The sequence below is a fragment of the Heterocephalus glaber genome, unplaced genomic scaffold, assembly GCF_053883595.1.
Source record: "Heterocephalus glaber isolate CG9 unplaced genomic scaffold, H.glaber_assembly_v1.0 deba00001504, whole genome shotgun sequence".
NCBI classification, from domain to species: domain Eukaryota; kingdom Metazoa; phylum Chordata; class Mammalia; order Rodentia; family Bathyergidae; genus Heterocephalus; species Heterocephalus glaber.
Window position 1 is genome coordinate 30,267,130 of NW_028258324.1, and position 72,089 is coordinate 30,339,218.

A 72,089-nucleotide genomic window follows, 5' to 3' on the forward strand; every position below is an offset into this window, starting at 1 on the left:
GGCATTTGGGCAGAACTAATAAATAGATGCTACTTTAAAGCAGACACACCCATTGCCAAAGCCAAGCAGCTTTGTCATCTGTCCATTACCAAGACACTGGTTGTAGAAGTCTAGTTTCACATTAGTATAAATATTTCCATCAAGTTTCCATATTATCCCACCACATCCTTCCTCAAAGGTCCCGTGTTTCATGGGTCTTGTTTCTTTCCGGACTCTCAGACTCACTGTCATATACAGGTTCCCAGGGGCATCAGGGGCAAGACTTCAGGCCCCAGGAGGGAAATAGGGACGAAAACAACATCCAGTCAATCTATGAGTAACTCATACGAAAGCTGAAAGTGGGTGACTGAGATGCAGTCCCTCATCTGCCACATCTGGGTAGCAGAAAAGTATTCATACAAGAGTGACATATCTGAAATGTATCACATAGAATGAAATAATTTATTAAATGAAGGAGTTAGAAAGACAAATAGCTTTTATTCTGAAATAAATATGAGTGATTCAATCAAGATAAGGTCAGGAAGGTAAGACTTTGAAAGTCCTCTGAGGGCTAGAGATGTAGCTCAGTGGTAGAATACTTAGCTAGTATGCACAAGTCCCGGGTTCAAGCCCCGCCACTGCATTAGTTCAATAATTAAAATGAAAAAAATGTTCTCTGTTTTCTTTTTGGAAAACTTTCAACTCATTAGATCCACTCAAACTGATTTTCAAGCAAAAAATAAAATAATAAAGAGAAGAGAATCTTCACTGATATTTCAAATTGGTTTACTCACTTGTAAATAATTCTAATTCATAAAATCGTATTTTTCTGGTTAGCAAATAGTTTCACTTTCACTTTTGAAAAAACTCTTAAAATTCAGAATTAGGAATCTGATTATATGTGAATTACAGCAACCTTCTAAACCTGGTTTAATTTTAGTTTACTAAACAGAATATTATGGACTTATTTTATCTTCCCACTGCCAGAATTACAAATTTTAAAATGACTCTATGACAGGTATTCATAACCTGAATAATGTGGCACCCTTAGAAACCAAGAGGAAAACCAGATGTGGTGCTTGCCTTCACAGAACATTCCCACTTACTCTCTTGTATTATTTATACTCTGGGCTATTTGTACATTACTTCTATATATAGCACAACACTTTGCATTATGCTTTCTTTTCAACAAATATTAACTAAATATTAATAGAGGAAGGGTACCAAGAGTTTTAAAATGCTGGCAAAAAATACTAAATATTGGTGGTCACTAGTTAACAAAAGATGAATGACTCATTGACTGTTATTACTGGGAAATGCATCTTTGAAGAAATAGGTAAAATCAATAGCACGGAGTATCAAGTTTAGAAAGAATTTGAATTTGTGTTTCTCAGGGCTTCTTCGGATATCAGCATGGATTCTCTTATAGGTCGGTTAGTGTGTTGTCTTGAGCCAACGGAGATTACATGTGGGGGATGGCAATGGGGAAGCGGAGCATGGCAGTTGCCTAAGGAGATAAATAGCAGGAAAGAGCAAAATTTGAAGAAAATTACTGGAAATAATTCCTTTCTCGGTAAGGTTGCCTAACTAAGAATAAAATACTCTGAAGTCTGGGACTTTGGGACACAGAAATGAAAAATTTCTTAAGTGCTTTTAGCTATTAAGCTAATAATTTTTGGGAAAACTATTCATGCGATATGAGGTGCATTTTAAGAACTTGTGGGTTTTTGGTTAAATTAAGAATGTTGGTTTAGCTTTGTATTCAGCTTTAGGTCTCCTTTGAATTCATATCGCAAAAGCAAAATCAGCTTTGTGCATGTTGGTGTAGAAACTGTACGAACGCCTACCATTTGAAAGGAACATGGTATCTGAGTGAAACTAGAACTGTAGGGTTCTAAAGCATGTGCTGGAACATTTGAACAGCTTTTTCTCAGCGGATCTGCCATGGAGTTTAAACAGAAGAGATGTAAATTCAGTTGAAAATTCTGTACTAATACTAAATAAATAAATAAATAAATAGCAGGAAGGCCAGATTCTAGCAGTGGCTGTCATGGCCCACTTCTTGAATTCCTGGCAAATAAAGATTGTGTGATAATTATCTTCTGCCCACGTTAAAATTCAAAGGTGTTCTTCAGTGAAGATGGAAAACAGGCAGGCAGGTTTATCTTCTATCAGAGGGCACAGCCGCGATCTATCTTCCGGGCTTGTATAATCACTGATGATTAGAAGATAAGAAGGTATTTAGATAAAGAAGAGTTCATCAGAATAAGAGTCTTGGGCCGGGTATTTAGCTCAGTGGTTCCAGCATCTGCCTTGCAAGCTCAAGGACCCAAGTTTGATCCCGGTACCAAAAAAAAAAAGAATAAGAGTCTTGCCTCTGGACATTCAATCTAGCATCTTAAAATCCAATAATGACAAGGCAAATCAGTCTTTTCCAGTGCTGCCGTGTACTCTATTTAGAGCACTGCAAAAGGTAACTATAGATTACACTGCTCCAAAGGTCAAGGAAGACTTTGAAATTAATTCTTTAAGACAATAAAATTTAGGGCTGGGGATTTAGCTCAGTGGTTTCGCCCCCTGCTGCGCAAGCGCAAGGACCTGCGTTCGATTCCCGGTACCAAAAAAAAAAAAAGGATGATAAAATTTATTTTTTTTTTTTCTTAATGTGGGAAATGTGACTACATGTAGTTTGGGATGGTGACAAACTCATTTTTTAATATATTAAGAGTATTATAAAAAAAAATAAACCTCTAGATTCCCTGTCTCTAAAAATAAAGATGGATTAATTTGTTTTCTGGCTCTTTCTTTATCAATGCCCCTATGCCATATTTTCATGATAATATAACTGTTAGTCATATCTTTATTTACATATTACTATTTTATATATTAAGTCTTCATATTTTGAGTTTTCTTAGTTACACTGTGGTTCAGACATATAATATAATTAGAATGTTTCTGATTCAGGGTCTACTTTTATAAAAATCAGTTAAGTGGGTAGAAGTAAAAATAAGGGTAATTTTTTATATGTTACATTATTAGAAAGTCTGTAAAACCTGGCATTATCATAGAAAATACTTTGTCTTTGTAAAAACAACTCAGGTTGGCATGGTGATGCACACCTATAATCCCAGTATTTGTGAGGCAGAAGTAGAAGAATCCCAAATTTAAGTCCCACCCAAACAAATTGGTGAGACCTTGTGTCAAAAATAAAAAAGTTCTGGGGATGTATCTCAGTGCAAAGGCTTTGAATTCAATCCCCAGTTCTACAAAAAGAAAAAAAAATGTGTGTATGTATATTGGAAAGAAAAAATAACTCAGAAAGAAAAGATAGTGGAATTTTGTTATTATGGTTTTTGATTAATTATCTTGACTTCTATACTAATTAACCCATATTATAAGTTTGAAGATTGTATAATGAAAATACAGGAAGGTATAACTCATCACTGATCTTTAAAGCTTGAACATAGGTTACTAGAGACAAACTGTGATAGGTCTTGCTTCATCTTTTACAAGAAATTCTGTTTGGCGGGCTGCTCTGACCCTGTATTTATTGCTAACATTTTTTGCCCCTTAATGATCAACTACTTACTTTGCAGCAGTACTTTTGCTTGCTTTGCTCCGTATCTCAGTCAGTGGCTGATATCTCTGATGAACACTATGAGTGTCATATATATTTATTAGATTGAAAAGACTGTATCATATGAAATCTATTATTTATATTCAATGTATGGGAGAAAGAGGCATAAAGACATTCCATGACAACTAATAGAGTGAGGTTTCTGGAGCCTTCCTTTTCAAATGTCTGCTGACTATCAGGGAGTAATGATTCCTCCAGGGATTTGGTGTGTTACATCCTCATCCCTGTACTCATATAACAGCACATATTTAAACAGCAAGTTACACAGGAAAGTGCTAGTTTAGATGCTGTACTTATGTTAATTATTTAATCCTTCCAACAACTCTTGAGACAAATCTATTATTAGTAGCGCCATTTTATTTTTTTTATTTATTTATTTATTTTGGTACTGGGGATCAAACTTGGGACCTTGTCCTTGCAAGGCAGGAGGTGGCGGAACCATTGAGCTAAATCCCCAGCACTAGTAGCACCATTTTAGAGTGAGGAAAATAACTCATATAGAAGTAACTCATTTGAGGTCACAGCTAATAACAGTGAGACCAGGATTCCCACTGGGAGAGGCTTGCTCTAGAGCCCATGTTTGCACCACTGAGCCTTTCCCTCAACTGTCCAGCATCTTTACAACCCACAGCAGGAAATGGGAATATACAAAACAGCCATGCTGTTTTCTATTATAGATAAGAAAGAGGTTAACAAAAGATTAACATTCACCTTATTGAAACAGAAAAGTAAACAAAATATTGGGTGAAGAAATTAATCCTAGGTGGTCATTTATTCAAAAGAGTCAACACCTGTGGCCTCTTTTTCTCTCTCAATTACAGCTTATATTGGGACTGCATGAAATATTGTTATCATGTATTTAAAAATTTCTCTGAAGATATATCTTTCTTCATCATAGAAATATCATGTTTACCATGTACTCAGAAACTTGCATACTTCTTTATGGAACTATGTTTGTTGTTCTACAATTTCTTAAGCCATTTTTAGCCTTCTAAAAAGGGAGATCATAGCCTAGTGTGGCACATGCTTATAATGTCAGACCTCAGAGAAGCTGAGGCAAAAGAATTCCAAGTTTGAACCTCGTTTGGGTAACTTAACAACTTAGTAAACCTGTCTCCAAAAAGGGAAAGAAAAGGAGGATCATTAGTCTTAGAGTTACTTGAAAAAGCAGCCATCTGTCAAATCTTTCGATATAAAGGAATATGGGTCAGTTATCTAAGCAGGGCAGAGCAAATGAAGAGACATAGGGACCTGGATGTAGAGGCTCCCCTGGGGACTGATACAGGCTGGAAGAAAGTTCTATCTGACCAATAGATTCTAGAATTGTAGGAATATGCAATGTCATAAAGTGAAGCAAGCATTGAATTCAGGGCCAGGAGGTCTGTATCTAAGTTTTGGTGCTATCAATGCTAAGTGTATAATCTTGTGCTACTTAACCTGTTGGGTTTCTGCCTTCTTTAAAACAATTAAAATTAAATAAGAAAGTGAATGTAAATATGCCCTGTGAACTTTATTAGGTTAAATATATTTGAGTAAATTTAAAAGAAAATAGGCAGTGGGATCCAAATTAGATCAGAAAATTGATCTGAGTTTCTAGGCTAGTGGCATTTTATTGTCCCAGGAGTGGTCAAGTGCCATGCTGTGCAATCAGATCAGAACAAAGTGTTGGAACTTTAGACCTCAAAGACACCTGTAAGCAATTTCAGAACTCTAACCACTGGGCTGGAGTTCAGGTGGAAATCTCTAGTTTTACTAGTTTTGTTTGTTTGTTTTAGAGGTGCTGGGGATCAAACCTAGGACCTTGTGCACAGTAGGCAAGTATTCTACCACTGAGTTACCACAGGTCAAAAACTCCAGTTTTAAATGTATTAAGATGCTAGGCAAAACTTTGGACAGTCAAAAAGGAGAGGAAAGGCCAGTGCCCAGATACTGAGTCATAAAATTGACTGGAGGAATAGGAAGTGTTTCATATTCTGTGTAACTTGGGCTAAAGTGCCTTCAACATTTTTAGCTAATAGGTAGTGTTGAGTGTCTGCAGGGTCTCTGGCCTTATGATAAAAGGGACTCTGCCAAGCCTGGGAACCTGAAGTTAATCTTCTAAGCTAATGGATCTTTTAAGCACATGGTTCTTGGATTACAGAAATGAAGACAGCTGCAAGTGGGTGGAAAATGAGAACTCAAAAGTGATTTTGTGGTTTTTTCCAGACTGGATGAGACCACAGACATGTCATTTACATAGGTTGCACCATGGGAGTTAAAGGTGAGAAGGAAGGGAGATAGGTAAAGAGTAATGTTATGGAAAGGCAGGATGATGATTGGGTTATACTGGGTTGCTATTGAAATTGTAGGTCTAGAAGTAAAAAGGAAAACTAGAACTAGAGGTGTGAGTTTTAGAAATTGTCCATGAAATAATTGCCTACAGGGCCTTAAAAGTATATTCATCTGTGCTGGGGATTTATCTCAGTGGTTCCAGTGTCTGCTTTGCAAGCACAAGGTCCTGAGTTAGATCACCAGTACCAAAAAAAAAAAAAGTATATTCATCTTCTGGAGATATTGTGATAAAGTACCACCAAGTAATGCATAAAAAAGAGAAATTTACCCTCTCACAATTCTGGACATTCCAAATCCAAAATTAAGATTGTGGTAGTATTAGTTCTTTGTGAGAGCTTTGAAAGAAAATCTTTCCTAAGCTTCAGGTAGCCTCAGGCTGCCCTGGCTTGAAGACGGGATTCTCCTGTGTCTTAATTTCACCTTCCCTATAAGCATGCCTGTCTTTGTGTCCAAATTTCCCCCTTTTATAAGAATACAGTCATATCAGCAGAGTAGGTTTTTTTCCACCCCCCCAGTGCTGGGAATAGAACCCAAGGCCCCAGGAATGCTCAGACAAGCACTCTACCACTGTGTTTCATCCCAGACTCTAATTGGATTTTGACCTAAATAAATATACCCTAATGAACTTTCCTTAATTTTACATAGGCAACGATCCTATTTCCAAATAATATAATATTCACAGGCACTGTGAATTAAGACTTTCAACATTTTTCTGTTGGAAACCTTTTGACCCATGATGGAGAGAATGGAGAGTTTGAAATAAGCAAGGTCAAAGCAAGACTTTTGAAACTGTAAGAATGAAAAGGAGTTCAAAAGAATGAGAGGTAATACTTTCATGGAATTAGGAGGAGAACTCTGAAAAGTAGTTGCCAAAGGAAGGGGAACTCCACAAAGAAAGGGGATATAATTTGAAATGATAGAGAAAAAGGCAGGCAGGAGGATGAAAACTGAGAAAAGACAATAGGATTTAGTTATCAGGAGGCTACTGATGTTGACTCTAAGAGGTGTCTATGACATAGTGTTTCTGGAGGTAAACTCCATGGGCTCAGCCCTAAGCACTGCCATTTCCATGAGCTGTTGATACATTATTCAACCTCTCTATATCTCAGTTTCCTCATATGTAAAATGAGAATGATAATAATAGTATATACTTCATGGACTTGCTATGAGGCTTAAATAAGTGGTGCTTAAAATAGTGTCATTTAACTTTAGTGTGTCAAAGGATAAAATCAACAGAGGGAAAAGGCAACCTATAATATGAGAAAATAATTGCTAATCATATATCTGAGAAAAGATTAATATCCATAATACCTAAAGAATTTCTACAGCTAGACAACAAAAATGATTTAAAAATGGGCAAAAGATATGAATACTATTACAAAGAAGGTATACAATTGGACAATAAGCACATGAGAAGATGTTCAACTTCACTAAATCAAAACCACCATGAGATACACTTTGCACTCATTAGAATGACTATGACCAGGAACCAGAAAAGAACAAGTAGAGGTGAGGATACAGAGAGATTAGAGCCCTGAACATATCCAATGAGAACGTCAAATGGTAAAGCTACTATGGAAAGTTATATGGAAATGCCATAATAAGTAAAAATCTGTTAAAAAAACTAATTTCTAAATTAGTTAAAATATTGTGTGCAATGCAATAGAATTTTATTTAGTATTAAAAAGGAAAAATTAAGGCACATTTGAAAACATGAATAATTATGCTAAGTAAAAAAAGTCATACACAAAAACACAAATATTGCACAATTTCACTTAAATACAGTACCCAGACTTGTCAAATTCCTAAAGTCAGAAAATAGAATAGTGGCAGCTATGGGCTAGGGATAAGGAAGAATGGGAATTGTTATTTAATGGGGATAGGGTTTCAGTTGGGTAAGATAGAAATGTGTTGATGATGGATGGTGATAATGATGCTTGTATAGCAATGTGAATGTGATTAATCTCACAAAACTAGCATTTACAAATGGTTAAAATGATAAATTTTGTGTATTTTATCATAATACTCTGGACTAAAAAGACACATAGTGATATGTAAGGTAGACCAGAGCGGGTTTCAAGAGTAAATGAGACCACAGGACCCCCGACCCTAAGCAGCTCAGACACACAGTCCCAGCCCAAGGCTCACCTGGAAAAAAGCAGCACAGGTGCACAAGCAACAGCCAGACTCCTGCTCATATTCTACCTCTAAGTGTGTGGAGAACGCAGTGAGAAGCCCTCATGGGCCAGACCAGCAGGGTTGCAGGCAGATCCTAGCCAGGCCCCAGCCCTGACCTCAGCAGGTTGGACCCACAGTCCCAGCAAAAGGGCTGCCTGGAAAAGAGCTGTGCAGGTGCACAAGCAACAGCCAGAGGCCCACCCAGATACCATTGGTAACTGTGTGAAGACCCCAGCCGGAGGCCCACTCTGACACCAAGGATTGGGGTGCACAGCTCTGAGCCTAAGGCCCTCCCAGACAACAGCTACATAAGAAAGCAGGCCTCTTTGTAAATAGGGAAGGGTGGAGGGCGTGAAGGGGGGGCTAGGAATGGGGAAAAAATAAGAACCAAGATGCATCATGTAAAGGTACAATTCCCAATGAGAAATGTAATTGTGTTGTATACCTACAATGTACCAATAAAAAAATTTAATACCAAAAAAAAAAGAAAAAAAAGAAAGCAGGCCTAAGCTAGAGGCATGCCAAGATACTATCACACACAGGGCAGTTCAGGATCCAGAAGGCCACCATTCTGAACCCAGGAAGTGGCACAGGGGTAAACAGCAGAGAAAAGGGTTCTCAGTGGCTTGCTGAGAATTGAAGACCACTGGGTGAGCAAAAAGTCACCTAAACAAAGACTCAGCAGGCTGCATTTGTAGAAATGAGAAAACATGTAAACAAGTCTCAAAACCAGACTTCCAGATCACCTAAGGCAACCCCAAAGGGAAACGAGATGGAGCAAGGTGATACTCAAACACCCGGACTCCCTGCACTGGCAACAAAAGAGGATCTGGAAAAAATGAAATCAGAAATAATTTCTCAGATAACAACAGAGATTGTGTCCATAATGCAAGATGTGATTAATAAATCTAGAGCAGACACAGATAAAAAAATAGAGGAGCTCAGGAACATGATGGAATCTCAACATAGGAAACAAATGGAATCCACAAAACAGATGCAAACAGAATTCCAGGAGATTAAAAACTCCATTGAAGGTTTAGGTAGCAGAACAAGCCAATGTGAGGACAGAATTTCACATATAGAAGACAAGATTGCAATTAGTGACCAGGAAAATAAAAATTTCTTAAAAATAGTAAGGTAAAATGAGAAATCAATCCAGGAGCTGCTGCATGATGCAAAGAAGAATAAGATAAGACTGACTGGAGTCAATCAAGAAACAGGAGAGAGTGCAAATGACATAAAAAAGCTGTTCACAGAAGTGATGGCAGAGAACTTCCCAAGCAGGGGGAAAGAACTTGACATACAGATAAGTAAGGCATATAGGACTCCAATTAGCCACTATCAAAAAAAAACTACACCTAGACATAAAATAGTTAAGATTCCAAAAACCCAAAAGAAGGACAAAATTCTAAAAGGAGTTAGAGAAAAGAAACAAATCACATACAAAGGAAACCCCATGAGAATCACAGCAGACTTCTTCACACAAACCCTCAAGGTAAGAAGAGCCTGGAGTGAAATATTTCAAGTCCTAAAAAAACAACCACTAACCCAGATTGATGTACCCTGCAAAACTATCTTTCAAAATTGATGGAGAAATAAGATGCTTCCATGACAAAGAGCACTAGAGGAAATTCATGAATAACAAACCAGCACTCCAAAAAATTTTAAACAATATCCTAGGAAAAGGATATTGAGGATCACAACCCCAGGAAGCCCAGCAGAATGAATCCATCAGGCACAACAAGAAATTAAATGCAAAGGGAGAGAATCCAACAAAAAGAAAAAGTCACAACAAGAATAAGTCAATACATATCAGTTATAACCATCAATGTTAATGGTATCAATTCACCAATCAAAAGACTGGCAGAATGGGTCAAGAAGCAAGATCCAACAATATGCTGCATATAAGAACCACACTTTATTCAAAAAGAAACTTGTAAACTGAAAGTTAAAGGGTGGAAAACAATACTCCATGCAACAGAAACACACAAAAAAGGAAAGACTAGCTATCCTTTTTGCAGATCAAATGGATTTCAACCCAACACCGATTAAGAGAGACAAAGAAGGACACTTCATCCTTGTAAAAAGAAAAATCCAAGAGGAAGAGATGACAATCATAAATCTATATGCACCAAATAGTGCACCCAGCTATATAAAATACTAACAGACATGAAAAATCAAATAAGCACTAAACAATAGTAGTGGAGGACCTCAATACCCCACTCTCACAAATACATAGACCCAATAAACAGAAAATAAATGAAATAATAGAACTCAAACTCCTGAACAAATGAATTTAACAGATGTTTATAGTGTTTCACACCACAAAATCAAAATACACATTCTTTTCAGGTGCACATGGGTCATTCTCCAAAATAGACCATTTACTTGCTGATAGAACATGTGTAAGTAGTGCAAAGAAATTGAAGTCATCCCCTATATATTATCAGATCATAATGTGATGAAATTAGAGATCAATAGCAAAAGAAATCACAAGAATTTCATAAACACATGCAAATTGAATAACACACTTCTGAATAACCAATGGGCCACAGAGCAAATTAAAGTAAAAATCAGACAGTTTCTACAATTAAATGACAATGTCAATACAACATATCAGAATCTATATGACACAATGAAAGCAGTCCAAAGGAAATTCGTAGCAGTGAATATTCATATTAGGAAGACAGAGCGAGCTCAAATAAACAACCTAATGTTGAACCTCAAGCTTCTAGAAAAAGAAGAGCAGGAAGAACCAAAAGCTCATACAAGGGAGGAAATTATAAAGGTCAGAGCAGAAATCAATGCAGTGGAGACTAAGTGAATGATACAAAAAAATCAATAAACCAAAGAGTTGGTTCTCCGAAAGAATAGACAAAATTGACAAACCCTTAGTCAACCTTACCAAAAAAAAGGAAAGAAAAGACCCAAATCCATGCAATTAGGAATGAAAAGGGTGAAATTACAATGGACCTAGCTGAAATCCAGAGGATGATCAATACCTACTTTGAGAACTCATATGCCAAGAAGATGGAAAACTCTGAAGAAAGGGACAGATTCCTAGATATGTATGAATTAGCAAAGTTGAATGAAGAAGACCTATAAATTCTAAACAACCCAATATCAATCAAGGAAATTGAAAACATAATTAAAAACTTACCAACTAAGAAAAGCCCAGGTCCTGATGGCTTCACTGCTGGATTCTATAAGTCATTTAGAGAGGAACTACTGCCACTACTGTTTAAACTCTTCAATAAAACTGAAAGGGAAGCAATACTCCCAAATTCATTCCTGGAAGCAAGCATCACCTCAATTCCAAAAGCAGAAAAAGACCTAACTGAAAAAGAGAACTATAGACCAATCTCACTAATGAACATAGATTCAAAATTTTTTGATAAGATAGAGGCAAATCGAGTGCAGAAGATCATCCAGAAGATTACACACCTTGACCAAGTGGGATTCATCCCAGGGATCCAGGGATGGTTCAACATATACAAATCAATAAATGTAATACACTATATTAATATAGCCAAGGACAAAAACCATGTGATCATCTCAATAAATGCAGTAAAAGCATTCGATAAAATCCAACATGCATTCATGATTTAAAAAAATACAAAAAAAATGGAATAGATGGTTTTTTCCTCAACCTGATAAAAGCCATCTATGAAAAACCAACAGCCAATATCATACTAAATAGTCAAAAACCGAAATCTTTCACACTAAAATCAGGAACAAGACAAGGACATCTGCTGTCACTACTCCTGTTCAATATAGTTTTGGAAACATTAGCCACAGCAATTAGACAAGAGAAAAAAAATTAAAGGTATAAAGATAGGAAATGATTTGCAGACGACATGATACTCAATACAGAAGACCCCAAGAACTCTACCAAAAGCCTTCTAGACTTAATAACCAAATTCAGTAGAGTAGGTGTTTACAAGGTCAACACATAAAAGTCAATGGCTTTCCTCTACATGAACAACAGACTCACTGAAAAAGGAACTGAAGAAATAATTCCCTTCACAATAGCATCCAAAAAAAGGAAATACTTAGGAATCAGCTTAACAAAAGAAATCAAAGACCTCTACTCTGAAAACTACAGCACTTTGAAAAAAGAGATTGAAGAAGATATCAGAAAATGGAAAGACATCTCTTGCTCCTGGATAGGAAGAACCAATATAGTGAAAATGGCCATACTTCCAAAACTGCTGTATAGATTCAATGCAATCCCAATTGGAATTCCATCAGCATACTTCATAGACCTTGAGAACATAATCCAAAAATTTATTTGGAACCAGAATGGATCTAGACTAGCAAAGCAATTCTGGACAACAAAGACAAGGTAGGGGGTATCACAATCCCTAACTTGGAACTATACTACAAAGCTACTGTGATAAAAACAGCATGGTACTGGCAATGAAACAGACCTGAGGACCAGTGGAACAGATTAGAAGATGTAGAAACAACTCCAGACACACTCAGCTTCCTCATCTTTGACAAAGGAGCCAAACACCCTCACTGGAGGAAAGATAGCCTCTTTAATACCTGGTGCTGGAAAAACTGGGTTTCAACTTGCCAAAGATTAAAACTAGACCTATAGCTCTCACCATGCACTAAACTAAAATCAAAATGGACTTAAGATCTAAATATTAAAACAGAAACACTAAACCAGATAGAAGAGAGGTTAGGTAGAACTCTTGGAAACATTTGTGTAGGAAAAGATTTCATGAACAAAGCTTCAGTTTCCCATGAACTACCACAAAAAATCAACAAGTGAAATCTCTTCTTATTAGAAACCTTCTGCACAGCAAGAGAAACCACCAACAGCATGAAGAGACAACTCACAGTGTGGAAAAAATTTTTTACCATCTGTTCCTCAGACAAAGGTCTACTATCTAGAATATATAAAGAACTTTTAAAAATCAGACCTTCCAAATTTAAAGATCCAATCCAAAAATGAGCATCTAAAATGAACAGACATTTCTCTGACAAAGAAGTAGAAACAGCAAATAAACATATGAAAAAAATGTTCAACATCACTGGTCATCCGAGAGATGCTAATGAAATCAACACTGAGATTCCACCTCACCCCAGAATGAAAGGCTGCTCTCGTGAAATCAACCAACAAGAAATGCTGTGGTCTGTGGTGGAAAAGGAACCCTTCTCCACTGTTGGTGGGAGTGCAGACTGGTGCATCCACTGTGGAAATCAGTATGGAGATACCTGAAAGAACTAGGACTAGAGGTCCCTCCCAAAACAATTAAAAGAATTATATCACAGTGATATATGTGGACCATGTTCATAGCAGCACAGTTTGTAATAGCTAAAATATGCAAACACCCCAATTGCCCATCAATTGGAGACTGGATAAAGAAATTTTTTTTTTATAAAATGGACTACTACTTAGCCATAAAGAATGAGAAATTAGAGGCATTTATAGCTAATGGATGCACATTGAGGCAATACTCTTAATTGTAATAAATAGGACACACATGTAAATACTGAATAGTTTTTCTGGTGTGAGAAACTGAAAGGGTAAATAAGGATCAAAATGTATAATAGATCATGTGAAGTAGGAAGAAAAGGGGCAAAGGGCAAGTGGGAGGCATAGCAGAAAGGAAAGAGGGGAATGGAATTAATATGAAAAAACGGAAAAATGGAAACCAAGTCTTTATGAATAGGGAAGGGTGGAGGTGTTGAAGGGAGGGCAGGGGAATGGGGAAAAATATGAATCAAGATATATTATGTAAAGGTACAAATCTCCATTGATGAATGTCATTATATTGTATACCTAAAATGTACCAATAATTTTAATTTTAAAAAAAGAGTAAATGAGAGACACAGGCATAGAAATGGTGAGCAAAATTAATCAGTATAATGGGAAAGAATATAGAAATGTAGCACGAAAAAGCAGGGAAAGATGAGGGACTCCTTCAGAGATGGCCAGGGCTGTTTGTAGATGCATGAGCTGCGTCATTAGAGGAGGAGAAATTAAGGCTATGAAAGACAAGGATGGACAGGTGGAATTAGATTTTAGAGACTGGAATGTGAGAGAAACGTAGAGAGGAGAGACACTTAAAGAGAGGGAGAAGAAATCATTTGGATATAGAGACATAGGTTTTTACAGTATATTACTACTTAACAGATCTACAAGATTCTCTTTGAAACTTCTAGTTTTTATTCCTTTATTTCATGGAGAGCAAATATTACATATACATACTTAAATGTACATCATTTAACTCATTTGTCTTTTCCTGAAAAAGAAAAAACAAAAGTTTCACAGTAAGGTTATCTTATGCTAAGAGTATGGTTGATAGAAGACATTCATAATCTTGAACATAAAAAATTTAGGTCATGACTTATCTGAGTTAGGAGATAATCCTATTGATTTGTTTAAAGTTCAGTGGGTAGCTTCCTTGATAGTGGCTTTGGAAATAATTGGAATAGGTTTTACTGATTAGTTGCATCTAAATTACTAGCATTAAAGGCTCTTAAACTCCAAGGTCGAATATATTACAAGTAACACAGAAATCAATGTTTAAACTTAGAAATATTCCTGGATAGGAATACAGAAATATGAAAATAGTTATTATATGTAGCTATTCCCAAATCTAAGCCTTTGACAGGGTTATTCTGAATTTAAATTTGAAGAATTAAACTACCCAAATATGAAAAAGAAATGAAAGCTCTAGAGTTTTAATTATTTAATTACTCGCATAATTTTGCTAAATGTCTTTTAATTGGTGAGCTAGGATATTTTCCTTCTTACTCAACTAAAGTAAAATAAGTACAATTCTGGCTTTTTAGTAATTTCACAGGCTTATGTTTACTGAACTGTGCTGTCAAGGTTAAATCCTCAAATTAGTTTCCAGAACACTTCATAGTTGTTGAAATATGGTAAAAACAATGCTAAGTTGTCTATACTTAAATATAAGAGGGCACTATGAATTCATTATTTACATTGATGTGGGGGTTTTTTTGGTTTTTTTGTTGGTACCGGAGATCGAACTCGGGTCCTTGAGACTGCGCAAGTTATTTTCCCTTTTATCATTTTGTGCTTCTTTTATTTAGAAGGAATATTAAAAATTTCTTTATTCTACTTTCCTAGAATTAAGATCTTAGATGATTCTGCCATATTTTAACTCTTCTCTAGATATGAATGGAAATTAATATTTTCAAATGAGTATAGTAATTAATTTACATTTTCTTTATACAATATTGTAATAAACCCTCAAAGGGAACAGATCTGAGTTTTGATGATCTTCCCTTTACTGTATTTGCAAAAAGGGTCTTTGCACATGTAACTGAAATCCAAGAATCTTGAAATGGGGTTGTTTTTATTCAGAGTTCCCCAGAGAGACAGAGTTTATAGGATATACATGTTGTATATATAGGGAGAGCTATAATAAGAATGGGAATTGGCTGCTGGGGTATGGAGGCCTAGAAGTCCTGATAGGCTGGCTGCAAGCTGGAGAACTGGTGCAGCCAGTGTTGTTCTGTTCAAGTTCAAAGTCCTCAGAATTAGAAAAGTAACAAGGTATCTCTTAGTCGGCGACCCAAGATGCCAGGAAGCTGCTGGTGTTAAGTCCCAGAATTCATAGGCCTAACTGTTTGGAATTCTGATGCCCAAGCCTGGAAGAGAAGGTCATTCTGGTTTCAAAAGAGAGAGGGAGGGAAGGAGAGGGTTGTGAGAATTCTCCCTTCTTTCTTTTTGTTCCATCTGGGTCCCTAGCCAATTAAATGGTGCCCACCTACGTTCCACGCTGAGGACAAATCATCCTCACTTATTCCACTGATCACTTGCCAGTGGGCCCTGGAGAAACCCTCAGGGCACACATGGGTCAGCACAATCATTCTAATCAAAAGCTAAACAACCTGTGTTTCAACAAAAGAGGGAGGGGCTCAATGCCTACTGAAGCACACTGAGCACAATTAGTGCAATGACTAAGAATAAATAATGCTTTACCAGTGTCATCAGGTGACACTGCAAATCAACCAGCTCAGGGAGGTTATCATTGACTTGTATGGATGCTAAACACTTTCACATGTATCTTATAAGAGGGAGGCTACCAAGATACATCATGTAAAGGTACAAGATCCCAATGATGAATGTAACTGTATTGTAAACCTAAAATGTACCAATAAACTTAATGGGAAATAAACCCTCAAACTGAAAAAAAAAAAAAAAGTGGGCGGCCGAAGGAGCTTAACAAACAGAAAAGTCCATGTGATGAAAGTGAGGGAGAGATTGGAAAAACAGGGCCACAAACCAAAGAATGCCCACAGCCATTAGAAGCCAAAAGTGTCAAGGAAGAGATTTTCCCTAGAGCCTCTGCAGGGAGTTCAGCCTGCTAAGCCCTTGAATTCGGGCCAGTGATACAGGCTTTGGATTTCTGGCCTCCAGAGCAGTCAGAGAATAAATATATGTTGTTTTAAACTACCCAATTTGATGAATTAGCCATAGGAATACAAAACAAATTTTAATCTTTTCAGTGAAAACATTTTACATAATCATTTAAATGGTGCAGGTAATTCTTTGATCCTTTCACAATAAACCCTGGAGAGAAATTATCCTTTGCACTGAGCTCCAAGAACACTAGAAAAAGAGTGTTTCTGACATAGCAAATCAAAATAAATGATATTCAATTGCACCAAATATTTCACTATTATTGCTTATATAGCGGTTTTTTAAGATTTGGAAAAAAGTCTTGACTATCAGAGAAAGAGTATGATTGTGCCAGTTAATAGTCAACTTGACTGGATTAAGAGATTCCTGGGGAGCTGATTGGATTACAGCGTTGCTTATTCATCAGTAGGTTAATCCACTGATGTTATTAGCTGAAGGTGCCCTTAGAATGTGGGGCCCGTGGAGCATATTTCTTGCTGGGTCTCTTTCCCTGTGCTCCACTTCCCAGAATCCATGAAGTGAGCAGCTGTGCTCCACCACACCCTTGTGGCTGCAAAGTTTCTGCATTGGAGCCTGCCAACCATGGACTGGAACCTCTGACACTATTAATCAAACAAACCATTTCCTCCTTTCAGTTGTGTATGTCAGGCATGCTGTCTTAATAAGAGGAAAGTTGGCCAAGACATTGAATATTTTAATCTTTCTTCCCATTTGTTACTTTTAAAAATTATTTTCCAAATTATAAAAATAGTATCATCACATTGAATAACCTTTGCAACATAGAGAAGAACAAACTCGCATGAGGTCCACAGTACAATTACTATCATCACTTAAAAATACTTATATATACTCTCGAATGACAACAATCATTCAATCTCTGCACTTTTGTAAATGGACTGTTTTCTTATAACAGATATGAAACTTTTGCTATTGTTAATCTTTATAACTATCATTTTGGAAGACATTTAAATTGGTATCAAGTAGATAGACTGTTGCTCAAATATTCCCTTGTCAGAAATATTCAGACTCTTTTCTGTTTTTGTAAGGAATCATAAATGGCATCTCTTAAAAACCCCATATTTAACGTTACAGAAATTGAGAAACATGGAAATCACTGACACATGGGGCTGAATAATTCTTTGCTGTGGGGAGTTATCTCATGTGCTCTAGGATGTTTTGCAGTCTCCCAGGACTCTACTCACTAGATGTCAGTCTTTCTTCTCCCACATCATTGTGATAACAACAGATGTCTCCAGATACTATCAAATGTCACAGAGTAGGCAAACCTGATCTTGTTGATAATCATTGTCATAAAAGACAAACTTCAGTCCATTTATTGGAAGACCCAATGTTAAATATTAGTTTCTGGAATTTAAGACTAGTGTTTTTCAGGGCACCATTAGTGATCTCTCTGCCTCATGCTCCTAGAAGCTTTTCTGATAGTAAGATGAGTTTCCTGGTGATAAGATAAGACACCATGTGTACATTCCTGGAAGGAAGGTGAGAGATTAGCAAATTATAAGAGACTAGAACACTCTTCTCAAAGAGCCTCTTTTTCTGAAAAAGGATAATCTCTGAAGTCTTTCTGCCTGCATATTACTGGTCAGAATTGTGTCACATGACTCTCCATTTCTTCTAGCATCACAAAAAAAGGCTGGGAATTCACAATTTTAACTTTTACAGCCTCTATAATGGATTAGGGAGAGGGTGGATGTGTATGGCTTTTGAATAACTCATCAGCTTAGTATTTGCTACCTTTCCCATCCCTCATCAGTCACTTCCCTGTGGCAGATGGAAGGCACAGAAATTGGAAGCTGCTAAAAGTGTTTAGTCATACATACATGAAGTTTTAATGTGCCATGATTTATTATTTCAAAAATGCTTCATGAAATGCTTTTCAGCTGATTGATGTGGTGTTTTCTTCATTCTGTTTTCTCTGGATCCACAGAGTATATTCATATATGAGTAATGTCAATGAATAGACCCAATTAATTTCAGTTAGAAAGGTCACAACTTCATAGCAAAAATCTTTCTGCCAATTATAACATGCCTATCAATTCATGTTATCCAATTTTAGTATATGTGCTGCCGAAGCAAGCACAATTCATATTATCCATAAGCCGACATTTATAAGACTTAAATTGGTTTCATGTCATTTTCATTCAGCAGGAACACAAAGTGCTAAATGCTGGCTACATGGAGATGTAAAAAAGGTGGACATTTCAGACATAAAATATAGGCCCAATATAAGCACCGAACAGCTCACTGGCTAAAAGTAGGACTGTTTGTTTTCTTATCTCCTGAGTCACTGGGGAATTTTGTTTAGTTATTCAGTTTTCCAATTTCTATTTTTTAATAAATGGCTCTACCTAAGTATTGTAGGTTGAATTATGTTTCAGAAAAAAGATTAGTACCTGTGCATGTGATTGTATGTGGAAAAAGGATCTTTGCAGATGTAATTACATTAACATGATGTCATGAAGGTAAACACTAATCCATTATGATGAGTTCTTATAAGAAGAGAGAGAGGCTTAAAGAGAATACAATGTGACCACAGAGTCAGGCAGTGAATTAACGCATCCATGAGCCAAGACACACCAAGGATTGCTAGTCATACCAGAGGCTAAGAAAAGGTAATGGGACAGATTGTCCTCTAGAGCCTTTAGGGAGAGCACAGCTAGACTGACAACTTGATTTTAAGCTTTTAGTATTGAGAACTGTGGTGAGAATAAGTTTCTGATGTTTAAAGCTGTCCAGTTTGGGGAACTTTGTTATGTACCTCTAGGAATATAGTACACCAAGTATGGAAACATAGTAATTACTTGCTGGTTGTAAGATCAGTAGTATCACTGTGAGGCTCTTCAAAATGTAATTTTATTTAACCCTGTCCTATTCTGATTTGAAATCCCCAATCTTTTCATTTACCTGGCCAGTTTCCCAGTGTTACTTTATTTTCTTTTAATTTATTAAATGACGGTCCTTTCCAAATTAAACTTCATTTAGAAAGAAGGGCAGCTTTGAGCCTGGCATTCAAGAACAAGAGAATAGTTGTAGAAGACCAGATGGGAAGAATGAGATCTAGTTGGCCTCCTGGATGAGCACTGAGAAGAGGGCATACAAGCTGCTAACACGCTGCAGGTAAAGTAAAAACACCTGAGGTTATGTTGTTTACTCAGAGAAGTACCACGAGGGTAGGAGACATGAATCCTGTGGACCTCTAATTGCCTGTGGCTGTGTCTGAGTGAATAATGCCAAGGTGCACCAGTCACTTGGGGCTCTATGTCAAAGGGAGACATGAGCTCCCTGGTCCTCCAGATTTTAACCTGTTTCTATGTCTGTTCATTTTTCATTCTCATCACCCCTTAGTCAGGCTCAAGCTTGTAGCCTGGTTCCTACAAATGGCAGCAGTGGGAGATACAAAAGCCCTGTTTACATCATCGCTAAGGTCCAAGATGCTTCAAAGACATAGACTTCAACTAAGAGTGTAACGGAATGGAACCTCAGAATGGACTGTTTTAATTGGCTGTTCATAGAAGCTGGGTTTCCCTGAGAAACAAGTGTTATACTAGAATGAAGTGTATAGGAAATATGCCAAGGAAAAATATCTGAAAAAGATAAAGGGGAAGGAGCTGGAGAAGGTGTAGGGAGCCTTCAGACTATACCACTGATCTGACACCTGTGAAGAAGATTTAGAAATAGAAGAAAATTTGGATAGGAAGACTCTGGCTGTACCACAGTTTCAGGAAATGTTTTGTCAGGCCAGTGGGAAGTCTTACACCAAAGTTACCCATCAGAAGAGTCCCATGTCCCAGAAATGCATTAATACCCTTACCAGGGAGCACACACAAGAAGCATAGCTTCAGCTGGATTTGGTGTCCAGTGGGACAGTATCTGGGCCATCCAGTCAATTGTGCTATAGGCAGCAGGACATCTGACCAGCCTAATTTTATAGCTGAAACCAGAACAAATTTTGGATATATCCTAGAGACTACTGGGGCTAGAATCTTGAGTAATGAGGCATCTTCATTTAAATTCTATTACTGATCATTGCAATGATGGTAATTTTGGCAACAGCTGGTCAAAAGGAGTTTTCTTAACAGCGTGCTTGGGGGCACCAAGTTCCTGTCAGTGGCTCCCAACTGTGCTACCAACCAAGAGCCTTTGTCCCAGGCACTCCAATTGAGAAAGGATCTATGGGATCAGGTCTTTGGTGAAATCCATGCTGTCTTTCAGAGTACTTCACTGTGGCAGTCCCTGACTGCAGTAGCTTCAGCTGTTTCTCTCAGCAGCTGGAGTGGTTTGCTCCAGCAGCTGTTCCTAGTGCCCACCACCCCTTCTTTGCTCTCATTGTGTTCTTGCCCATGATACTCTTGCTCAATCAAATGCTGCCTGGATTTTAAAGTGCAGCTCAATTCCAGTGGCCCCTTGTTTCTAGAAGTCAAAGACACAGCATTGATATAGCCTGTTACTCATTTAATCAAGTGCTTCCTGGGTTATTAACTTTTCCTGTGTACCTAATCTTATTTCTCAAATACTGAATATGATACATTTTGAAATGTATGTGCCAAGATATATACTTTTCTACCTAAAAAATTAGTAAAACATCGACACTGTTGATATTATTCAATAGTTATTAGTCCAATGAATACCTACAGTGACTGTGGCACCAGTCACCCAGTAACTAACTATTCCTGGCTCTGTAGGTGCTGATCACATTGTTCATGTTTCCAGACACAGATGACTCATTGTGAGATGACATTGCAGAATTCTGGATGCTGAAAAGTATTCCAACTTATTTTCTAGTCAAAACAACTTTGCAAATGTTGAATTAAATGATTATAAATTATAAATTTTTTCTACATTTCAGAGCCTTTAATATATTCATTGAATATATTAAATGAATATTAAATGAGAAATAAAGTATTCAACCAAAATCTTCTTTTATTCTCCTTTTCCTCCTGCTTCTTTTGCATCCATGAGGGACTAAAAGTGTTTTTTGTTTTTTGGGTTTTTTCTTCAGAAAAACTACATTAAATGTCTGACTTTCTCAGGGGTGATTTTATTTTTATGAGAAATTCTAGAAGACTAAAATGACTTTATGATCTAAAAGAGTGATGCTGATTCTGTGATGCTGGAACTTGGGGGATTGCGAAAGTCAAGGAGGTTGGAAGAGGAGGAGAAACTGGTTTGTAAGGGTCTGATGCTGGCTGGTGTTGATCCTTCTAGTGACCTTGTGGAAGCTCATATTAAGCAGTTCAATTATGTAGCATGCTGTTCTGATTATATTATTCACTACATGTTATCCCTTGTCCCTTCTCTCCCCCGCTTCATAGCTGAGGTCTTTCCCAGTGAAACACCCTGCAAGCCTAGACAAACAGAGGAACTGCACAACTGCTCCATTCTCAAGAATGATATCCTCAGTTTTAGCCTAAAGCCAGGACCCTATCTGAAGAGCTGTGGCATTTCCTGTCTGGGTGGGAACACTTCAAGGTTATCAAATCCAACAAATAGCTATTGAGCAACCAAAGTGTGCAAAGTCCTCTGTTTTATGTTTGCCTAAGGTCATAGTTTTCTCTGTTCCTCCAGGCAATCTAGATTAATGGAACAAACCTAAAGTTGGCAGATTATTGAATGTGTTTAACTAAATATCTTGTTCTCATTTTGAGTGTTAATTGATAGTAGAGATTCGTTATTCTTGGGACTAAAACTATTTTCTTTTTAACTTGGGCATATGCCATGATTTTTCTCTAAAGCTTAATGTTTCAGATGTTTGTTGTTAGTCCGTTATTTAAAAGTTATTCAAAGTTATGGGGTTCTCTAAACTGTGATCCTTAGTCCTCTATGAATTCTTCATAGCTGGTAAATGCCAGCTATGAAATATGAAATGCCAGTTATGAATAAATGTATCTGATATATTTATTTTAAATAATCAAATTAATTTCATGAGTACTTTTCTGCTAGAAATGTTATTTTCCATTTAAACTTATTGTTTAAAGATAGCTTTATTATTATTATTATTTATTTATTTATTTATTTATTTATTTATTTTTTGGTACGGGGATAGAACTCGGGTCCTTGCGCTTGCGCAGCAGGCGGCAAAACTGCTGAGCTAAATCCCTGGCCCTCATTATTATTATTATTATTAATGTAATTTCTTTTGCCAAGGAATCAATAATGCTTCATAAGTTCAATATTATTGCTTTGTTGCACATATTTCCGACATAGGGCAGATGCAATTATCAATACTCAATATCAAAGAGATGGCAAAATTCAAGCTTTATTTATATATATATTTATATAAGTAAACTTATTAAATTACCCTGGCCAAGAAAAGTTATCCTCTCTATTCCCCACCCTCCACCTCCATTTGGAATAGTATGCTAATTTCAAGTTGAGACTGGGTTGCTACTCTGTGATGTCTCGTTTTGGGACTTATTTTGGATATCTTGGCCTTGGTGAATCTTGGGGAGAGGGAGGGCTGGTAATGTGGAGGCTGATGAATCTGGCAGACAGGGGAGAGGACAACATGTGCCTGCTCCTTACCCCATCCCTGTGGGGAAGAGGAAGCACTGTGAGGATGAGGAAGAAGCTCTTTCACCCAGAGGACTAAGAAGGAAGCAAGGCAGATTTAGTGCTGGAGGGATGTGGATGAATAAAGACACCATGTATAGATGAACTTATATATCTCAGTTTTCCCATGACAGTCCCATTACCCTCCTGACTTGAAGTAACAATTAGTTGAAGTCTCTCTTTCATTCTCAGAACTGCTGGAGTAAAAATATATATTATATTATAATATTATATATAATAATAATAATAATTATATTATTATAACATAATAATATAATTATAATTATTATATTATAATAATATACATATTATATTATTATATACTATATAACATATTATATATTATAATTATGTAATATTATATTATAATATATAAATATAATATTATAATATTATATAGGGTTAGGGTTATATATTATATTTATAATATATATTATATATTCACTCTCAACACAGAGGAAAAGGAGATTCAATCCATCCTTTGCGCTCAGCTCAAGGAAAACAGTGTGCATCTGAAGCCCAGAAGGGTGGAGAGAAGACAGAAACATTGTGGCCACTCCTGGATCTGTGGCTTTAGGAATGCTGAGGGGATCACCTCCATGACCACTGTCCCTATGTTCCTGGCTGATGGTAATTAGTTTCCCCTGAAGGTCTTCAGAGGTGGTTTGCATCACAAGGAGGTGGCTGCAGGAGAACCTGTGATTTGTTTGGGAACAGGTAGTGAAGCCCTTTGAAGAATGCCCCAAATCCTGGAAAGAATCTTTCATTGGGAGGAAAACTTGTTACATGACCTCACTTTGGCCTCTCCAGCTGGTGAGGGCCAGAGAAATTCACATATGCGCTCCAGTAGTAACTGTATGTGGAAAATGAGGAACATTTTGAGTCTAAAAATTTATTCATTTAATGCATTCAGCAACCTTGGAATGAATGAGATTCAATAAGAGTGTATCATATAAAGTTTCCCTAAGTTAAGTGAGTCTAAATAATGCAGAAACCTTTATCAAATAGTAGAAATTGTAAGTCTGAATCTTTATCAAATAGTAGAAGTTATAAGTCTGAATCTTGGTCTTTTTTAAAATCTTGTGATTCCTCTGTCTTAAGGAGTCACTCAGAAATTCTCATAGTGATGACAAGATGAGGATGATGACTAAGTTTGCTTCCAGGTATGGAACTAGCTTGAAAAGAACTACAGGGCATTTTTGACTGATTATCTCATACGCTTACTTTAATATAGTTAAGTCTGTCTGACTTATTTTTATTGTGTTATATAACCAAAATCTTTTTTCAACACAGAAAAAATGAAAGAGCTGCTAAGCAGGTATGCATTAAGTCTTCTAGAGATGGTTTTATATTTTATTGGTTCTTAGAATGCTACTGTAAGTTTACTTGTGCTTCATTGTAATGAGGACTAAAGGTAAATTACCATCCTTTTGTTTTTGATCATTTAATATCTGCATTGAAAAGGGTCTTTGAACTAGTACCCTAAATTAAGTTAATTTGAGGAAAGAATCAACTGACCTCAATGAAATGATATAACATCCCAGGGTAAATAATCATTCTTTTCTTTCTCCCTCTACATTTTTTATTGGTATATAGAGATGTTGTAATATATATTAATGTTAATAAAAAGCCAGCCTTCCTTCCTTCCTTCCTTCCTGATGCATAGGATATAGTACTTTTCAAGCATTTTTTTTTTATTCCTTGTAGTGCAAGTACCAAATGTGAGTGTCTATAGATGTCATTTCTATTGATGTACTTTAATTTTGTACTGTATTTTTATTCTCAGAGCATTGACTAAACATTTTGAATTATTTTATTTTTAAGTAAGTGCTTTATTTTCCTAATAGTACATTTAATTTTTCCAAATTTATGTATTTTATATTTGCATTACCCTTTCCATTGTATGATATTCCAAATAGAAGTAATAGTTTTTATTGTTGAATTTTTTAACTATAATCTGAAACTTTTAATAATTAGAAAATCAAATCAGTGAAACAGAGTTGTTTAGTGTTATCTGCAATAAGGTTAGAGATCACTTAAAAATAACCTTATGTGATTATAAAAGAACGCTTACCTTAGGCTTTTGTCTTTTCCTACTTGAAGTAATCTGCTTAGCTATACTCTTTAACACAACTCTTTCATCTTCTCAGAATCTTCCTTTATTAAAGAGCTTTTTCCTGAAATAGTCAACTTTCTATCGATTGGCTTTTCCTCTTCCTATAATCAACCACAACAACCTTTCCTTGTTAATAAAAACAAATGAAGAAACAAAACATCACTACTCTTCCACAGTCCTGTGACTTCCTTTACTTTCCTGTTGGTGCTGAATGTCTGGGAAAAACTACTTCTGCCAACTGTGCCTGTCCAGCCTCCATCTTACCAAATGACTTTGTCTCATGCTATATAAAAATACCACAGATTGGGTAATTTACTAACAATATAAGTTTATATCTTACAGCTCTGGAACTGGGATCAAATACCATGGTGCCAACACTGGTGCCTTGTAGAATCTGCTCTCTGCTTCCCATGTCCTCACATGACAGAAGGCAGAAGGGCAAGTGGGTGCTTCCTTCCACTTGAAGGCCTTTTGTGAAGGTGCTAATCCCACTCGTGAGCATGACTCACGACTTACTCTCCTACCAATGGCTATATCTCTTAATATCACTTCAAGGGCTTATTCTGCAACATGGATTTTGGAGAGGACTCACATTGAAACCCTAGCAAATTTGCTCAGGTCTTAATAGCCAGTTCGTTGAGCATGTGGTGATATTAACCACACCCTCCCTTCCTTGAAACCTTGTTTTCTCTTGACACGACATGATCTTGTTTATAATTGTTGAACTATTTTGGTTCATTGCTATTTCCCTCAACTTAATTTCATGTACATAGCTTACCACATAGGAAAAAATAATAGTTTAGTTATATAAATACTTAAAACTAATGTATAATTAAAAATGGCATAGGATTTAGAACACTTTCATCATCCAATTTCTTGAAAGTTAAGTTGAAGTTGGTAAGGCTTCAGATTTTGAGAAGAGATACATATGGGCTTCAGGTTCCTAGTATATTACAGAACTTTCAGTAATAGAGATAGCATAAAACTGTGAAATGTAACAGAATTTTAATAATCTTCTGAGCATCCTTAATTTTTATTTATTTATTTTATTTATTTATTTATTTTTGGTACTGGGGATCAAAATCAGGTCCTTGAGCTTGCTAGGCAGGCGGGGAAACCACTGAACTAAATCCCTGGCCTTAATTTTTATTAAAAGAGAGAACGTAAGATTTACATACAGTCTTGGTGTGACTAATGTCAGCTGAGTGGGCAGTCACTGTCTTAGAAACCTCTTCAAAGTGATTGTAATGTTAAAAGCTGCTTGGTTTTAATATTTCTGATCCCTCTGCATTGCCCAGTACTGTCAGCCTCTGCACATACACTCTGATGTGTTTCAGAGTTTCTGCCAGAACCATCTTTCCTCTCTCTCTCTCTCTCTCTCTCCCTCTCTCTCTCTCTCCCCCTCCCTCCACTCCCTAGATAGTTACTTATATCCCTTTGCCTAATATTTATTCAATCAACACTTATTGAATCCTGCTATAGGTGAAGTTCTGTATTTGTCACTGAGTATATAGAGATTAATAAGATGTAAGTCTATTCTACTTTGTAGTACATCAGGGGAAAATAGATATGTAACAGAATATTCATAAAATACTTAAAATGGAACTTTGGTCTAAATGGTAAGTGTGGCTTTGAGAAACAACTCCTTCACCACTCCATATTTATTTCATGGAACTCAGATTCATCTAAAGATAAGAATGTGACCCAAACAATTCCAATCAAATTTTCATAACATTTAATATATGAATAACAGGAGAATAAAGTCTATTTTAAAAAAAATTTGGAACAACTAAAATCTTCCATATGGAGGGAACTAGTCTGAGGATAAGGATATGAAACAGAGAGAACTGTTGAGTAGTGGATGGAATGAAACCAGGTCATCATGACATCATTTAATCATTATGTCCCTTGTTCCTGTCTGGCTTCCTTGAACCTTTAAAAGTTGAGACTAATACATACCTATTAGTATAAGGTGAGCAGCACATAGTCACTGGCTTCCTTTATGGAATAACTACTTTTTCTTAAATAGTCAACACCTTCTTAACTGGGATCCTCCTCTTCTACCTATGAACACCATCAACCTGATAGTAAAGGTGCTAAGCAATCATATATGGCTATCGCAGGAATCATAGCTTCAGAGGCCCTAACCAGACAAATAAGGCCAGGCTGGATGAAGTCCGTAACATTTTCCAGAAAGGGATAACCAGCATTCTCTGAATAGAGTCTGAGGCTCCTAGAATGTTATGTATAAAAGTATGAGCATCCTCCAAATATTAGGTTGTACTGTTACAATTCAAATGTTGCATTATTTTAATTTAATCATCAACTGAAATGAATAACTTGATCAGTGAATTATTTAAAAATTTTATCAGATATAGCATAAATGGAAGTTTGACGTATTACAGATAGAATAATTTTTTAAGTATATAAAACTGGGGAGGTTTGGCATGAGATTCATTGGGCTGAAAACGCCTCTTCAATCCAACTCATGACATTAAATTTTGTTATCAGCTGCCGTATCTCTTGTACTTCATCTTCTTAAAACTCAGCACACTCAAAATGACTTTCCCTAGACAGAATGAACTTTCTGAGAGTAGAGTTGGAGTCCCTCCTGTGTTTATTGGGTCTCCCATGTCTGGCCTAGCATCTGACACACTGAGAGGCATTCAGCACATCTGCTGTACAGAAAACTCTGCAAGTGGGAACACTGCACGCTGTGTCAGGTAAGGAATCTTCCGTTATCCAAGGTAGATGTCAGGATAGAGGATAACAACACAGAAAGAAAGAAGAAATGTCTGTGACGGCGTAGAGGGCAGGTGGTAGTTTGGCTGGAGTGAAGTGGAAACACCTTCTTACTCTTGCCCCCACATGCAGCACATGCTCTGAGGAAGGCCAGCTCAGAGGGATGCACTAGTTGCCCTGGAGGAGCTATAACTAGCAAGACTTTCTAGGGGCCAGAGAACATGTGTTCCATAGAGTTACAAAATGTCGGGGAACCTAAGGCTCATCCTAGTGAAAGGCTATGGTCAAAGAAAAGAAAGATACAGGTGATGTCTCCACATAATATGTAGTGTCATGAAGGCTACCAGTTTAATAATTTCTTTTCCTCCTCTTTGTTTTTTTCTCTCTTTCTTTTTTTAAGTTATTATAATACAATTGTGATATTATTGACAGATATGTTAGCCTTTGTAAAATTATCAATGATATAAGTGACCTAGGAAAGTACATATTAAATTTTACTTAGAGCAATCACATATAAAAGTAATATAAACATGCATATTTACTATCCCAAATTTGAGAAGCCCTAAGTAGTCCATAGGTATTTATTAATTTTTGAATACAAAAATTTGAAAAATAAATGTACAGAATGAACATCCATGATTCTTCAACAATTATCAATTTATGACCAATCTTGTTTATACTCTCACCCATTCCCTACATACCCTCATATATAATTTATCAAAATATTTTATGCATTTTGAATGATAAAAGCTTTAAAAAAATATGACCACAGTGATTGTATCACTGTTTTTAAATTTTTACTTGTATAGTTTACAGTTAACTAGAATTAACTAGCAAAGTTAATTTTTCACTTATAATGGTGGGTACTGATTTCACCTGTTTTCATAAAAAGGATGCCATTTGAAATTAGTAATATGTTTTATATTTAAATTTTTTTCCTTTAAATAGATTAAATATGACTTTCTATGGTCTCATTAATAATGTTAATTTGCACATGACACATTTACTTATTCATGAGAAAAATGTGTTCCTTAATTCTGATTGCAAACTCATATTAGCACTGTCAGCTGATAATATTCACTCATTCCATGACTTTTTCAGTATTTCATGCTTTGCAAGCTAAGATGTGCTTAAAATAGTTCTTCATTTTTCACAAGAATTCTGTAAGCTGCTCAATACTATATTTATCTTATTTTTAAAGAGGAGGAACTAAAGCTCAGAGAGGTGAAATGAGGCCCTCAGTCAATTTTCAAAATAGAAATTCTGTCTCTAACCCTGAGTCCTTTTCACCGTATCATACTGCTTTGCTATGAAACCTTCTACACTTGCTTTCATTCAGAGATCCACATTTTACACAATCAAATTTTCAGACTTTTAGGAAAAGGAAGAAGGTAAACATGAGACTGTGTGCCACCTTTTTACCCTGAGCAGGCTGCAGTTGCTCAACACAACCTTTTTCTTCATCACACACATGCCTGTGACGCGGCTTGCTGTGCTAAGCTAGCAGTCTCATTGGAATCAGAAACACTTCTGCGAAGAAAAATGATCTCTTATCTGAGAGAGATTTTTCTTCCAATAAAAGTATCTTCCTTTAGCTTTGCCAAAATCATGTATTTAATGATTTTAGTACTGTATATAGAATTTACTAAAATAAAATATGCTTTAACAAATTTATAATTTGTCCTACTACTCCTTTTTCTGGTTTTGTTTTGTTTTTCTTGCTACCATACTGATAAGTCTCATTCTTTTTTTTTTTTTTTTTTCATATGAGGAGTCGAACTTCGAGACCTTGAGCTTGCAAGGCAGGCGGTGGAACTACTGAGCCACTGAGCTAAATCCCTGGTCCCTCATTCTCGACAATTTATTTTCCTCATTTCTGTTTTCAATGACTATTTTGTTTTATTGTTATGGATAGATAAAAGATTTGATTTACATTATACATACAGAATTGATTAATAGAACACTCACAAACAAGACAAGTTGAAATTATGACAGTTCTTAGAGACATTATTGCTTTTAATCAAATAAACATTTGGAAAAATGTTTTTATATAAAGGAAAAAAAGGATTTTTGAACATCGGAGAAGGAACAATTATACTGAACACTTGAAAGGATTTTGAAATTAATATACTAAACAATTATTGTATTTTAGCAATCATGATGAATTGTTTTGTCTGTCCTTTCTTTTTGGAACAGCATTACTGCCCCTTCTCTCTTGTGATGTAATTGTAGTGAGAGTCTGATCATAATCCATGGTCCTGGTTCCTGGGCAACAGTGATGGTCTAACTATAGTACCCCACACTGCCGGACACAGTGATTGGTCGAGGGGTGATCTTAGACCCCATCCAGCCACAAAGAGATTCTTCCACAAAGGTTTTGTGGTTGAGACTGGGTGCTTGTTGTGAATCATAGGTAAACAAGATGGGAATAGGAGTTTTTGAAACCAGATTGCTTACTTTCGTCTGAGAGAATGCAGCCACCTACGAAGAGAAGTGGAGAACTCACCTGGAGGAGGGGAGCTGGAGAGGGTGGGGGTGCCTGCAGCTGCTGGCCCGCCTGTCATCCCTTCCCTTTTTCTGCCCACACTTTGAAATGTAGCCCAAATCACTTCCCTCTCTGCTATTTATTTTTTTGGTGAGCGGTTTAAATTTTTATCATTTGCAAATTTTAAAAAATTTCTAGTACTAGTCACAGTATTTTGTTTCTAACACAGAAGTATATATAGATCAGAATTTCTTTTTGATCACTGGATGGCTATGTATTATTGGGCAAGTCATTCACACTCTCTAAACTGCAGTCTGCCATCATAAGAATAATATTTATTGGGCCAGGGATTTAACTCAGTGGTTCTGCCGCTTGCCTCGGAAGCTCAAGGTCCCGAGTTCGATCTCTGGTAGAAAAAAAAAAAAGAATAATGTTTATTTGTCATGATTTTCTTACAGAGTGGCTGTATGGTTTTAATGAAATGTTATTTTATATATATCTAGATATATATATATATATTTCATAACTCAGTTTTGTTTACTCGTAGAGTTAGAAAATGCTGTAGGTTGGATTCCTCATCTCTTTTGACTGTTGTTGGAGGATTTAATAGTGCTTGCATAATGCAGTCTGTTCTCTCAATTGCCCTCTGAGATTGCCCCCAGCACATCCCAGCTTCTCCTCTAGGATGTGAGGTTTGAGGAGCAGAGTTGCTTCAAGAGACCCAGAGTCTCTCGAGTAAAATAAATGATTTCTGTTCTATGCTTTTGTGGTTATGTAGTTATGATACAGCAACAACTGGGGTGATCTAGGAGTTAATAGGCAGTTCCAGTAGATAGATTTTTATTTTTTTCGTACCTGGCATCAAACTAGGGTCCTTGCGATTGCTAGGCAGGCGGCAGAACCACTGAGCTAAATCCCTGGACCCTCCAGTAGATAGATTTTAATTCATACTAATCCTTATAATAGGAAAACATTCAATACAAGTGTATGTTTTTTCCCAATAAAATCTATTCATTAAAAATCTAGTACAGAAGGGTTTCACATCCATGGATATCATTGTGAAAATTACCAAGGATACAGATTCCTCATGAGAATATAATCAGAACCCTGAACCCCATGAAAAATATTATAAACATGGCATCTTGTAAAATTATGTGAACTAATGGGTGCTTTAATGCCCACTATTAGTCTGTAATACTCAGATTCAGAATCCTCTGTCTAGTGAGTCATAGCATAGAAACACTGAGAGAACTATGTAGCACAGAAAATCTAGTTTGAAAAAAACCTTCTGCTTCTGACAAATGATATAGAAATAAAAGCTGTTACTGATATATGTGTTTTGGCCTGTTCTTGTGTGATGCCCTACATATTGTTCAATCTGAAGAATATGCATACAGCAATTATTTGATTTATTCTGTATATTCAGTTGGTATTTAGCACCTGCTTTTGTATATGGTGTGTTTCCTTTTCTCATATAACTGTACTGTATGTGTCTACACATCAATTTCACAACAGAGTTCAACAGGAAAAAAAATGAATAGGGTTGAATGATTGAGATGGTGCTCATGAAAAAGTGGGAAACAGGTTGTCCTGTGGAATGTAGGTGGGCTTTATTCAATGAGTGGATAGACTAAATAGAGCATAAAAGCTAAATAAGGGAGTATTTGCTCTTTCTGCCTATCTTTGAGATGAAACACTGCTTGTCTGCCTGCAAATGTTATTCAGATTTGAACTGGCTTTCTGGTTCTCAGAACTTATGAAATTGCAGCAGAACTATACTGTTTGCTCTCCTGGGTGTTTCTTTCTCTCCTCCCCCCTCCTCCTCTTCCTCCTCTTCCTCCTTCTCCTTCCTCCCTCTTATATGCATTATATAATCTCTGAAGAACCTAGACTAATATATGTACTGAGTGGGACATTGTTATCAGAATGTGAATCTGGTGAGGTGAATTCATTTCTAGCAGAAATAAAGAGGAGTTGAACAAAACAACAAACTGGAGGTCAGTCAGACTTTGTAGGAACAGAGAAACAAAACAAAAGCATAAATCTGCAGAACTATGGTCTGGTTTGCTTACTGGTGCTGATTAGAGTGAGGGTAGCTTAGAGATAGTGGGATTTTGACTAGGACTAGTAAAGTCTGCCAAAACTGCTTTTCACATTCACCTCTTTACTGGTCAAAGGGACGTCTGCCTAATGGCAGCTGTACTAAGCGTAGGTGAAGTAAACAAGACTTCAGTGTAGTTCTGTAGTAATATAAAGTTTCTATTGGAGATGCTTTGTGTTAAAGGCTGAGAAGAAAGAATTTCTAGGCACAGTGAATTTTGTTTCTTTTGTTTTTCTGCTGTTGCCACTTTTGAATGAAGAACTTTTGAGTATTTTATCTACATTGTCTTGTGTAGTGTCCTCTGGGTTTACTATTTACAAAGAAATGCTAAAAGTTGGAAACTTGGCATTTGGGAAAGGTGAAAAATCATTCTTCTGTGCCTGCTGTTGCAGTTGCTGGTTCACGTAGAGACGTAGAGAGAGAGGAAGTCAGTTGCATCAACAAGGAACCAACTCTGCAGGGCCTTGAATATAAGGTAAAAATAATTTTAAAAACTGTGTGTCCCTGTTCCTTTTAATTAGAGGAATGGTGTAAAAATCATGACAACGATAATCACATGAGAACATAGATTGATGGATTGGACATTTAAAACACCATGTGAGTTAGTAGGAGCACCCCACACCACCATCTAGGCTGTTTATAACATTCAAAACCATACCAAGGACTTCAAAGATAAAAAGTCAACAATAGTTTGCTTCTCCCATGGAAATGACACACTGGACAGTACCTATATTAGAACAGCAAGTGTACATTTAATGCAATATTAAAATGCCTGTAATATACTCAGAAAAAAATGACTAAGATAAAGAGAAAATGAGTAAGCACATTCTTTCTCAATACTTTATCTCCCAAAAAATAAGTGATAAGAAGTAGTTTGAAATTTAATGAAACGATGCAAGAAGCAAGACTGTGTGGGTCAAGACTTATAAATTAGGGGACCCATACACAATAGAATGCAAGATGAGGGAGTAGTAAATATGTTGCTAAAATAGAAGAGAGGCAGCAGTAATAAGGTTATTGGAAAATGAAACTGTAGTTATAGCCACCACTCAGAACTTGCATCTTGCAAAGCTGAGTCACTTTAGGGACTAAAAAAGCAAGTCATGTGATGATGACTACACATAGGATGGATGACCAGCAGCCAGTGTCACCAGAAGACAGTGAACTTACTTTCTTTGAGTATAGTTGGTGTGGGAGAAAGGGGAGCAATTTGCTATGATGTGCTAACAAACCAGAGGTCAGCAACAAGGAGAGGGTGTGCGAAGTGTGGGGAAATAAGGTGTGAGTTGTAGATATAAAAAGAATTACTTCTTTTGCAGTTGAGTGACATAAAAGAATTACTTTTAAAAGATTTAATTAGATATAAACATATCTGGCATATTTCCTATCTGAATGGGAAACGTAATTAATAGAAAAAAGTTAACAAAATTATTTCTCTCTGTTTAGTTTTTTGAGAAAGGGTCTCACTATGTAGCTGAGGCTGGCCTCGAACTTATGTCACTCCTTCTGCCTCAGTCTCCTAAGTGCTTCAATTATAAGCACACACCAACACATCCTGCTTCTTTTTTTCCCCATTATTGAAAAATTCTAAAGAAAAGCTTAATTTTGGCATATATATAACATGGTAAATAAGTTTTTCAATAACAGTTTAAAAATACACATTATTTCTATAACATTTTAAAGATTTATTGACAATATTGACTGTTGTCAATATTGAAAATATTGTGTTTAAGGGATGTAATATTTTATTGCTTTAGGCTGCAACCCCCAGCACTGAAGAGCAGAGCCGCCCCCAGCTTCTAGGAGGTGACCCATGTGGGTGCCAGCAGCACACACCCAGCCCCACCCCCCTTGAAATGAGAAGACACATAAATAAATCTCAAAACCAGACTCCCAGATCACCTAAAGCAACCCAAAAGGGAAATGAGATGGAATAATCTGATACTCAACCACCTGGACTCCCTGAACTGGCAACAAAAGAGGATCTGGAAAAAATAAAATCAGAATTAATTTCTCAGATAACAACAGAAATTGTGCCATAGTGCAAGACATGATTAATAAATCTAGAGTGGACACAGATAAAACAAATAGAGGAGCTGAGGAACATGATGGAATCCCAACACAGGAAACAAATAGAATCCATAAAACAGATGCAAACCAATTTCTAGGAGATTAACAACTCTATTGAAAGTTTACTCCAGATATAGAAGATAAGATTGCAATTAGTCACCAGGAAAAGAAAAATCTCTTTAAAATAGTAAGGTACCATGAGAAATAAATCCAGCAGTTGCTAGACGATGCAAAGAAGACTAACATAAGACTGACCAGAGTCAATGAAGAAACAGGAGAGAGTGCAGATGGCATAAAAAAACTGCTCACAGAAGTGATGGCAGAAAACTTCCCAAGCAGGGGAAAAGAACTTGACATACAGATAAATGAGGCATATAGGACTCCAACTAGCCACAATAAAAAAAAAAAAATTACACATAGGCATATAATAGTTAAGATTCCAGAAACCCAACAGAAGAACAAAATTCTACAAGGAGTTAGAGAAAAGAAACAAATCACATACAAAGGAAAGCCCATGAGAATCACAGCAGACTTCTCCACACAAACCCTCAAAGCAAGATCTTGGAGTGAAGTATTTCAAGCCCTAAAGGGAAACAGCCTCCAACCCAGATTGATATACCCTGCAAACTATCTTTCAAAATTGATGGAGAAATAAGATACTTCCATGACAAAGAGCACTTGAGGAAATTCATGAATACCAATCCAGCACTCCAAAATAGTTTAGACAGTATCCTAGGAGAAGACCATGAGGATCACAACCCCGGGAACCCCAGCAGAATGAACCCATCAGTCACAACAAGAAATTAAACACAAAGGGGGGAGAATCCAACAAAAAAGAAAAAGTCATGACAATGATAAGTCAATACACATCAATTATAACCATCAATGCTAATGGTCTCAATTCACCAATCAAAAGATATAGACTGCAGCCAGGGATTTAGTTCAGTGGTTCTGCCACCTGTCTTGCAAGCATAAGGACCCGAGTTCGATCCCTGGCACCAAAAAAAAAAAAAAAAAAGATATAGACTGGCAGAACGGGTTAAGAAGCAAGATCCAACAATATGCTGCATACAAGAAACACAATTCAAAAAGAAACTTGTGGGCTGAAAATTAAAGGGTAGAAAAGAATACTCCATGCAACAGGAACCCCCCTCCCCCAAAAAAGCAAGACTAGGTATCCTCTTTGTAGATCAAATGGATTTCAAACCAACACTTATTAAGAGAGACAAAGAAGGACATTACATCCTTGTAAAGGGAACAATCCAAGAGGAAGAGATGACAATCATAAATATATATGCACCAAACACTAGTGTTCCCAACTATATAAAACAAATACTAATGGGCATGAAAAATCAAATAAGCACTAGTACAATAGTAGTGGGAGACCTCAATACCCCATTGTCACAAATAGATATATGACCCAAACAAAAAACAAGCAGTGAAATACTAGAACTTAATCAAACTCTTGAACAAATGAACTTAACAGATGTTTACAGAGTGTTCCAGCCCACAAAATTAGAAAATACATTCTTTTCAGCTGCACATGGGTTGTTCTCCAAAATAAACCACATACTCACTCATAGAAAATGTTCAAGTAAGTGCAAAGGAATTGACGTTATCCCCTGTATATTATCAGACAATAGCATAATGAAATTGGAGATCAATAGCAAAAGAAACCACAAGAATTTCATAAACACATGGAAATTGAACAACACACTTCTGAATAACCAATGGGTCACAGAGGAAATTAAAGAAGAAATCAGACAATTCCTACAATTAAATGACAATGGCAATATAACATATCGGAATCTATGGGACACAATGAAAGCAGTATTATGAGGGAAATTCACAGCAGTGAAGACTCATATTAAGAAAACAGAGTGAGCCCAATTAAACAATCTGATGCTGAACCTCAAACTTCTAGAAAAAGAAGAGCAGGACAAACCTAAAGCTCATACAAAGGAGGAAATTATAAAGATCAGAGCAGAAATCAATGCAATGGAGACTAAGAGAAAATACAAAAAATCAATGAAGCCAAGAGTAGGTTCTTCAAAAGAATAGACAAGGGGGCCAGAACGCTGCCCCAGGCTGGAGCCAGCATGGCGGCGGAGCACAAGACCAAGTTGTCCAAGAACTTGCTATGCACGAAGTTCATGCGAAGAGGACTGGACTCAGAAACCAAGAAACAGCTAGAAGAGGAAGAAAAGAAGAACATTAGTGAAGAGCACTAGTACTTGGATTTGCCAGAGCTTAAAGAGAAAAAATATTAATGCTTCAGATGAATGCTAAGAACAAAGCAGAGGAGCAAGAGGAAGATGAAACAGTAGAGCTTGATGTGTCAGATGAAGAAATGGCTAAAAGATATGATACTTTGGTAGGGACAATTGGAAAAAAGTTTGCCAAGAAGAGAGACCTGCCAATTATGAAGAAGATGAAAATGGAAACTTAAAACCAATTAAAACAAAGAAGATGTTCCTAAAGCCCCAAGATTAAAATGGATGCCGTCAAATACAGCTCAGGGATGCCTGTGAAAGCAGCGTATTTTGGATCTTATCCTGATGGTGTCTCTGTAGTTGCTAATATGTAATGTTCATTTGTAAAGAAATGTATAATTTTGGAAACATGCTGTTTTTGAAACAGATGTGTGGTAGATGTTATACATCCTTTTCCTAATGATATTCATCAGGAATATAACTCCAGCCCTTGACCTTTCGGTGTACATAGGCACAGGGTTACTTACTAAAGATTTTTTGACCTCACATTTTAAAAAAATATATAGTTCTCCAGTCACTGATACCGAATTGACTCCTACAAATTAATGCCAGTGTTTCATTTACCCTTAATGTTTATATTTTGCTTTAAATTATTAATCATGTCAATCCAATTCATGCATTCATTTTGGAATCAAATGTCATGAGTATTTATTATATACTCATTCATCCAGAACAAACATACCTCTAGCCTGAAGCATTTGTATACTACCAGTTAATTGTCAGTTTAGGGTGGTATGTTTTGTTGTTTAAGGCATTTAATTAAAAATTGTGCAGTAAACATCTTTCACATAAAAAAAAGAATAAACTAAATTGACAAACCCTTAGCCAACCTTATAATAAAAAGGAAAGAAAAGGCCCAAATTCATGCAATTAGGAATGAAATAAGTGAAACTACAACAGACTCAGCAGAAATCCAAAGGATCATCAATACCTACTTCCAGAACCTATACACCAATAAGATGAAAAACACAGAAGAAATGGACAGTTTCCTACATATGTAGGAATTAACAAAGTTGAACGAAGAACACCTAAAAATTCTAAACAACCCAATATCAACCAATGAAATTGAAAACATAATTAAAAACTTAGCAACTAAGAAAAGCCTGGGTCCTGATGGCTTCACTGCTGAATTCTACAAGACATTTAGAGAGGAACTACTGCCATTACTGTTTAAACTCTTCAGTGAAATTGAAAGGGAAGCAATTATCACCTTGATCCCCAAAGCAGAGAAAGACTCAACTGAAAAAGAGAACTATAGGCCAATCTCACTAATGAACAGAGATGCAAAAATTTTTAATAAGATACTGGCAAACAGAATGCAGAAGATCATCAAGAAGATCATACACCCTGATCAAGTGGGATTCATCCCAGGGGTTCAGGGATGGTTCAACATATGCAAATCAATAAATGTAATAAACTGTATCAATAGAGCTAAGGACAAAAACCATCTGATCATCTCAATAGATGCAGGAAAAACATTTGACAAAATCCAACACGCATTTATATAAAAACCATACAAAAAATTGGAACAGACAGTCTCTACCTCAATCTGATAAAAGCATTCTATTAAAAATCAACAGCCAGTATCATATAAAATGGTCAAATCCTGAAATCTTTCACACTAAAATCAGGAACAAGAAAAGGAATGTCCACTATCACCACTCCTGTTCAATATAGTTTTAGAAACATTACCCGCAGCAATTAGACAAGTGAAAGAAATAAAAGGAATAAAAATAGGAAGTGAAGAAGTCAAATTGTCCTTATTTTCTGAGGACATGATACTTTAGAAGTAGAAGACCCCAAGAACTCCAGCAGAAGTCTTCTAGACTTAATAACCAAATTCAGTCAAGTAGCTGGATACAAGGTCAACACACAAAAATCAATAGCTTTCCTCTACGCAAATGAAAAACAGACTCACTGAGAGGCAAATAGGGCAAAGGATTCCTTTCACAATAGCATCCAGAAAACTGAAATATCTAGGAATCAACCTAAGAAAAGAAATCAAAGATCTCTACTCTGAAAACTATAGCACCCTGAAAAGAGAGATTGAAGAGGATTTGAGAAAATGGAAAGAAATCCCTTGCTCTTGGGTGGGAAGGATCAACATAGTGAAAATGGTCATACTTCCAAAACTGGTATACAGATTCACTGCAATCCCAATTGAAATCCCAGCAGCATACTTCACAGACCTTGAGAAAACAATCCAAAAATTAATTTGGAATCAGTAGAGACCTAGAATAACAAAAGCAATTCTAGGCAACAGGGACCTGGCAGAGTGTATCACAATCCCCAACTTGAAACTGTACTACAAAGCTACTGTGATAAAAACAGCATGGTACTGGCAAAGAAACAGACCTGAGGACCAGTGGAAGAGATTAGAAGATGCAGAACAAATCCAGACACACACAGCCACCTTATCTTCAACAAAGGAGCCAAACACCCTCACTGGAGGAAAGACAGACTCTTTAATACCTGGTGCTGGAAAAACTGAGTTTCAACTTGCCAAAGATTAAAACTAGACCTATATCTCTCACCATGCACTAAACTAAAATCAAAATGGATTTAAGATCTAAATATTAAAACAGAAATGCTGAACCGGCTGGAACAGAGGTTAGGTAGAACTCTTGAAGACATTGGTGTAGGAAAAGATTTTATGAACAAAACTCAATTGGATGTGAACTAGCACAAACAATCAACGAGTGGTATCTCTTCTCTTTAAAAAGCTTCTGCACAGCAAGAGAAACCACCAACAGTGTGAAGAGACAACCCACAATGTGGGAAAAATTTTTCACCAGCTGTTCCTCAGACAAAGGTCTACTATCTATAATCTATGAATAACTTAAAAAAATCAGACCTCCCAAATTTAAAGACCCAATCCAAAAATGGGCATCTGAAATGAACAGACATTTCTCAGACAAAGAAGTAGAAATAGCAAATAAACATATGACTAAATGTTCAACATCACTGGTCATTTGAAAGATGCAAATTAAAACAATGCTGAGATTCCACCTCACCCCAGAAAGAATGGCTGCTAACAAGAAATCAACCCATAATAAATGCTGGCAGGGATGTGGAGAAAGAGGAATACTACTCCACTGCTGTAGGGGGTGCAGACTGGTGCAACCACTGTGGAAATCAGTATGGAGATACCTCAAAGAACTAGGACTGCAAGTCCCATTTGACCCAGCTATTCCCCTGCTGGGTATCTTCCCCAAAGAATTAAAAGAATTATACCACAGTGATATATGTGCACCCATGTTCATAGCAGCACAACTTGTAATAGCTAAAACTTGGAAGCAGCCCAGTTGCCCATCAACTGGAGACTGGGTATAGAAGATGTGGTTTTTTCATAAAATGGAGCACTACTCAGCCATAAAAAATGAGAAATTGGAGACATTTATAGGTAAATGGATGCACTTTGAGGTGATACTTTTAAGTGAAATAAATAAGACACACGTGCAAATACCAAATAGTTTCTGTAGTGTGAGAAACTGAAAGTGTAAATAAGGTCTAAAAGTTATAAAAGATAATGTGAAATAGGAAGAAAAGAAGCAAAGGGGAAGGGGAAATCAGAGGGGTAGGGGAAAAGAAAAAAGGAAATGGAATTAATATGAGAAAATGAAAAAATGGAAACAAAGTCTTTGAAAATGGGGAGGGGTGGAAGATTGAATGGAGGGCTGGGGACTTGGAAAAAAATAAGAATCAGGAGAGATTATGTAAAGGTGCAAATTTCCAATGATAAATGTCATTATATTGTATACCTAAAATGTACCAAAAAATTAATTTTAAAATATTTTATTGCTTTAAATTTAATGCTTCAGCCTATATCATTCTTAATGCACACTTAATGTGATATGATAGTTAAATTAATAAATAATTTACATAATGAATATGGTAATAATGAAACAAATGATGCATTGCCAAGTCATTTTCAGTGTATAAAAACATGAGTTCGTGGAGTCTACATCTTTGAGTTATAAATGTGCTTGTCTTTGTAGTATATTCTTTTAAATCAGACTTGTGCTTTATTTTATGCATTGTTTTGTGAGCCAGTACAGGAAGAAAATTTAAAATTTTCATTTGGCGTCACCTGTGAAGGATTATAGCACATTGGAAAATATAAAAAAGCATTCCATCCTGCAGAAACCTTTGGCTGAAGAAAACAGCAGTCCTCCTTGCTGTGATGTCTGGGAAGAAGGAAATAGGAGCCTGTGGTTGAGAGATGGTAAATAGGAAGATCTTCATAGAAATAAATATTGAAGTTATTTTCTTTTTATAACCAAGAGCAGATGAAAAATCACTGTCATTGTCAATATCCTGTTGCCAAAGAACAAATATAAGCAATCTTCAATATATTCATGTGCAGCTTTTCCTATCTCTTTCCATGAGTGTTGATTTTGTTTTATTCTACCACATAGTGCATATGTCTTCTGCTTCTGCTTCAGCTATACTTAATTGTATTAAAGCTTTTCCACTTGGCTGGCAGAACTTCAGAATAAACATTTTAAAAAGAAATTTTGCTTTTGAATACTAAAGAGATTGTTTCAAAATCTCATCATTTATTTTAGTAAATAAGTGTACATATTTAAAAGATTTTAAAGAGGTGGTGTTTAGGGGACATATCAGTGAAGTACCTGAAATAAAGTCATAGAGTAAAATGACAGAGGGAAGGAAACAGTAGCTGGAGCCATACAGAATGGGCTCTGGGTTTGTTCAGTTTACAAGAAATTTCCACTTCTAAACAATAGTTATTATGAGCATCTATTTCTTAAAAACCTTTAAACACATTTATCTTGGATATCCCTACACTTGGATAACATGGAGGAAAAAATATTTTCTTTTGATTTTTTTTTTCTAATTACAGGGGGCTGATGAATTTGGTTTCTTGCTGGACCTCTGATTAAGTCAGTAGAGGGAGCCAGAGTTACTGAGCCAGTGGTCCTGACCTTTGACCTGTCCTCCCATCAGACAAGAAAGATGCACCAAGCAAGTCTCCCTCATGCTCCAATCAGTCGGAGTAGATACAGCAATGGTAGGTAGAAGTTTCCTGAATCAGATATGGCAAGATTTTTATTAAGTGTTTTGATGTTTATAAAGAAAAGATTTCATTCAAATGAGGCCTTTATCATTTCCCATTATGAAGAGCAAATTCTGCAATACATGTGGAATATGCTTACTATAATCTACTTATAAATCATTCTTGGAAATACATTGCAAATTTGTGGAATATTATCTGAGGCATTGGTGTGCAAGTAGGTGTATAGAAGAAGTAAATTGCTGGGCTTTTTCTTAGTTCTCATTAAGATTCCTGCCCAAGCCACTAGTTTTGCTCTTCTTGATGACTGCAATCATATTCTAATAGATTTCTTTGCTTCCACTCTTACTCCTATAACACTATTTCAACATGAGAGCCAGAGAGGTCTTTACAAATACACCATTCTGCTCAGAAAGCTTTCAGTGGCTTCCAATTTAGAGACAGAGCTGAAATCTTCACAGTGACCTTCAAGAACTTCACTCTGTAATGATCTCATCATCTGCTACTTTGGCAATTTCTGCACTTGCAGCTTTCCCTCTGCTAACTCTGGTCCCACCACCTGCCCTCAACAACTCTCCCCAAACTCCAGCTCATTTCTGAGTTAGAAGCTTTACAATGGCTATTTCCTCTGTCAAATTTTCTTCCCACAGGCAGACTCTAACTTCCTTGGTCTTTGCTCAAATATCAATTTCAAAATACTGTAAAACTAAGTTACCCTGGTTTTCCTTATCCTGCTCGTTTTTTTTTTTTTTTTTGAACACTTAATCACTTTCCAATATACTGTATAATTTGCTTATTTACTTTTACTTTTTGTTTCCAGCCATTATGATACAGGGTGAAGAGATGAAACTCCCAAACCTACTAGATATCCAAAACATGAGTTTGTGTTCTCTAAAATCAAGGAATGAATTCTAGGAACAATGGAGGTTAAGAGTAGGAATAATTTATTGAAAGAGAGCTTCTGTCTAAGAGAGACAGAAGGGGGACCAGAAAGTGGATTGCCTTCCCACCCCACTTTTTAAAGATGTTTTATACAGCAAAGCCATGTGGTGAGGTGGGTACAAAGTGCGACAAAACTAGAAGACCCAATGGAAATTTACAAGGTGGGCATGAAGTGGGACAAAACCACGACCAACCAATAAGATTACAAGTACAGTCACCCGGGTAATATTGATTAAATGGGGATACAATGGGGAAACAAGTCACATGGCAAGCATACAAGGAATGAGCAAGGATTTTTGGTGGAAAGGGGTGGGTCAGGAATCTTTCTTGGAAGATATTTGTCCCCCACGCAGGTGATTGATACCTGTTTAGAGTATCGATCACTGCTATTCATCCTACATGGGGGTGGTAGTTTCCTCTCCTTTTATAATTTTGGCCTTCAGAGAATGTGTCTTGATTGTCCTCCATGTTGGCTCCTTCTGGGCTGGCCCTAACTGCCTACAAGATATCTAATTAACTTACCTATCTGCAATAATTAGAACATAAGCTCCAACGTAGAGATTTTTTTAAAACTTTCACTTTTAGGTGATCTCTGATTCACATGCAATTGTCATACAAAAAATTTCTGCACCCAAGTCACACATTATTCCTCAATGGTAACAACTTGCAAAATTATAGTACAATACCATAGCCAGAAAATTGGTATTGATAGAATCCATCCACCTTATTCAGACCTCACTAGTTTTGTACATACTCATTTCCTTGTGTGTATTTATTTTGATGCAATATTATCACATGTGTAGATTTGTGTGACCAGCACCACAATCAATATATAGAACAATTTCTTTACAAGGATCAAGGGTAAAAATTTTTGTTTTATCATGACTGTATTTGAAAGCCCTAACACACAGTGAGTATCTAATAAATATTTGCTCAATAAGTAAATCAAGTTATTTTTGCACTAGGGCTTATATAAAATATTGTAATCATTGTTTCTCAAACAATTTGAAACCCTACTCTGGTTTTTTTTGGTTGTTGTTCATTTTAAATTATTCCTAAATATTATTTTTTAGAATACGTATATCAGTCTATTGTTTCTAAAGTGTTAATTCTTACACTACAATTTCTAGAAGTATGAATTAATGTGAATCATAACAGCACTGTTGTTCAAGATTATAAAATTTATTAAATATCCTCAATATTCTAACTCTCCATTTCCTTTTCATTCTTTTGTTTTGGGGTGAGGGGAGAGGTGGTGCTGGAGCCTGAACCCAGAACTGACCTACATTCCCAGGCAATTCTCCACTCAATTGTAATGTTTTAGGAAATAAAAGACAAGTGTTTTACTGACATACTTCACATATGTCCCAGAAAAGTTGGATGAAGGTGAGTATGGTAAGGCAGGTAAATCATTCTGTCATCCTGGCCTCTTTCTTGAGGAAATTTATTAATACAGCAAAATTGGCATCAGACCAAGTCTTTTCACACTGGACTACCATTCTAACCATTTTTATCTTCCTAAATAAGATTTTATTGTCATACTGACTGGCTCTCTAGTAACTGTGATGGTTGCTCAACTTCATCATTAATTTATGAAATGGCTGACTCTGTTGTATGGAGCCAAGAGTGCCCTCCTTTTTTGTAACGCTTCTGGAATGTTCAGACACTGAACTCAGATTTTTAACTGTATTAAAATAACAACCCTGGGGTGGCTGGAGAGATAGTCACGGGAGACCTTCCAAATTCAGTACTTTCTATCAAGATGATTCTCCAATAAATGAACCTTAAAATCTCTCAGGTTCTTTAAAAGCAGAAAGCCTCTTCCTCTCATGTCCTACACACAAGAGTTAAAGATCAAAAATCTGAATGCAACCTAACTTCTTGCTATTTTCCTAAGATTTTATATTTGGAAGACATTGCTTATGATTAGAAAATAAATAAATAGAACAAACATAATTGAGGATCAGAGTAACAGCTTTTTGAGAAATGCATCGTTCTTAGCCACTTAAGAATTTTTTTGAGCCAAATACATCAAATTTTTATGAAGCCCGAACTAATTTTAATAACTTCAGTTTTTGATCTAGATCATAAGTCTAATTAGCATTAGAATGGCAGAGATAAGTGTAGCCAAATCACATGAGATTAAAAAATAATCTAAGACCTATGGTTTAGCAATATTAAATGAGGAAATAGAAGAAAATATTAACTAGCTGAGGAAAAATTTCATTAGATGAAAAGTAGTAAAAGAAATTATAAACAAAAGGGTTAATAGTTGTGATTAAAATGAAACATTTTGTTTTAAAAAACTATATATGTGTGTGTTTATGCATATATGTATATATATGTATATATATTTTATATATGAGAAAAAACATAACAGAATAATTTAAAATGGAGAGATAGATAAAAAGTATCATTACTCTATGAAGTATTTAATAAGATTCTATGTTTTAAGCACTGTTCTAATTACTTCACATGGTTTATCTCATAGCAATTTGAAAGAAATATATATTTTAAGCATATTTAGTGTGGTTGACCAAGTAACCCCATCTATGAAATTCTATTCAAGATAAATAATTACAAATGCAGAAAATAATTTTTTTCCTTAAGTTTATTGGTACATTTTAGGTATACATTATGATCCCATTTATTATTGAGAATTTGTACCTGTACATGATATATCTTGGTTTTTTATTTTTCCCATTTTCCTTCCCTCTCTTCTACCCCTCCACACCTCTCTATTTACAAAACCTTTGTTTCTAATTTTTCCTTCTTTTCTCATTTGTTTCCCTCTAGAAAAGAATTATTTTAAAAAGCACTAATCACATCAAAAATAGACATAGTAGCATACCTACAGAATGGCCTTTTATAAAGCCATTACATTATATTTAAGGAATTTAAGTAATATAGAAAATTTATATAGTGTAATATAAAATGTGGTAAAGTTTAATCTTATTTGTGTGTATATGGGAGGTCAATAAATACATTCATCATGGGGAATTGGTACATAAACACACTGCAACTTGATCCTTTTACTACACTTCCCATTCCCCATTTCCTTCCTCTCATCTACCTCTATCCTAAAGGTCTTTCCTATCTTAAATACTGGGCACATAATTTGAATTGGTGATACATGTACTTGGTTTTATCTTTAAATTATTTTATAGATGAAGGAATCAGTAAATTTTTTACCTTCCCTTCTGCTTCTTTTTGTTTCCAGGTACTGCTATTTTTAAAAAAAATAATTTCTATGTCCCTTTCAGTAGACATAATTCCTACTTTTGTGTTTTAGTTCCTACTGCCATGGTATTTCCAGACGTCTCTAGGATAACTCAAGTTTGACCACCAATAGCTCATGAAGGAGTGGTGGGAAATATACTTTCTAGGTTCTTGCATATTCACAAATATTTGTCTTAGACTTTATGCTTGCATGATATTGGTGCTTTAGCTTTTTAAAAAAGTTGTACTAATAAGTTTGAATACATTTTTTATGTTTCTTGGAAATATTTTTTTCTAATTTCTTTACCCTCTGTTTATTTTTACAGTTTCTGTCCTCATGTTTTTCTTATATTATTTTTGTATTAATGTAGCAGTTGGTTTCTTTCTCATTTTTATTTATCTTTAAATTATATGATCCCTTTCTATGATAGGTATTGGCTAGAATTTCATGGAAGGGAGAGGCAAAGCCATTATTTTATTTTATTTGTTTATTTTTTTTCAAAGCCATTATTTTATAGCGGTAGAATCTGAGTATCTCAAGATTGGTACAAGTGAATTCTTTTAGTGCCTCTCCCCAAAAGAACTACCAGGATTAGCCTTGCAGGGCTCATGATAAAACACAGGATCTCTGCTATCCTTGCCTCACTGGTGGATAGTAACTACAAATACTCTTTGTAGTATATCATTAGTCCCTCTGCCCCACCTGACTCCTAAAGCTATAACGAGGGTAAAGAAGTATCCATTACCAAATCTTTCACCCTTTTTCTTAACACCACAACAAAAGCAGTTGTTTGTTTTGAAATAACTTTCTCTTTCTTTACGAGGAACATGGCTTGCCATCTTTTTCTGAGAATGTGGACCTAGAAGAATCGTGTTTTCATACTTCTCTACCTGTTTGCTTGACTTGCACAGTTTCTGGTAGTCTTTCCTCTTATATCCTGCTTTGGGGTTTTACTTATTTTTTAGATTTATTAAACATGGAGGTCATATATTGTTCCTTATTCTTCTTGTGGGTTTCAGGTAATTTCTGAAAGGCCAGCGCAAAAAACCCCCAACTTTACTAAAGCTAGAAGTCTGGCTATAGGCATAAGTGTTTACATTCAGAAAAACAATTGTGATAAATAATATATCATGAAGATTTTTGTGAAGTTTTGATTTATTCTTGATCTATTTCAAAAAGGATGGGCTATCCTTAACATCTTTATGTTTTTCACTTTTTACCAGTCCCTTCTATTTGTTCTTTGGATAGGAATTTCTTGGTTTTCTGTCCACTTACTGCCTTTCTTCTCTCATTTTGTTTTCATTCCATAGCATGTTTAGACAGACCACCAATTTCATGATGGTGAGTTCAAAGAGAATAATTTCGAATGAGGATAAGGCTGAGCTGGAGAAAGCTATTGAAAATGAGCCATAAAGGAAGCAAGTGGCCTTGACTTCTGCTGCTGTCAAAAAAAGAGAAAAGCTTCTATACAGAAAACAAATCTGAATTGCTATCAGTAGGAGTCTGAAGTTTTATACTCAGGTAAACTGTGCATGAATGTTCAAACTTCAATTTTACAAGCACAAGAATAGGAAATCATAACATCAAGAATTTATTTTTACAAAAATGTCAAAATAATCGTGGAAGGACATCAGATGTTGAAGTATTTCACATGAACTTGCTGTTTAGATACTTTCTTTAGGATAGTACTATATAATATAATCTTAACCCAAATAATGCATCATAATCAAAGCCTAGAAATTGAAGAATTACATATATCTCTAAGTATGCATATCTCAATATAAAGTAAGAATTATATGAATATTTACTTTGAAATAAGTACTTGAATTCCTTTGTCTTTTTTTTTTTAACAGTATTGGAAATTGAACTTAGGATATCATTCATGCTAGGCAAGTGCTCCAGTGCTGAAATAGGCCCCAGCCTTTTTAATATTTTATTTTGAAATAGTTTTGCTAAGTTCCCCATACTAGGCTTGAACTTCCTGTCCTCCTCCTTCAACCTCCAAAGTAACTGGGATGACAGGTGTGTGCTACTATTCCCTGCCTTTATTTACCTTGAGGCTAATTTGAGAGCTACCCTGCAAAGAAAGTGACTTTTTTTGGGCACACCTTAAGAAGCCCATGGCTGAAGTCCATTGAGAGCCTCAAACTCTTGGCCAGGAAGTCCTTCTCTGGAGGGAACTCTAGACAACATATCTCTGCATCAACTACAATAATCAGTTTGAACTTGCTCTTGCATTCCAGCAAGGTAGTAGTCAAGGTGACATACTCCTAGCTGGGGTTTCAAACTTTTTGATTCTTTTTCTTTGGGCACCTCTTGATCCTTAATCATCCTCTGCCACCTTATTGTTTGTTTTATTCATTCAGAGCTCACTGCCACTAGGATGGAACAATGACTGGGTTGTTTGTCTTTTCTAAAAATTTCTGTTTTATATGAATTTTTTTTTTTATTTGGCAAGAAATCGCAGTCTTCTTACACTGGCTTAGGTATTGCCAGAGCTGACAGCTCCTGATATATTTAGTGCTACAGCTATTATCTTTTGTTTTTATTGCTTACTTAACTAGCTCTTAGGATTAGGTATGGAACCTTCCTTTTTCACCAAAATCCTTAACACCCAAGAGACTGAAATAGGATAATTCCTTATAGCATGAATACATTGCAATACATGATTAGTAAAAACTACTTAGCTTCCTAGAACCATGATAAAGAGATGGCACATTTAGGAGTACAAGGCCTAGAGCTAGCTATGAGCCTGGATGTATTTCTTACTTCTCTTTAAAAAAGAGATGAGTATTAACTAAATTAAGTTAAATATAATTATGATTACACTTGACATGTGATATAGCTTCTATTATTACTATTATTAATGTTGATATTGTTATTTTGGCAGAAGGAAACTGCAAATTTGCCAAGTCATATCATGGAAATAAAGTAAAAATCAACCTGCACTAGCTCCTAGAAAATCACAGATACCTAGGGTATAAGACATTCAGTAACATAAAAGAATTAGTTGAATTATACATAAGTGAAAAGTTTCATAAGCAGATGAACATAGATTAAAAGTAGTTTTGTTGGGCCGGGTATTTAGCTCAGGGATTCTGCTGCCTACCTTGCAAGCACAAGGTCCTGAGTTCAATCCCCGGTACAAAAAAAAAAAATAGTTTTGAGGCTAAATATTTTTATTTTCCCCATCATTTGTTAATTAGCAAAATGAACCACGTACAGCAAAGAGTTTCAGACAGAACTTAGTTTTCAAGCACTTTAGTTCCACAAGTTATCATCTCATTTCCTTAAATCCATCTCGAGGCCAGGGATTTAGCTCAGTGGCACTGAGCCTGACTCACAAGCACAAGGTTCTGAGTTCAATCCCAGGTACCGGAAAAAGAAAAAAAGTGAGCTTAAATCCATCTCAAGTTATCATTCTTTTAAAATTTGAAACTGACTGTAATTATGAGATATTTCAAATGTAGAATAAAATATAAAAACAATATAAATACTCCCTCTTTATTTTAAACCTAGTTCTCAGATATTGATATTTTGCTATATTGTTTCTTTTAGTTTTTCTTGGACTTTTCTCATCATTAAACACCAATATTACCATACTCCTTAATCTTCCTGTTACAATAATGGATTAGTTAAAGATATTATTTCAAAGCTTCAAGGCAGGAAAATGCCACAGTTCCTCATTACATACTTTATATAAAAGCTTCTTAACTTTGGATTCAATAATTTACAAATATGCTTAGGAATGCTTTCAAGATAAACTCAAAGCATTTGCTAATTCATCCTTTTGAAAATTAGGCAGGCCTATTCCAAGATGTATGGACTTTTTACAGTGGAAAAATGGTAAACATATTCACAGGTTGACTTAATGGGATTCTATGTGATTATGAGTACATATATTTAATTATTTGTTCAACAAACATTTATTCATCACATATTGTATGACAGGCATGACTCAACTCTAGACACTGGGATATATAAGACAACCAATCAGAAAAAGAATATTTTGCCTGCATAGAGCTTACAGTCTAATAAGGGTATATTGATAATTGTCTTAGGTAACCATACATTTTCCTTCAGCCATCTTCATCTATGAAGCAGCTATAGGTCAGGCAGAGTTAGATTTAAGCAGGAAAGTGTTTTGCTAAGTGAGTATGGAGAGGAGAAGTTGGATAAGGAAGTTGATGGTGGGTAAAAGGAAATAAGGTAGGGATGAGCATGGAAATGAACATTCTTGGATGAGAAGTAAGTGTATAATTGTGTGTGGAGAAGGAGGGGCAGAGGTAGAATGCCAGAGGAAGTGTTCAGTTCAATGGTTTGTAATTCTGAGTGTAGTTGAAGGGCTGAGAAAGTAATATGTTTGAATAAGTGCTTGGAATTAAGATTTTAGAAGGATTGTTTAATTAATAGTGATAAGATCTAAAACTAGATTATGAGAGCTATTGGCTGAGGGGGTATAGAGGACATGTCAATTGGATCACAGGAATTCAGAGAATTAAGTGACAAGGATGTTGAAAGGGTAATTCAAACAGATTAAACCACTAAAGGGATAGTTAATTAAGAGCTAAAGTCTTCCAAGAATAAAGCAAAATAATATACAGTCAGTGAAAAACTATAACAAAGCAGTGTAGCATTATCTCCTATCTTCTACACGAGCGCTCTCAGGTCTAAAACTGTGGACCAATACACTTAGGGTTACATACCTGTGACTGTATCTCAGCTGTGCACTCACACTCGGGTCATCTGGCTCCAAGCTGAGTGTTTCCCCACCTCCTCATGCTGTCAACCATGATCAGTTCTGTGAGTTAAAAACTGAATGAGGGGCTGGGGATTTAGCTCAGTGTTTTCGCCCCCTGCTGTCCAAGCTCAAGGATGCGAGATCTATCCCCAGTACCAAAAATAAATAAATAAATAAATAAAATAAAACTGAATGAAGATAAAACAGGAAGAGGATGTTTGTTTAGTAGTAGGTGGAAAATGATTTAATTTTTTGTAACTGGAAATTGAAGTACTTGTGGGCACTATAAAAAAGTGTTGATAATTAATTGGGGTGGTCACACATTCAAGTGGAGTTTTGTTGGCATGTGGAGGTCATAGATGTCTCAGAGATAGAGCTTTGTGAAGCATCCATCTTTAATGACATTTGAAGCTATAAATATGGGTAAGATAAAACAGGAGAGTATAAGGAAGAAAAGTCTAGCACAAAATCAGGGAACAACACATAAGTGGATAGAGATAAAGGAATTGCACAGGAAACTTATAGAAGGGAGCAGAAGAACCAAGAATTTAAGAATTTTAGGTACTATTAAGTGATCAGTGACATCAAATGCCTCAGAGATTAATTTGGATAACCAGGAGAAAGGTTTTTGAACTGGTCCCTAAGAAGGGTATAAGTCTGCAGAGTTTGGGTACTATTACATAATGAAAAAGATTAAACACTGCCATTTCAGAGAACAAAGCAGAAGAAGGAAGAAAGTACTTTTGACCACTACAGTACTTGTGAAATTATTGTCCACTAAATCTGTGGGAAAGCTCTACATGTTTGGTCATAAGAGAAGGGTCATAACAAAGTATCAAACATTTGCAGATACAGTATCCTTCCTTATCTGCAAAGGATTTGTTTCAAGACCAGGGTTGGAATCCTGAAACTTTGAATACTACTGAACCTTATATATACTATGCTTTTTCCTATACATTCATACCTATGATATATTTAATTTGCATATTAGGAACAGTAGCAGATTACAACAATAATGATGTAGAACAATTATAACAAGATACTACAATAAAAGTTATGTAACTGTGGTGTCTCTCTCAAAATACCTTATTGTACTTTCCCCTTTCACTTGAAGAACCATTTTGCAACTTCTCTTTGGCAGATATGAATTGCTAACATCCCTACCCTTGCACTTTGGGGTCATTACTAAGTAAAATTATGTCTGCTTGTACAAAAGCACCATGATATCACCACAAAAGTTCATCTATTAACCAAGATAGCTACTAAGTGACTAATGAGTGAATGACATAAACCGTGCAGTTACTCTGGATAAAGGAATGATTTATGTCCCAGGTAGGATAGAGACAGAGCAGACAAGATTTCATCACAGAGCACAGTATAAAACTTATAAATTGTTTATTCTGAAATTTTGACTGTAGTTGAACATGGGCAACAAACCATAGAAAATGAAACTTAAGAGATGAGTGACTACTGTAAGGAATTGCAGAAGTATTTTCCAGAATTTTTGTCCAAAAGATATCCCTGAAAATAATGGTTTAGTGTTCAGAAAATTTGGGAAACTGGTATTTAATTCTCCTTGGAAATTTACAAATCTTTTAGCACATTCCTAGCTCTGAGAAGTCTTGCAGAAAAGGAGCTAAATTTTTATTAGCCTAATCTTTCTTAGGCTTATTGAGCAAATAATTTTATTATTAGCATTATTATTAAGAGCAGAATGTTTGGGGTTTTTTTGGTACTGGGGAACGAACTCGGGTCCTTGCACTTGGGCAGCAGGCAGCAAAACCACTGAGCTAAATCCCTGGCCCCATAGCAGAATGTTTTTTAAGATTCTAATATTAGCATTATCAAAACACACTTGTAGGGTGCCAGGGATTTAGCTCAGTGGTGAGGCTGCCTGCCTTGCAACCGCAAGGTCCTGAGTTCAATCCCTGGTACAAAAAACAACAACAACAAACAAACAAACAAAAAACACACTTGGAGAAACAATTTATATTATGCAAGATTCTATTGGTGGAAAGAAAATCTGACTAGATAATGAAGTATATGCGATCATCAAAGTGTTACAGGGTGAAAAATATGACTAAATGAAAAGGAAGCACTAGAGCATCCCCTAAATGATACATTACTCTCATTTACTGTTATTACTATCATCACAATTTAAATTCTTAATAAACTAGACTTCGGTGTCAATAAGATTGTATATACTTTAATTATTAAGTCAACTCAAATCATAAAGCTTACAGTAGTGATTGAGTTGGAAACCTCATAAAAGTGCTTTTAGTTCACAATAACAAATTGATCAATTCAGAAAAAGGAAAAATAAACCCCAACAGAACTATGAGGAAAGTATGCTATTCATCTGTGTCTGTCTGAGACTTTCTCTAGGATTTATAGATAGTCCCTGCTGAGTGTAATAAAGAAAGAATTTCATTAGAATTATTTGTGACTGACATTCATCAATTTTTTAGCTTGGCATACTCCTGATAAAATAGCTAGTTAAGAATATTCTTGGTGATGACAAATGAAATAAGTATTGCATTTAATCTACCTGAGAGCAATGGCCTTAAATCCAATATCACAGGAAGATGTTTTCAAACTCTTACCTTTAAGTGGGTAATTGTAGGATGAAGACTTATTTGAACCATGGAAATTCACTTATCACATGAGCAATATTTTGATTTGTTTCTTTAGGTAACATGATTGTAGATTAATTTGTAAACAGTGTAGATTAAGTTTTTCTGAACCCTATGACTATTTCTCTCAGCAAATTCAACACATACTTTAGAAGAAATCAGAGCACCCCCCCAAAAAAAAGGTAAGGTATTTAAGAGAGCCAAAATAAACATTAGTGAATGGGATCTTGAAAATGTGATCTCGCTCTGAAGGGGTAAGTACTTCTCATTTGTTTGTTCAATCTGCAAATGTGCATTGAATGCTTACTGTTGGAGACAGTAGCAGATATTATTGGAGATCAGAAGATAGGGCATAAAATAAATGAAGTCCATGTGTTCAGGAAACTTCCCTTTCAGTTAGGGAAGCATACAAGGAGAAAATGAAAATAATGTTGATTTAAGCAGGATGAAAGAAGATAAAGAATGTGTTCGAGAACTCTGATCCCCAGCACCTATGAAACAAAACAAAACTCAGAGAGGGTGAGATTTGAGCAGAGACCTGAAGGAAGAAAGAAGCATGACAGTAAGAAGTTGTAAGGAAAACCTTCCTGTCAAAGAGAGGAAGAAGGTAAAGGCTCTCAGGCCCACTATGAGGTGTAAGCAGGAAAGGACTGGTCAGAAGCCCTCTGTGGCTGAGCTTATGGAGAAGTTGGAATTGGAGTAAGAGATGAGGTTGGGGAGTAGATGGGGCCAGTTTCCCAAGACTATGGTGAGGAATTTGGAATTTGTTCTAAGCCTGAGAGTGATAAAGGGCAGCAAGTAATCCAAACAAAGGAAATATTACAACTTCTAATCTACTAGATATCCGAAACTCCAGTTCCTGTTCTCTAAAATCAAAGAACGAGTTCTAGGAACAATGGAGGTTAAGAGTAGGGAAAAATTTATAGAGAGAAAGAAAGCTTCTGCTAAGAGAGAAGGAAGGGGAACCGGAAAGGGGGGTGGCTGCCCATCCCACTTCTCAAAGGCGTTTTATTGCACAAAGCCATGAGGTAAGGTAGGTTCAAGGTGGGACAAAACTACAGTCAACTAATAAGATCCAATGGGAAATCATAAGGTGGGCATAAGGTGAGACAAAACTATGATCAACCAATAAGATTATAAGTACAGCTGTCCGGGTAATATTGATTAAATGGGGATCAAATGGGGAAGGTAGTCACAGAGCAAGCACACATGGAATGAAAAAGGAATTTTTGAAAAGAAAATGGGCTAGGGAGATTGATGCCTATTTAGAATATCAATCACTCCTATCCCCCCCCCCCCAGGTAGGTGGGTGTAGTACCTTTTCTCTTTTTATAATGGTAATCAATGAATAGGCCTCGATTTTTTTTTATGCTGAGGGACTAGCCTTGTACTAATTTAGCTATCTCCAATAAGAGGAAGCAGCTGATCAGCCTCAAGTATAGGGAAAGGCAGGATCTGATTTGCAATTTTTAAGACCCCATTTGAGAGCTGAAGGAGGCATTCACTGTACAGAACATGGAAAACAGCAGCACTGGCGAGAGGAGCCTGTGGTGAGGACTAAGATGGTAGCAGCAGTGTACCCATCACGTTCAGGACCTGTTTTGGTGGCACAGGTGACAAGCCTTGCTGTTTCATCTGATACGGGGGTCAAGAGAAGAAAAACAAGCAAGGATCATGGCTCTGTTTGGGTCTGAGCCACTGGGTTGATAACCACAGGAATGGAGAATACCAAGATAAAATCAGGTTTTTACCAAACATGGAAAGCAAAGCAATTTCATTAACCAGAAGTGGGGGGGTCCTTAAAAATTCCTTAAGGCTTTTTAAAATAAAGTTTATTAACTTTGATAACAGAAATGCCACTAGAATTTCAATCTTTAATTACATAAATGCCTTCACTGAAGTGATGGGTGGCAAACGTGTATATTTGGGCAACAAATTGCTATTTGCCAAGATTTTTATTACTTTGGGAACATAAATCAGAACAAAAAAAGTTATAATAAGACATAGATTTATATCTCTTAACATTGGAAAGATTTGAAAGTGTTTTGTGTATGTCCTTAGCAAGCTGTTTTAGGCTAAATTAGATACTGTTTTCAGTAAATACAAAGCAGTTTACTTATACTTAAAAAAAAACTATTTTCCTCAAGAAGCACTATTTTCCCCAGGAAAAACAGATCAGCAGCTAGGGAGTCTTACTTGCCTTTAAAAATAAAGGTAGCTATATTCATACTAAGTATATATGGAGGAGAATGACCTACTCACCCCAGCCTTTACTGAAAACATAACAAAAACAAATTATGGAAGTAGTGACTGGAGTTGGGCACAGAGAAATAATTTTTTGGCAGTAAATCAGTCTTATAAACTAGTAGATGTTAGCCACAGACTAGACATTAGATTCTAATGAAACATTTTGTGTGGCAGGCTGATAAAAAACAAATTTATTTTATCTCTGCAGAAATCTGTTCTTATAATTGTTATTACATAATAGAAGAATGGGGAGTAATTATATTTATCTAAAAATACAACCAAATTTTCTCCCATAATGCTGACAATGTGTGAGGGCTGTTATATCTGTCGAAATAATCTGGCAAGTAGCATATGGAGACTGGTTATTGTATAGGTAACTTTCCATAGCACTTTCTCATGGTATACTTTGAATGATAAATAAACTGAAATATGTGTTTTGAGTTAACAGTTTGACTGGACAATCTTAAGTGAGGGTTTCTAGGTCAATGTCAACATTTACTTTTTCTCAATTTTATGAATTTTGGACATATAATTACCTCAGACTAAGACACAGTTAAAAAAAAAACTGTTCATGGCCTTATGGATTTAAAAGCAAATAAAACCTGCGCACTCAAAGCTTTCATCAACTCTACTGTATTTTTTTTAAGTTGTTAAGGGTGCAACTGAATTATGAAGTATTACATTCTTTAAAGATTAAGAATTTGTAAGAAGCATAAATGTAAGATTTTCCAGGATGACCATCTCAGGGACTAAAGAGAAAATGTTTGGTTGCCGTTCTCTAAATTTTCCGAAGGCACCAAGCATTGATTAGATCACTTTGCTTAGTGTGATAAAAAATATATAGTGTATACTTATTTTAAAGAAAGAGAAATATAAAAAAGAGAGAAACTAGTTTTTCTCTGTAAAATGCTTCCAGCAACAAAAACTATTGCCACAAATTATGCTTTCAATTTTCCTATATGTTTTTTGGCTAGGTCAGAATAGAAACTTAAATTTAATTTATGATACGTGATTTCATAATTGCCATTATATTTACAAAGGCAGTTTCAAGTTATACTTTAATAGTGCATGATACCAAGAATAGCTTGTCTAATTTATTGATTCCTTGAGTTAATATTCAAGGAAACATTCTCATTTATCATATCATAGGTATGTATTCTCTGTATCAATTTTATGTTTATTGCCTCACTTTACATTCATTGTAAATGGATAATATCAAACTATTGGCTTAATTTATCATAAATTACTGAATACAAATCTAATTCAATTTGCTTATGTAAGAGTTAAACCAGTTCATGGTTGTGTTTCTTTTTTTTTTTTTTTTTTTGTCCCAGGGATCAAACTTAGGACCTTGTGCTTGTGAGGCAGGCAGCAGAACCACTGAGCTAAATCCTCAACCCATGGTTCCATGGTTGTGTTTCTTCACATTTAGCTATCTGTAGAGTGGTGTGAAGTGCTTAATTAATTTGTATATTTTATGCAAATAATTGAAATTTAAAAATTCCTTAGTTGTTCTTAGGTCTTACTGAATTATATGTATTCAATAATCAAAACTAGCTTTTTCAAAGGAAACCTGTCAAATTCTAATGACAAAATCTGTCTCCATCTAAAGTGTTTGTTGAAAGTAATCATAACTTTGCTCAGATCTGAGGAACTAGGTGACTCCATGTGGAAAGCAAGGCTTGATGTAGAGGTTTGGACTGACCTTGTCTGGCAGGCTGTGCCATCTGTTCTGCAGGAGCATGACTTGGCTGAAAAAGCAGGCCAGTGGTGACTTTCTCCTCAGAAAATATAAACTAACAATGACCTATCTCAGTATGTTTTGCAGTGAAATATTTTCCTTGAAACATGAACAGTTTGATTCCCATTTGAGGGCGTGAAGTAGAAAAGTTGGCAACCTCTGTAATTACTGCCAACTAAGGAACCCTGCCAAGCTTCAGAAGACACAGAAAGGCCAGGGTAGCCAAAAGACACTATAAAAAAGTAAATCTTCAAGGTAAAGTTGACAGATACTGGCGAGAAGGATAAAAATGGGTTGTATAACAATCTGGCTCTGCTTTCTCGCATCAGAGAAAGGGACCTTGGAAGAAGAGAGCCCTGAGGATGTTCATAGGAAATTGCCTCTTGGGGAACTATAAACATAATGTAGGGTGAGGTAACTCTTGAATATAGTTCTGAGGAACATCTGACTGCTCATAAAAGGCTTACCTTAACTAAACTAATTGAGGGATGTGATGGAATTAGGCTAGGAAGCTGTGTGCTATCCTATCTTTGAGAGTTGCCACGGCAACTCAGAAGGATTGAATTGGATATCTGTGGGGTACATTTTAAAAATGAGACCTGGAGGAGGTAGGGAAGGAGGAGGACCAGAACGAACAAACAGCTGGTATTAAACAGTAGCTGAAGGCAAAAGGGCTGGTAAGCTCAGCTTGTGAACAAAGCTGATTGGGGCTGCTGCTCCTGCTGAGCCTTTGGGATTGTACATAAGAGAAATTTAGCAAGGCACTGGTTGGTCTTGCCTATGCTCCATACCAAATGGTGTCCAAAAACAGGGCAAAATATTAAATGTGATGCAATAGAACTCTATCTTATTGTATTGTTAATTGTCCACGTCTCCATTTGTTTTCAACCCTTTTTCTTGTGTGGCTGTAAGACTACTGAATTGGAAGCAGACAAAAGAGACTTCTAGAAACTTGTTTATATTTAAACTATGTAAGAAAATAAAAATTTGTACCTCTACATAAAAATATACTTTGCCAAAATGTCCTTCATTTTCTCCAACTTCTCCAGGGTCAGGGTCATGGTGTCTTTTGCATGGCAATATACATGTTGAATACTTTTTTTTTTTTTAAGTTTGAACCTAAGTCAATTAAAAATAAAAAGCACTTCTTTTTTTTTTTTTTTTTTGGTACTGGGATCAAACTCAGGTCCTTGCACTTGCGGGGCAGGTGACAGAACCACTAAGCTAAATCCCTGGCCCTGTTGGTTTTTGTTTTTTGGTACTGGGGATTGAACTTGGGTCCTTGCGCTTGCGCAGCAGGCGGCAAAACCACTGAGCTAAATTCCTGGCCCAAAATGCACTTCTTTTAACATGAAATAATAAAATGTGATTATTTTAAAAAGCCAATCTATTTTCCTCAGGCTTGTTTTCAAATTTTTTTTGTAGATGTATATGAAGTTTTAATTAACTACTATGTACGGATCCCACAGATTTTGTAAAATATTAGATTTTTAAACAGCTAGTCCTAGAAAGCACACAGAGAAGTTTATGCTGGGCTTGAAAGTGACCTTTTACCATCAGCTTCTTGTGGCAGTTTGAGTATAGACTGGCATGAGCTCTTTAGAGTTATTTTGAGTAGATATAGCAACAGTATCTGCTAATGAAGCTTTGAGCTGAGTGAACATTACTTATACTCCTGCTCTGAGAAATGTGTATGTGTGATATGTTCATTATATAAAAGATTTGAAGCATATGACTTATAAATATTAATAAAATGTACAATATTCTTTATTACAAATTCCATCTTGCCAATTGATACGCATGGACTATGTCAGTAACTTTGGCTAAACTATTGTATGTATAATCAAATTATGGTTGCAATTGACCTACACATTAATATTTGTTTATGTTAGTGAGTAAAATGAACGTAAAATATTGAAATAATGTCGAAATTTTATTTTGTCATGAATGATACAAATGACTTTGCTGAAACAGATGAGTTTTCATATGCTGAAATATTTCTTTTGCTTTTTTATACTACTTACTGTGTGAAATGAGTATGGATATAATACATTTTTAAATCTTTTTTTTTTTTTGGTACTGAGGATCGAACTCGGGTCTTGTGCTTGCAAGGCAAGCTGCGGAACCACTGAGCTAAATCCCCAACCCCTTATAATACATTTTTAATCTACATCACTGACATTTTCTGAATTATGTTCTTAAGATAATCAACAAAATGAAGCACCAAACCTTGATTTGTAGGATATTATTGACAGGAATATGGATAACTGAAACACTTACAATAATCACTTTTAAACAAGCTTTCTGGCTAAAGGTTAGTGGATGAAGTCACATACTATTCATTTCTGACTAGAATATTCACAACTTCAGAATTACTGCATAAGCTAAACCATACATACCTGACATCACACTGTGTATATTAAAGCATTTTAACATGCATTATAGCTATCATAACACTGCAATTTGTCATCACTGAGATTTATGTGTCATGTCAACATGTCCATAGTTAATTACACATGTTGATAATAAAATATAACTTCCCAATATAGAAACACTGAATTTCTGGAGACTCCATAGAGTAAAAGCATCTATGTAAAAGTGTATGCTATTTTTTAGTATACAAAAATTAATAAAATCAAACCATATGGAAGTATATAAATAAAAAAACATGAAAGTACCTTGTTTACTGCTTTAATTCTCAAAGTTAATTATTCTTCTTCTTATTTTTTTTTTGGGGTACCGGAGATCGAACTTGGGACTTTGCCCTTGCAAGGTAGGCACCAGAACCTCCGAGCTAAATCTCCGGCCCCAGTCTGTTTCTTTTGATTGGTGAATTGACACCATTTAGATTGATGGTTATAAATGGCTTATCTTTGTCATATTATTTTTTTGCTGTTGGTTCCCTGTGCTTTTCTTCTGTTTAAATACTTGCCCTGTCTGATGCTTCTTTCTATTGGTGTTCTTGGAATTGTGATCTTCATTATCTCTTTCTAAAATATCCTTCAGGGGATTTTGTAGAGCTCCTTTGGTGGTCATAAATTTCTTCAGTTGTTCTTTGTCATGGAAGTATCTTATTTCTCCATTGATTTTGAAAGATAGTTTTGCAGCGTACATCATTCTGGGTTGGAGGTTGTTCAGAACCTAAAATACTTCACTCCAAGAGCTCCTTGACTTAAGGGTTTGCATTGAGAAGTATGCTGTGATTCTGATGGGCTTTCTTTTGTAGGTGATTTGTTTCTATTCTTGAATAGCTTTCAGTATTCTGTTCTTGTACTGTATTTCTGGAATCTTAGTAATTATATGCCATGAGTAGATTTACTATGGTCATGGCTAGAGTTCTGTATGCTTCCCTTATTTGTATGTCAAATTCTTTTCCCATGTTTGGGAAGTTTTCTCCCATTCCTTTTGTGGATAGATTTTTTTTATGACATTTGTGCTGTCTCCTACTTTCTCATTGACTCCAATCAATCTTATGCTGTTATATTGTTCATTTTTGCATCATCCTGCATTTTTTGGATTGATCATGGTCCCTTGCTATTTTTAAGATATATTTCCTTTTGTGATCGCTAACCACAATCATGTCTTCTAGATATGAAATTCTATCTTCACCTTTGTTCAACTGGTTGCATATACTTTCAGTGAAATGTTTAATTTCCTGGATGTTTGTTTAAATCTGTTTCATGTATTCCATTTCTTTCCTATGTTGGGCATTCATGGTTTCCATCATTTTCCTAAGCGCCTCTTATTTTTTTATCTGTATCTACTCTAGATTCATTGAGCAAGTCCTTCATTTGATCATCATTTCTTTTTTTACTTGAGAGATTATTTTCTCTATACTGTCATACATCTATTTTTTTCTTCTGCTGATATCATTTCAGAAAATTCAAGTGGGTGGGCTCTGATTTCCAATATCTTGTTGTCCTCTGAACTTGTCTTAGGTGGGGTGGAGGTCTGGGATTGCATTTTGCTTTTTCATCTTGTCATTTTCTAAAATTTTATTTTGTTTTTTTATGTTAATGCTTATAAATAAATTTCTTATGGCAGATAACTTTATCACTAGTATTGAGGCTTCCCTAGGAAATGTCTATTCCTTGGAAATATCTTCTTAGAGTATGTAGTTCTTGGTCTTTGTGTCTGTCCCAAGATCCTACCTTTCCAATTTATTAAGGATGAGAAGTTGCTATCTATTTGGCTCAGCACCCAGTCCTTTGGTACTGGACTATGGTGATGTTTATGACTTCAAACAATTGCCGTGTTGTTATACAAGGGAGAACAACTGATTACAACAGGTGTGACATCCTGGCTAAAGTAGTAAAATTAGCAATAACAATAGCATCAAGCACAGCCTAGAAACTGACAAACTGGTAATGATTAATTTGGTACCTTTAATCATGCTGTTTTATTAAGTCCTGTGCCAATATTTTGTTTGATCTACAAGTCTTTTATTTCAGATTGATTTTGGCATCAGGATGTATGTCCCTCCCTTTCTTCCAGTTACCTGTGTTTTTAGTTGATTTTTCTCTGAATAGCTCCAATAGCTTCTCCTCTATTCTGCCATGTTGAATCTCTCCAAGACACTGTCTCAGAAAAAAAAAAAGAAAGAAAGAAAATGGAGCTACAGGTGGAGACTGGCACAGGTAGATTCTGGAGTCTTTGTGAATGTGAATTTTATAAGGTCTAATTACATGAAGGTCTGGTCAATTTGCTCATATAACACATTTACCTTACAAATACATGATGTTTGTTTTTTTTTAGATACACCAGCATTCTTATCTGCCATGAAACTAAATGATTTGCAACATACACTTGCTTCACATATATTGTTGATTTTATTCAATGAATTTAACTATCTGTTTCAATTTGTTTTGAAGTATTCAAGGCATTCCTTTCTGTCATCTTGAAAAGCTCAAGTTATTTAAACCCAACTAAATAGAAAATGAGAATTCTACTGGGTGAGGAAGAAGTGGTAAGTGCATGTGTGTGTGCACATGTCTGTGAGGGGGCGTGTGTGCACAAAATTGCTATGTATATTCATAATGGTGACTTAAAAATCTGATAATGCTATGGTTTCTGTAAAGACTACAAAGCCCATTAAGTATTCCCTGTTGATAAATGAACCAGAATGAGGAAATCCAGCACTGTAGGAAATATTCACTCTGGGGAAGGAAAAGTCTGATAAGGATAACAGAAAGAACTTTGAGAATTCTAGAAATAAAATTTCCAGGTTCATTCAATCATTATTTATGTAGTTTTTTTTAGCTCTTTAAAAGCATTATTTTTTAAAAAAATTTGTCGAAACTACTTCAGTTTTTCATTAAAGAACAAAGAATAGACGTGGAATCTAATAGGGCTTTGCAAATCTTGTAGGTTTTTCTGTCAGTTCTTGGTTCCAGATGGAAAAGAGTTGAACTCAACAGTCTCTTTCCACAGCTGGGTAAGCTCAAACTTCCTTATCTGTAGGCCTCAGGCTGTAGTCAATACAGAAATGGAAGAAAATCTCTTGGGCTTTCACTCATCTAGGAAGTCTGTAGCCCCAAGCAAGGGGCTGTAACAGAATTATAACCTAGGATGATTAGGATAATTTCTCATTTTACTAGAAAGATCATCAATATTTGATTTAACATAGAAGCCTTCAAGAAAAAGCAGCAAGATGGAAAGGTCCTAAAATAGGATTTATTTCTGTTTAAAAGACTTTAATTCTGTGATCACAATTATTTAGGGCACTTAATTTAAGGACACTAGACTATTGGTTTTCTGAAGGCCATGAGAATATCTCTTTTGCCCTTCTGATTTCCAGGGCCTGGCACAAAACTGATGATCAATGAATATATTGGATGAATGAATAATGAAATTAGTAACTGCCTCTTTCCCAGATAAGGGACTGGATAATCATCATTGTGGGAGGCATCTGTAGACTGGACCTCATGGTCTCTGCCACCACATTACTTTTGTAACCTCTCTGAGTGCAGCATGGACCTAGGGACTTGTTTCTAGTAAGGAGAGAAGTGTAAATGTGATGAGATGCCATTTGGTTTCTCTTTTATTTTTCCAGGATAACCCTCAGGGTGCTCATTCTAGAGAAATCATGCTGCCATGTCAAGAGAAACCCTCTGGAGAGGCCCATGCAGCAAAAGCTGATGTTTCTGCCAGAGTTATGTGCCTGGGCTCAGAAATGGAGTCTCCCCAGTGGGGCCTTGAGGTGGCTGCAGACCTGACCAGCACTTTGACTGTGGCCTCATCAGAAACCTTGATTTAGAGGCACCACCTACACTGCATCTGGATTCCTGACCCACAAAAAATTGTGAGGTTATAAATGGGGTTTTAAGTCATTATGTTTTAGGATAATTTGTTACACAGCAACAGATAGTTAGTATGTTTTGAGTTGAATTAATAGGTTATAAAATCTCCATCTATGATAACTCCTGAAAGACATTGATGTTGAAGCATGGTGATAAATATAATGCTCTCATTTTAAGCTTATTTTAAACTCTAAAACTAAATTACTTCATTCAAAAGCAGAAATTACTTAAAATAGAAAATATAGGGAGTTTTACTGTGAAGTATTTAGCCAAGACAAAGAGGTAGAAACTTGCTGATGGTCTTTTTACTGTTATGTGGGTAAAGATTGGCTTCAGATCAAGGTGAGTAATGCACTTATTTAGACATTTGTCATCTTCCAGGGGCTGTGCCCATACATTCAGAGGTAGTTCCCATGTAGAGCACTTTGGGGAACCTCATGATCTTGGTCTGTAGTATTACACAGTCTGGATTTGATACCAACTTTGCTACTTATTAAGTTAATTCAGACAAATAACTCATTTCTACATTAGTTTTCACATTTATAGGGGAAAGAGAAGAAGTTCTAAAGGTAAGTGAGATATAAAAAGAGTAGTCTACATGGGTGGTAAAATCTATGTCCTCGTAATAAATGAATATATCTATTCATGGAGTTTTCCCAAGGAAGTTCCATTTTCCCTGATCTTTTCATTATTTCGTCTCCTAGTTAGGTGATATTAGAAAATCACAAAATTTACATTCACAAAATAAGTGAAGAAGTGGTCAACTCCAGTGTTCCTTTACAATTAAATTATCACAGGTACATATCTACATAGTTTAGAGTTCATTGTTAAACAAGGTAGCCCTAGCCGTGGGTGGTTACTGAGTGCTTGAAATATAGCTAATTCTAATTGAAGTAAATTGCAAGTATGAACTATGTCCTGGATTTCAGTCTTCTTATGAAAAACAAAATAATAAAAATATCTTGTTAATAGTTTTATAAAGCTTACATGTAGAAATGTTGATATTTTGGATATATTGGGTTTAATAAAATGTATTACTAAGGAAAAGGGTATTCTCTTGACTTCACATCCAGTGTCCCCTCTGATGTTTCTCAGCCCCCAGGATTTAATTACCATCCCACGTGGTAGATGTGGTATTGCCATCATTATCAATACAAAACAGGTAGGAGACCTGTTCACAACTGAGCCTGGTGGGGAACCACAACTGACCACCTTTGAGTACAGCCTTTTTCTTTTTTACCTCCATTTCATTTTTGTTTTTATGTGCTTATAACCAATATAATCCCAAAACTTTTGGCCTTTTTCCAGTCTCTTCTTCAGATCTCAGATGTATCTGGTATTTTTGCTGTTTCGTCTTTTTGCAGAAGTCCCTCCTAGAGCCATATGCTTACTCCAAACAACATCAAGTGCTCTTTTTCTTTGGTGCACATTCACCATTTGGGAATTTTAATTCTTCACTGTCCTTGGGGTTCCTTTCTTTGTGTTTCTTGGTTGAATCAACTGGACTCCATACCAGAACTTCCTCAGGCTTGGTTCAGTTCTTCTCTTTGTTGAATTACATTTCCCAAAAGCTTCAAAGAAAGGGAACAACGAAGGTAAATTTTTTTGAGAGCTACTGTCTGAAAATGTTTTCATACCTATTATAGTACAGTTTAGCTGTAAAGAATTTTAAAGAATTTTTCTTTTGAATTTTGAAAACCTTCCTTAGAACCTTTTAGCATTCAGTCCAATTCTCTATTGAGAAATGCAAAGTTACTATGGTTTTGTAGATTTTTGTCTGTGATAATGTTTTTTTCCTCTTACTGAGATCTTATATGATCACCATTTTATCCCCAGTGTTAGCAATTCCACTTTGCTGTTTTGGTTTGGTTCTATGCCTGTTCTTTTTATCTGGAACACATTTACCCCAGGCATCTGTTGGGTTAACTCATTCACCTTTCTGAGTTACATCGGCTATCACAGCCCTCTTAAAACTGCACAGAGCCTCCTGTGCACATTTGGACTCCTGATTTCCCTGACCCACTTTTCCTAACAACTAGCATATTATGTTATTAGATCTATTTTCTAGTTCACTAATTCTTTATTCAGTTTGGCCTATTCTGCTGTTTAACCCATGCACTTTGTTTCAATTATTGTATATTTTCAAAAGTCCCATTTTTAAATTGTATTTAAAATACATTTTTGATAGTCTTTGTCTCCTAACTCTTTCTTATTCTCTCATTCATATCTTTAAACAGAAATATACATCTTTTTTTCCCTCAAATTCTTTTATTGGTACATTTTAGGTTCACAATACATTTACGTTTATCACTGGGAACTTGTACATTTACATGATATATCTTGATTCTTATTTTTTTGCCCCTTCCCTTGCCTTCCCTTCACCCCCTCCACCCTTCCCTATTTACAAAGACTTTGTTTCCATTTTTTTCTTTTCTCATATTTTTTTCTTTCCCCTACCCCTCCCACTTCCCCTACCCCTTTGGACCTTTTCTTCCTATTTCGCATTATGAATTATTCATTTTAATCCTTATTTACATTTTCAGTTTCTCAAACGAGAGAAATTATTTGGTATTTACCCATGTTTGTCCTATATATTTCATTTAAGAGTATGGCCTATGTGCATTCATTTAGCTATAAATGTCTCCAGTTTCTCATTCTTTATGTCTGAGTAGTACTCCATTTTATTAAAAAAAAACCCACATCTTATTTATTCAGTCTCCAGTTGATGGGCACTTGGGCTGTTTCCGAGCTTTAGCTATTACAAACTGTGCCGCTATAAGAAATATACATCTTTATGTTCAGGATCTAATGATTCCAGTGTCTGCTGTGTTATCTGTTGAGACTTCTGATTCCTAGTTTGAATATGTTAGTAATCATGCAATCTTAATTTTAAAATTCTGTGTAGGAATTTTGTGAAGACTGGGTTGAGGGAGAATCTAAATTTAGTTTTGTTAGGGTTCTGGGGGCATGATATCATCCAGTTTCTTTAATAATTCTTTGGGGCCATTTTGGGATGACACAGATGGATGGGTCCAGGTTTTCACTGGCTGGTTTGTCCTCCTGACTAAATCCTAGGGATCCTTCCTGCCTTAGCTAAAACACAGAGATTAGAGAGTTTTCTTTTTAGATCACTATTACTAAAAGGGCTTTTTGTAGTTTGCTCTGTTTTCACATGCATAGTACTAGAAAGGTCCCAGTTTCCTGTGTGCAGGTTCAGATCTTTCATCCTGCTGCACAGGGTGCCTGAGGTGGCAGCCTACCTTTGTGAGGCCCATAGATGCCTTCAGGCTAGGGTTGCACACTCAGTTGTCTGCTTTTTTTTTGTCCTTTGCTGAATATCTTAGGATACTAGTCAACAAATTTAAAGATACACCATGTACCATTTTTAACTATTTATGATTGCATTTTACAATTATTACTGTATCATAACATTAGAAATATAAGGCCTTTCAAAATTGTAATTATTTTTCACATACAAAATGTACATATAGTGTATAAGACAATTTATATAACATCCATACCCTCACCAATCAGCTTGAGTAGCACACTTGCAATGCTTGACACTTGCTGTCTGTCCCCAAAAGATTTTAGTATCTCTCAGTATCATTTCTTTGCCCTTTGTAAGTTTACCAGGTATCTGAGTATCCTTTAAAATAATGTTTACTTTTGCATGTCTTCAAATATGATATGAAAATAATATGGCTGCAATTTTCACTCTCCTTTCTTTTATTTTTTGAAGATTGTGAGATCCTATAAAAGTTTTTCAATTCTTCAAGAATAAACTTTTCATTACCCACAAAATTGTCATGTCAGTGCGTGAAGGCCATAAATCAAGAAATTATTAGAGGGCTCTGGAATTTCTATATCTTCCTTTTATTAGAAATAAAAGTTCATTAGAATAGTTTAATATTGACTATCTTCCAAATTAGAAAAAAAAATCCCTATTACATGAAAAGACATGTAAATCTTTCTGTTTTGGCAGCAGTTTTTGTGGGGTTTGTTATTCTTCCTATAAACTCAACAGCAGTCTCACAATTCCAGATGAATTAAATAAAGTATAAGTTTAACTTGGTGTTTGAAGATTGCAAAACTAAGCAAGAATTGAAGTGATAAATAACATTATCCCTGCTTCTCCTCCATGTGTATACAAACACAATTTTAATTTAGGTTAAAATTAAGTTAAAATTGTGAAATGGATGAAATTTCTTGACTTTGTATTGATCCATTCCATTTCAAACAGACTTAACAATGTAATATTTCCTTCCTCTTTGTTTAGTCCTGTTTTGAAAGAAAGGCTAAAAATGTTTCTTAATGAATTATACATCTTACAAAATCCTCCTCTTTTTCTCCAGTCTGTTTTCAGATATCTGTGAGTTAATTTCTGGGGTGGTATGAACCAAATGTAGGGAACACAATAAAGATTTTCTTCTCTTTGACAAAAATAACAGAAGGAGAATGGGAGAGCTAACTTTTTTCATCTTTCCTTGAGGCAACTGTCATCGTTTGCCATGCATATAAATCGCTACAGTCTGCCTGATATTCATCAGACCAGGAGAAAGGAATTTTTCTGTAAAACAGAGGCCTGAGGTCATAAACTATCATAACATATATTCGGCCTTAAACCAAGTAGGAGTAGGCACTTAGCAATGTATGTGAGTATACATACATATATATATATATATATATATGTATATGTGTGTGTATACATATATATGTATGTATATACATTTGCTTTAAATAAATTTCATGTTTCTATCCAGATTTTCACTTACTATTGCCTCTTAAAGATACAAAACATACACTGTAATACCATTCAGTAACATAAAGATGAAACATACTTTATAGTTTTCCCTGTGTCATTTAACTGAGTTTCTATCACTATAGAGTTTATTTTAGCATCAAATTTACCATGAATATTTCTGATGCAGATATCATATTCAAAACTTTTGTATATAGGGTGGGAAGAGGAGTTGAGGGGAGGGGGAGAATGGGAAAAAAAGGCAGAATATATCATGTACAGGTGCAAATTCCCTATGATGAGTGTTATCATTATGTATATCTAAAATGTACCAATAAATGTTTTGCTTAAAAAAAAATCTAGCAGTTACATTTTCCTGTGAAAGTTACCATATTAACAGTCTTTCTGAAACACTGCCTATATTACTCAGCACTATTATGTACAATACTGCCCTCTATTTATCTGTTTTCTTCATTTGTGTGTGCTTTCTCTTCTCAACCAGATGCTCAGTTTGCTTTGTTTTCTAAATATTATGCATTCTCTGCTCTCACTAATTTACCATTGGATATCCCATCATCCATCCAGCATTTCCTGAGCAACTATTGTATGTCAGGCATTGTTTTAGGGGCCTAGATATAGAACAGGAAAGACAAACACTCTGCTTTCGGATAATTTATGTTATAGTGGAGAGACAGGCAGTATATAAGAAATCAAAAAAGAATGAGATAATTTCATAGAGCAATGAGTGCAATGAAAAATAAATAATAAATAGACTGATGGAGATGCTGCATGTCAATCTAAACTTTTTGGTTAGCATGTACTAATTGTACATACTAATGGGATAAAGTGTGATACTTCAATACTGTATTCAGAGGCACTGATCAGATCCAATTTACCTTTATCCACTCTACCTTCCCAACCTCTGGTAATTACCACTCTGTATTCAAATTGACTTTTTCCCCTTAATTTTCACATATGAGGGATAATATGTTGTACTTGCCTTGTCTGAGTCTTGCTTATTTCACTTAATATCCTTCAGTTTTATCCATTTTTTTGTGTTAAAATGATTAAAATGAATAATTGATAATTTGAAATAGGAAAAAAGGTCTGTACTTTTCTTTCTAATGCCATGCTGGATCACTAGTCCAGGGGCCACTCAAAAATAATTTAATTCTCTAGAGAAGTGTTTTGTTTGATGTAGTGTTTACTAGTGATTAGAGGCCAGATTCTGCAAAGTTGCATGTTATTACGAAAATTATTATTCAGTAGTGATATAAATGGGCTTATCTGGCTGAGATCTCTCCAAATTTCATGATTTATTTTCTTGTGCATATAGTCTGTTTAGTTTATAACATACAAATTTATTTCAGTATACCTTTCTTTGATAACAGACGTTTGTTCCTTAAATTCTTAGAAAAAGGAAAATCATCTTTCTCTTCTTATTCATGCTTTAAAAATCTAACATTTATTTGGCACTAGAATAAGATGTGATTTTAACCTTTTGAAAATTATAATTTGATCAGAGGATGAAAGATGAAATGTTTCTGAAAAGGGAACATTTGGTCTTAAATCTAAAATGGCAAGTCAACAAATAAAGACAGAGTCCTCTAGGCAGACAGAATGATGGTACCTTTAAAAACCTACAGCAGGAAAGAACTTGGAGTGCCAAAGGTTCAAAAAAATTATATGTAACAGAAGAGGAGGAAATTATTTTTTCCAAGATTTAGTAAGGGACAGATTAAAATGAGCTTTGAAGTCTGTGAAAAGTGACTCCCATAAATACTTTTTAAAATTATATATTGTCTAGGAAGTCTTCATTTCACACTTCAGATAACTTCAATTTCTTTTAAAAATTGAGATAGAGAAAAGAAACAAGGTTTAGCACAAGTGAAAAAAAGGAGAAAACTATAATATTTACAATTAAGAAAATACATTAACTCACATCTTCTGAGACTCATTTTATTTCAATTAATGGCTTCAGGTGAATCCAAATAGTCTAATAGAGTGCCTTTCTTTTTTTATTTTTCTCAGCAAAGAAGAGAAACTTTAGATTCCAAATTGTCAGAGAGCTGGGACAATGGAGATAAATACAAGTTCTGTGACCAATTCTGCCTTTTACTAATTGTATTTTTTAGTAGTGATTTAGCTCCTCCATTTCTATAGTGAACACAAAATTGCCAAGAGATCTGTATGGGTCTTCTGTGGAAAGGTTTGAAGGCAGATGTAATTAGCTGCAAATCTCCTTGACATTCTGAGGCAAAAGTTACAGACCCTGTGGCTTAGATTTGTTTTTCTTCCTTGCTTTCTCTCATGCTCCCTCACATGGTAGGAAGAATGGCAAAGACAATAAAAGGGCAACTCCAGTTTTTTGCTTTTTATTCCTTGTGACCACAATACTCTGTGCTGTTAATGTTTCACTTCTTAATTGCTAAAAGGTCATAATATTGTGTTTGCTCTATGTGTTATTTTAAAAGTTTATCTTATTTTGTTAGGGAAAGATAAGAGAATTTGTGTAACAGGGAATTTTATTGTTATTAATTTTTGAGCTTGTCTTCTTGTCCTAGTTTCTTTATCACTGTGTCCTGACCTTTTTGCAAAGTTCATTTTCAGTTTCTATTTTGTTTTTCCCAGACGGCAGAAATTCACCAGCAAATCCAAACTGGGGAAATCCCAGAGCTGAAATGAAGAAACTTAAAAAAAAAAAAAAAAAAAAAAATGAAAGAAAATCTTAAAAAAAGAAACATGCATAAGGATATTGTTGTTTGCTAGTAAGATGATCTGTAGAAAATTCTGAGATGAGTGGTGATAAAATACAGGCATAATTAAATTACTCGAATATCTACTTTTTCTTATCTGATGGGGCCCCAAAAATAATGTTTTAAAACCCAGCTTCAAGATGAATTATATATAACCAAATCATCCTATGTATTTAGATCCTTGTAATTTTTGTATTCAAAAATTCTCATGATGGTTTCCTAGTATCCAAATCACACAAGGATACATTTCATGCCAAAACCAGTTTAGGAATTCTGCAGATCAAAGGAGAAAGGTGTGCTACAGCTGAGAGTAGACACTTCTAAGACATCTTGGAAGGGCAATTTCAGAACTGGATGCTCTTTTGAATACTGAGTATTGACAAGAAGATTCTAATAGATTCTGCAAACAATGAAGCCCTGAGAATTAGGTACATCATAAGAAGTAATTTGAGTGGCATACATTTAAGATCTTCCATTCATATTTGAGCAAACTCATGCAATTTATATATCCTGGATGTCAGTTTAAATGAGATTAGGAGAATGGTGATGCTCTACTCTCATTTTTAGTAAAAATCATGGATAATCATGTATTTATACACTAATTTATGTCACAGGAGTATGTCAAATAAGAAAATAGCATGTCTACACACTGAGGCTGAGGGCATAAATTGTTCCAAACTTCCATGAATAGCAATTTGGAAATGTGTTTTCAAAAGCTTAGAAATAGTCATGATATTTGAATCATCAGTTTTTCAATGAAGTAAGAAGATGAATGTTCAAAATTATATAACATTTATTATGTTGTTGTGTTTACAATAATGAAAATCTGGAAAGAGCCTACAGAG

The 72,089-nt window shown here is 35.6% G+C and overlaps 1 pseudogene; it reads left to right on the forward strand.

Moving 5' to 3' along the window:
- The first annotated feature begins 36,698 nt into the window (after positions 1-36,698).
- Positions 36,699-37,112, forward strand: LOC110349289 (M-phase phosphoprotein 6 pseudogene; annotated as a pseudogene).
- Positions 37,113-72,089: the final 34,977 nt, after the last annotated feature.